At 39.5% G+C, this 72,089-nt stretch overlaps 1 non-coding gene across 1 annotated transcript; it reads right to left on the reverse strand.

Moving 5' to 3' along the window:
• Positions 1–22,113: 22,113 nt before the first annotated feature.
• LOC123847174 (U6 spliceosomal RNA) lies at positions 22,114–22,220 on the reverse strand. The gene has a single exon (XR_006791429.1). It is a non-coding gene; the product is annotated as a U6 spliceosomal RNA (small nuclear RNA).
• Positions 22,221–72,089: the final 49,869 nt, after the last annotated feature.

Consider the following 72,089-nt stretch of genomic DNA (forward strand, 5'->3'; position numbering starts at 1 on the left):
GCTCTTCAACATAGTATTAGAAGTCCTAGCCACAGCAATCAGACAACAAAAAGAAATAAAAGGCTTCCAAATTGGCAAAGAAGAAGTGAAACTCTCACACTTTGCAGATGATATGATACTTTATGTGGAAACCCCAAAAGACTCCACCGCAAAACTGCTAGAACTCATACAGGAATTCAGTCAAGTGGCAGGATATAAAATCAATGCACAGAAGTCTGTGGCATTCCTATACACTAACAGCAAAACAGAAGAAAGAGAAATTAAGGAGTTGATCCCATTTACAATTGCACCCAAAACCATCAGATACCTAGGAATAAATCTAACCAAAGAGGCAAAGGATCTGTACTCAGAAAACCATAAAATACTCATGAAAGAAATTGAGGAAGACACAAAGAAATGGAAAAACGTTCCATGCTCATGGATTGGACTAACAAATATTGTGAAGATGTCAATGCTACCTAGAGCAATCTGCACATTCAATGCAATCCGTATCAAATTACCATCCACTTTTTTCAAAGAAATCGAAGAAATAATCCTAAAATTTGTATGGGCCTAGAAAAGACCTAGAATAGCCAGAGGAATGTTGAAAAAGAACAGCAAAGCTGGCGGCATCACAAATTCGGATTTCCAGCTCTATTACAAATGTGTCATCATCAAGACAGTATGGTACTGGCACAAAAACAGACACATAGATCAGTGGAACAGAATAGAGAGCCCAGAAATGGACCCACAACTCTATCGTCAACTAATCTTTGACATAGCAGGAAAGAATGTCCAATGGGAAAAAGCAGTGTCTTCAACAAATGGTGTTGGGAAAATTGGATAGCCACATGCAGAAGAATGAAACTGGACCATTTCCTTACACCACACACAAAAATAGACTCCAAATGGTTGAAAGACCTCAATGTGAGACAGGAGTCCATCAAAATCCTAAAGGAGAACACAGGCAGCAACCTCTTTGACCTCAGTCGCAGCAACTTCTTCCTAGAAATATCGCCAAAGGCAAGGGATGCAATGGCAAAAATGAACTATTGGGACTTCATCAAGATAAAAAGCTTTTGCAAAGCAAAGGAAACAATCAACAAAACCAAAAGACAACCGACAGAATGGGAGAAGATATTTGCAAATGACATATCAGATCAAGGGCTATTAACCAAAATCTATAAAGAACTTATCAAACTCAACACCCAAAGAACAAAGAATCCAATCAAGAAATGGGCAGAAGACATGAACAGACATTTTTCCAAAGAAGACATCCAAAGGGCCAATAGACACATGAAAAAGGCCTCAACATTGCTCGGCATCAGGGATATCCAAATCAAAACCCCAATGAGATACCACCTCACACCAGTCAGAATGGCTAAAATTAACATGTCAGGAAACAACTTGTTGGCAGGGATGCTGAGAAAAGGGCACCCTCCTACACTGTTGGTGGTAATGCAAGCTGGTGCAGCCACTCTGGAAAACAGTATGTAGGTTCCTCAAAAAGTTGAAAATAGAGCTAACCTACGACCCAGTAATTGCACTACTGGGTATTTACCCCAAAGATACAAATGTAGGGATCTGAAGCGGTACGTGCACCCCGATGTTTATAGCAGCAATGTCCACAATAACCAAACTGTGGAAAGAGTCAAGATGTCCATCGACAGATGAATGGATCAAGAAGAAGTTGTATATATATACAATGGAATATTATGCAGCCATCAAAAGGAATGAGATCTTGCCATTTGCAACGACATGGATGGAACTGGAGGGTGTTTTGCTGAGTGAAGTAAGTCAATCAGAGAAAGACATGTGTCATATGACCTCACCGATATGAGGAATTCTTAATCTCAGGAAACAAACTGAGGGTTGCTGGAGTGGGAGGTGGGGTTGGAGGGATGGGGTGGCTGAGTGATAGACATTGGGGAGGGTATGTGCTATGGTGAGTGCTCTGAATTGTGTAAGACTGTTGAATCACAGATCTGTACCTCTGAAACAATTAATGCAATATATGTTAAGAAGAAGAAAAAAAAGAAGGTGATAGCAGGAGGGGAAGAATGAAAGGGGGGAAATCAGAGGGGGAGATGAACCATGAGAGAGGATGGACTCTGAAAAATAAACTGAGGGTTCTAGAGGGGAGAGGGGTAGGGGAATGGGTTAGCCTGGTGATGGGTATTAAAGAGGGTATGTTCTGCATGGAGCACTGGGTTTTATGCACAAACAATGAATCCTGGAACAGTACATCAAAAACTAATGATGTAATGTATGGTGATTAAGATAACAATAAAAAATAAAAAATAAACTGGACACAACCTTTCCCTTTGTATCAAAGAAAAAGGGTAATTGCCCTAGTAATACATGGTTAGGGAATTTATTGTATTGGGTTAAGGAGGGAAGAAAGGAAAGACAGTTGCTTCTAGCACAGGGTTCCTTCAGCAGGCACAGAAGAGAAGCCTTGGAATAAGGCTTACACCAAGAAAGGTGGAAAATGGTGGGAGGAGACGAAGAGACATTCTAACATCAGGAATCGAAGGGAAAAGAACTCTTAAATATTAGATGACCTAAAACAAATTCAAATTGTACTTACAGTGAATTCTAAAAAAGTGTCCACTGTTAAAGTAGATCTAAATTCAAAGTCTTTTTCATTGACTCTTGTCAAAATCCCCCCACAGTGGTTTACACGTCATGGATCTCTGTAGACACAGTAGTAGGTGTTCTACTTTATTATGTCTTAGAGAAACTGGAAAGCATCAGACTGGGATCAAGAGATTATAACTCCTCTGGAGGCAAACATCATCTCCCATTGCCAGATGAGGGGCGAGGGTAAGGGTTGTGAGCATTCCATGCAACTTGACCACTTCTGAGCAGAGAAGTCTCTTCCTATACATGGCACATGTTAGAGCTGTTTCATATAGGATGGTCTGTGCTCCATGTCTAATCGATACTATGCCCGATCACGTGTTGTGTAAAGGCAGAAGATGATAGTCCTACATAGTTAAAGTATGTAATGATTTACTTTAATTAGTGTTGTGTAAGTAGGCAGCATATGGCATATTGTCTATGTTTTTTGTAGAATCTGGTTGACTTTGTTAAATTTACAAAAGAGCATATCATTTGATACCTTTGTAAACCTCAACTAACACATATCAACTTTTCCATATTAGTAGTGCTAATTGTATAGATTGTTTGAATTAGGTGGCGTTATTTGTAAAGTACTTAGCTTAGAAACTGTCCCAAAAGGATGATTCGTAAATGTGTACTACTTATAAGTCACAAATGGATATAACATATTTAGTAGTTTAAACAGGCATTGAAACTATTAGAAAGCCATACTTTAAAATGTTTAAAATTAAGGCCCTCATATAATTAGATTTTAGGATTGCAAGAAAATTTAAGATATTTAATGTAGTGGCCACAATTTATTTGCAAACAGAAGAAACTGAGACAAGTTGAGTATTTAATTAAGGCAGTGGTTTTTCGAGTAGGTATTATTTTTGGTCATGAAAAAGGTTAGCTTTCATAGTTTTCCAAACTGCATGTCATACGAAGCTGTACATTTTTTACGTTAAGTGTAAGAGGATATTCAGAGAATTCAGGAGCATACTGATGCCGGGGAAAACAGGCTCCTTCGGTTTCTGATCTCTGATGAATGAGACAATTGAAAGGAGAGAGAACATGGTGTGGGGAACAATGGAAATAATAATTTTATTGTACATTCACAGTCTTATTTTATGTAAGGCCATGAAAGAAGTTCATAATCATCTGATCTACCGATAAAACAGTGCTCTACAATTGAAATACCTACTTGAGTATAAAACCAGCAGCCTCCGATGTGAATATATTGTCAGTATGGCTATGTCAGTAAAAATCCCCAAGGCTGTCTTTTAAATATCTCATTAAAATAGATGACCAAGGGTCTCTGTATGGTTAATGTGATAGGGATTCACAAATCATCTGGCAGTACCTAAAGTTCTGTCCTTTCTGAAATAGTTGCAATGGAAATACTCACGCAAAGAAAACCCATATAATGAAAAGAAAAAGAAGCTGCCCTGAGCAGGTATTTCAGAGTCTGTGTTAGTATTGGTAGTGAGGTGGGAGAATTCACACATTGATAATCTTTTATGTTTGGTTACTTTTTCTGTTTCTCTTATTAACAGTTCTTTACTGTGTTAACTTTGATTACGTAAGTTTGCTTGGTTTTAATGAAAAATATCTTGAATTATAAAAGCAACCTTAAAATTCTACAGTACACACTAAAACATAAATTGATTCTGTCTTAAAATTCCTACAACACATGCTAAGAAGTAAATGTGATTCTGAGAACCTTAACTTTACTCTGATATATGTAACATTTTTTTCCAGATTCTACATTCACATATAAGACATGTTAATAGGAAAACTTTCTCTGTAGCAAATTTCCATAGAAAAGATGAATGTAACTGACAGCAGAAAATCTGACAAGGCTAAAGGGTATTAGTGTTTTTCTTCATGTAAATGTAACTCAGAATAGATAGGAATGTGACAGTAACTGGGGTCAGTTTACTCTAGATACTGACTACTCTCTTATGAGCTAAAATCCCTCTTTCTGCACAAATTGTTGTATATGTGTTATATATATGTTGGTATTGTAGCCTTTGCAAAATTACTTGGTATTTGTATAGTATGTGCTACGTGTAAATGGTTTGCAGAGGTAAAAGCTCATTTAATTCAGTTCCCATAATAAACCTGTGAGGTAGAAATCTACCCCATACCTCATTCTGCAGTTCAGTCAAGTGATACTTTTCCTTGTTCCTTTGCTGCTACTGCAGCCGCCCTGAGTGGAAATGCTCTTGATCACCCACCACTCCAGACTCTGCTGTGAGCCCCTCTCCTAAATGACACCTCTGCCCTTGCAATCTCTGCTAAGAATCCAGGCTGAGTCACAGCTTCTGATGGGGGTGCCCACATTAAATACACCAAGTCTCTCACACCTTGCCTATTAAAGATGCTTACGTTCCTGAAAGTTTTCCTTTCTGTTTTCTTCTTCTCTGCACATTCTTTGAGGAGCATCCACATCATTTGCTTTTTGTGTTCTGTGCCTTTTGCGGTTTCCAGCTACGGCTGATGACTTTTCTGTATGAAAGAACAGCCAATTCTGGTTTCTCAGACCATTCTAACTTCTCTGCTGCCTCTTTGTCTTTGTGAGTGGTTTGCTGAATCTCCATATATACATATACTTACGTATATTTCAGTCTGTTCTGGCAGATGGATGTCTCCACTGTGGGGACGAATTGTTTAACTCTTGGAGTGAATGTAATGATACATGGAAACAGTGTCATCTCAGTGGATAAACTTTGGAACTTATGAAAGCCCTGTTCAATGACGTATGGATTCTCTGCATTTTTCTCTCAAGTTTTTGTTTCCAGCTATTGAAAAAGAAGCCCTGGGGCACCTGGGTGGCTCAGTCAGTTAAGTGCCTGCCTTTGGCTCAGGTCATGATCTCGGGGTCCTGGGATCAAGTATTGCATCGGGCTCCCTGCTCAGCAGCAAGTCTGCTTCTCCCTCTCTCCTTGCTCATGCTCTCTGTCTTTCTCTCTTGGCTTACTCACTCTCTCAGATAAATAAATAAAATCTTAAAAAAAAAAAAAGAAGTCCTTAAAACATATCCTTCACATTTAAATCTGTTTTGATACATTTGAGGAGAGGGAAGGGACCTGTACTCTTAGAAGTACACACGTTAAGCCTGCATTCCTTTCCGCTTCTTGTTCTGAGCACCTGCTCTTTCTTGCCCTGATTGAAAAGATACTGGATAATACCACATCAAGTAGTCTCTGCAGGAAGATGCACATCACATTCTCTTGTTAAATAATATGACTATGGATGGGGGTGGCAGATAGGATTAGAAGGTCATTTACCAACTGGCTTGCAATGATGAGTTTGGGTTCAGATAGCACTGGCAGAAACTTCATGCTTATGGTAGAAACAAGGCTAATGTGTGGAGGGAGAGAAACCTGGAGATGCTATGAAAATTACAAGGTCTCAAAAATAGATGCAGTTTGTTTTTTGTCATCTTTGCTTTTAATAAGTGTGAGCCTTGCTAATGACCCGACCCACCAAAGAATGCAAAATAGGATACAGTAGGTCTGTGACTCATTTAAACTCTGAAAACCTGAAGAGGTTTGGAATTTGCATAGTCCATGCTTCTCCTGTATTACCACATAAATAAATATTACATATGTAATTATTTTAATATTTTCTGTCCCCCTGGATCTTCTGTAAGGGCTGTGATTGCATAAAACAGGTCTGCCTTCCTTACATTTCTAGCTCTAGTGTCAAGCACTGAAATCAGCACTTAATAGCCGCCGCTTAGTAACTTAAACTGTTTGTTGCATTACTAAAAAGTGTGCAAATTGCTAGTGGTCCCAGATGTGGTTAGATTTTACTTTTACTCCAGGAATCCACAGAACAAATGTGGAAATGTTAAAGTTTGGGAAAGGGTAAAGCAAAGTCTATTCCTCTGCAGAGAAGGGAAGTTTTTCTATTGTGTTTCAAATGACAAAACATTAAAATGCTGGTGAGATGTGAGGCCTTTTGACAAAAAAGTGAAATACTCTGCCTAGGATCCTGATTTTCCATTCTGTGACACGACAGTTAACAAGATCCTCTGAGAAATATATGTATAGTTTGTGTGTGTCTTAATGAGGTTGCCTTAAATTTTCTTGCATGCCAATAATAACTATTTACATAGTCCTTATTTAAAATCTGAAGAGAAGAGTGGAAATCAGACTTTCTTCTTCATTGTTTGATAAATATTTGGCAACTTCAGTTATTGCTGAATGTTTTTGTTTTTCATTTGATAATACACACTTTGCACAGACAGTTGTTCCTAGAGAAATGTGAAATTTGATAAATAATTTTGAATTTAGGACATGCGTTTAAAAACTGAGCAGAGGGATTCACTACAGTGAACTTTATTTTCCTTCATTCCCATCCTACCCCAACTTAAAGCAAACTAGGAATATATGTCTGTTAAGCAACAGAAATGTTTTTATAGTTCACGTGTGGAAGTATATCTAAGTGTTCTGTGACCATACTTTGAGCTATGAAGTTTTCTACCCTGCTGCGTTGCTCTTGTCCTTAAGCTGGATTAAGGGCAGCTGTGAGAACAGGGGTTTAGAAGGATGCTGATCAGCAGAGATGGTGACTGTTCCAGGAAGTCTCAGAGACATCTCTACTGGTTTTAACTTTTTAGCTCACGTTTTCAGAGACCACAAATAAGTCACTGTTCATTCCTTTCCATCGTCCTGACCTGGGTAGAGATGTGAGCACTATCATGCCAGGTGGTAGGGATGGCTGAATATAACGGCCCAAATGTGATCAGGACTGTGGGGACGGCACTGTCCCTGCAGATGGCAGAAGTCACACGTGTGTAATGAGCTTTGTGATGGAAACTGTTGACATGAATTGGTTCTCTGTCCTATGCTGGCTACATTGGGTCTTCAATATTTACTATAGGAAATCATCTTAAAATCTAAGATTTTCAGTGTGCCCAAGAGAATAGCAAAGTGGATTATCATAAATGTGTTTTCTCCACTTTTATCTGTTTGGGATAATCTGAGAAAAACAATCTATATAAAAATGAAATAGTTTAATATTAAAATAAAAGCATATTCACAGATTCACATTTCTTCTTGCAGCTTTAATGTTATTTTACTCTATCATGTTCACATGGTGAATTGACTGGAACATAATTTTTTGCTTTGACCAGTATGTTTTTAAACCACATTGTTCCCGTAATGTGTCCATAGTGACCTGGCTGTTAACTTGGAACAGCAGAGTTGGCATTAGGAATATAAGGATGATAATTTCTAATTTGTAAGTTCTAAAACATTTCCCCGTGGTCTGTCCTTTTTCTCATCTTTTCATTTATTAATCAACATACATCATCTATTCACATGTAATGTTAATATATTTTAACATGGTTACAAACATATAGATAAGTCAGTGATGTGAATTGTTTTGATTAATATTAATTTCATAGAGTCTTGCCCTTAAACAAGTGTAAGCAAGGATCACATCTCTGGAGATATGCTTCCTCTTTGAAGCCCCTTATCCAAGATTTCTTTGCCCACTTCCAGTAGTGGGACCAGCCAGGGTCAGCAGCGCCTTAGCAGGGACTTGTATGAGTCTGATCCTGGTTTTTCCCTTTGCAGTGCTCTGGGATTCTTTACCTGGTGCGTGCAGTTCGTAAGTGTTTGGGTGAGTTGCGGAGATTACACCCGTGGGGCCCTTCGACAGACAGCAGCCTAATGAGTTCCCCTTGGTGGTGGGTGTTTTTCTCACAGAAACTTGAGAAATTGGCTTATAGAATGTGGCAGACCTGTTGATTTGTGATGACTGTCATACTCGTTAGACAGAAGATGAGGCATCTTTGTGGGCAAAGTGGGAAAAAATGAAATATTTTGCATATTTTATTAGCTTGTATGGTTTTGATGAGAAGGCGACTGTTACTCTTTGTCCTGTATGAAATGTCTTTTTTCTCTGTCTGCTTTTAAGATTTTCTGCTCATTTCTGGTTTTAAACAATTTGAGTATGATGTGCTTTAGAAAAAATGATAATGAGGAAATTATGAGATAAAAAACAGAAAGGATAAAGTACTTAATGCTGTTGCAGAAGCTTTGGGCAAACTCGTGGAGAAAGTGATAATTGAGTCAAGTGTTAAAAATATTGGTCCGATGGACAAATGAAAGCACATTTCAAGCAGAGGATATTATATTCACAGGTTATTTTGGGGGAACACAGGAGACTAGGGGGTGGGGGTTTGATGTGAGGACAGGACCAGTCATAGGGACTGAGTGCTCATTTGCATATATACAGTAGGAAATGCTTACAGAAGATTTAAGGAGACAAGCAGTTTGGTACTCAGGTAAGCAGCTCTGAGGAGAGGTTGGGACCCATATAAGCATTGATTCAGCACAGGTGTTCTTAAGTCACAGGGAAGTCTCGGACTGCCTGGCACAGGAGGACAGAAAATACAAGACTGACTTAGATGCTTAATAACAGTTCACAATGAGCAAGTGTCATTAATTCTCACAGGGACTGCACAGTCTCCCGACTCACCCCGGAGGCCACCGCTCCACTTATAAGTACATGTTCATACACATGTGATCTCATTTGGGTTTTTTCAGAAGATTTTACTAGCTCCCCACTACCTGTGGAGTCAAATTAAAAGTCTTCAGCCTTATATTCCAAACAGTATCCTTTTCTACATTCATGTATGTTTGAGGCATTGATTTTCTTTACCCAGTATTCTAGTGCCTTTCGGTGCATGGGAAGGAGAGCATAAGCTCTCTTTGGGAATTTCTCACTCCCTCCAAATTCAGAGTCCCTCTCCCATGCATGTGTGTTCAGAAGCATAATCTGGTATCTGTAGGATGACTCTCCGGGATGGTGCCCAGCCATGTGTTTATAATTTTATAATAACTAACATTTTTTTCTGTGTGAAGACCTTGTCTTCCATTTAACAAGTAAATAGGCTCTCTCCCCTAGCTTTCACATCGACTGATAGAGCCTTGGAGAGATGTAAGTAAATTAATAAATATACACTTAAAAGGGAATAAAATATTATAATAGTATAAATTGAGTTAAATAAATTATGCAGAATGGATATTTTTGGCTCGACTGTATGAAGTATTTCAGGAGGGCCTCAAGGGCTGCTGGTCCCTGTGGAGTGTGGCCAGTGGAGACCCCTACAAGTGGGAGACAGACGGTGGGAGAGTAAGATCTGGGAGGCCTGCAGGATGGACTCCCTCCACCATGTTATGGGCTCTACTGGACGCTCCTGCCCCTCGCCGGGATTCTGACTGCCACCCCTCCTTTCGTCCTCTGCAGCCTGGGCTGTCCTGCATAACTGTAGTAGCGCAGGGTTGACCCATTATGGTTCCCTCTAGCACAGCTTTGAACCCGTCCTTTACAGATGGCGCTCTTCTCAGTGTATCCCATTGAGTGAGTGACCCATTAGTGTTTGGACCACAACTTCTCTTATCACCATGAATTTCTTGGCAACATTATGAAAATGTAAAATTACTGTATTTATTGGTTTAGTTTTTACTGGGTCTCTGCCCACTGAACTGCAAACTGTCTAAGGACAGGGACCTTTTCTGTTCTCTGTTGAAGGAGAACTGCAGTAACAGAATTAAATAGGCAGCAAAGCTTCATGGACGACTTTTTGAGAAGAGTGATTGAACTCGGCTCTGCTGAAACAGGAAGCAAGATGTTTTTAGGGAGGAGATTTGTTTCAGGACAGTGTGGCTGGTGGCAAGGAGGACATAGTGGGGAGTTGGTCCATGTGATGGCCTCACTGAGCTGATGGGCACTTTCTGAACTCAGGCTTCTACCCTCCCACAGAAACGGGGCGATGGGGCACTGTATTTTTTAATAATCACATTTCATAGGGGTGGCTCCCAGGTCCTGGCAGGACATAGTCACATGTTGTAAAACTGGCAAGAGGCTGTCAAAAAGGGGCAGAGAAAGAATTTATCTCCACAAGTTTTCTAAAGCAAGTGTTGTAAGGAAAGAGAAGGCAGGGTCCACCTGTCGTGTGTCCACTGCTCTTCTGCCAAAATGGTAGCAACCACCCACGATGCATTTGTATAGTGCATAATGATTCAAACAAACAGGAAAAGGTAGCTCAGCAAATGAGCACATTGCTATGCAAAAGGAGGTTTACTTTCAACTAAAAGCTCATCTCCACATTCTTGGAGGAATGTACATATAAGGGACCAGACAGCGGTGTGAGCTTTAGGAAATTACATGGTTGGGAGACTTTGAATAGTGTAGAAAACAAATTCATAGCTTACTCCTTTTAATGATGCCAAGGAGTCAAAAACCTTTGGAAATACTTTGAGTTTGGCTCTTCATTTTGTGCAGATATTTGCATTTTTTAGGCAGGGAAGGAGTATGTGTGAGGACCAGCTGCTCCCTGTTTTCTCTGGGGGTAGCATGAAGCTCAGAGGCCTGCGTGCTAGTGACTCCAGTCCCCTGGGATCCAACTGTCAAGTACAGTTTGCTCAGAGCACTGCTTTGTTTGACTGTAAAGAAGAGCTGTTGGAGGAAGTGTGGGAAAGGACACAGATAAGGTCAGAGCACCTACTGAGTCCTCAGTACGTCATCGTAAATCCTGTGTGTGTGTGTGTGTGTGTGTGTGTGTGTGTGTGTGGCTAAAATAAGCAGGTATCTGCCAGTAGTAATGTTCTTTCTTCTGGAACTCTGAGTGACTACTTAAGCTTTATGCATAGGCTGAGCTTTAGTAGAATACAAATTTGCCTTTTCACATGGAGGAGCTGCTGAGCCCAGGACAAACGCTGACACAGGGGAGGTCACAAAGTGCTTCCTGAATATGTCCCAAGCTGAGCAGGTACAAGGCGGAGACTGCAGGGCCCTTGTTTGGGGCTAGTTCCACTAGGGAATTTTTTTATTCCTCAGAGTAATTAAAAATACATTTCCAAATAAAAATTTTAACACTCTGAATCACGAATGCTAAATATTAAATTACATCTACCTGGAATCCATTAAAATAGTATCTTCATTTCAATAGAAAGGATTATATGGTAATTCACATTATTCAGGTGTTTTAACAATTGCATTTTTTGTTCCCAAACAGTCCTTTTAAAGTTTTGTTTTAAATAAAGATAAATTGACATTAAATTATTTTCCTCCTGTGTTGTTCTGTAAGAAGAACAGGTTTCAAAAATGAGTATTTGGTATGATTCAGTTTTATTTCATATACATTCAGTAAACAAGGTCAGGAAGTAGGAGTCAACATTTAATTTCTTTTTATGCTTAACTATAATGCCTAATTCTTCTAACCATAAATATTACTACTTAATGAGAGAAGGTTAAAATTTTAAAACAGCAATTTTCAATTTTAAAAAAATCCTCTGAGAAATTGAGATTTTTATAGAATACTGAGTGACTTCCATACATATATGTGTTTTTTTTTTTTTTCCATAAACTCAATTCAAAACAGTTGGAGCAGTAAAGACTGGCCTATGACCTGTAAGTATTTAAGAAAATAAATTGTTAATTCCGTACATGAAAACAGGTAAATCATTCTAAAAGTGTATTAGGTCTTTCATGAAAAAAAAATCCCATAAACAAAATAAATTTGATTAATGGTAAACATATGAAAAGCAAGCTTCAGTATCCGTAAAGCATTCTTATTTTCTATTTATCTGGGGATCAGTCGGTTAACTTCTGTGATGAGCAGCCTGAGAGAGTGAGGCTGTACCTAGAACCTCCTGCTCTAAACTCCCAGGATAATACACTTGTTTTCTGTGTCAGACATTTTTGGCATCATAGATGATACCCATGCAGACATGGGGGTTAACGGGACTAAAACTGTGTCACCTCAGCAGAGAGAAAGCAGGTTAGACTTGGTAGGTGGAGGCTTCCAACCTGGGTGGAGATAGTGGCTGCCCCGGGATGAGCCCTCTAACGGTACATGCTGGCTCGCCAGCCCGAGGCCATCGGAACTCACCAGCGTCAGCAGTAACGCATCCAGAGAGGCGCTAAGCACATGTCTGCAGAAAACTTCCACATATGGTCTGTTGAAGCGGTTCAGAAAATGCATTATTTGACCACATATATCAGTTTCCATTCATGAGTGGTGTCTGATGGGCACTTTTTCGGTTTCCCTGTCTACTTTTAGGACATAAACTAAATTGAATAATACCTCACAGCTGCTTGCTTCCATGGCGAACATACGAATCTAACAGGTACCTTAACTTCCTTAGAAATGGACGGTATGTACCGTAAGATTCCAAATATAAATAGAAGTGAGGATAATATTATGTGTTGAATTTCTAGCAGCTCATTTTCCTGTGAAATGGTGCAGTACAATTTCAAAGAGCAAAACCTTGTAAGCTGAATTTTGTTTACTCTAGGTCTATTTACTTCTTCTACGTGACAGTTTAACATGTACAAGCTCTTGTTTTTTTTTCTTTTCCCTTTAATATGCCTTTTCTGAAGTATCAACCCCACTTCTGCCATTACTTTATTTGTTGTGAAAATAAATTGTTTTTCAAAAATACCTCCTAACAATTTTAATTATACATGATTTTCGCTTTTCCTGATACATTTTGACATTTCAAAGAAAGCAAGAAAGGTAACCGAATGTAAAGGTTAAATCTCCAGCTGAAAACCGTGCTGAGGGGCAGAGGTGGACAGGGCGGCTGAGGGGCGGTCCGTCCTGCCTGCAGGGGCTGCTCTAGATCCTGTCCAGTCCACCAGCTGAGCCCTCCTCTGCCATGGACTAGACTCGGTGCTGAGATAGTACGTGAGACACGTCCCTGTGCTGGAAAAGATAGGAAGCACGGAGAAGTAACACTTGTAAGGTGACACGGGAAGATCTTCAAGAGGATCACGTTTGCATGCGATTTGAAGGATGTGACAAGCTGCAGTGTGAGTGCTGTGTAATCAGTTAAAGGTGACACATTCTAGAATGGAAGGTCTGAAGGCAGTCACCACACACACACACACACACACACACACACACACACACACACACACCCCACAGAGGTCAGCAGGAGCAATGGGCGCACGTGTTGAGCAGTAGGATTGGTAAGAGACACCATGTTGGGATGTTACATGGATGAAGGGCAGGCCATTCTAAGTGGATAAAGTCACATAAAACCAGTTTGGGAGGGCAGAAGTAGAAGCAAGCTTGCTTTGAGGGATGATGGAAGGGAAGTCAGATTTGAGGGGCGTTGCACGGAAGGTGACTCTGTCCATCAGAGAACGATCTTTAGGAGGGAACGAGCTGAAAGCGCAGCTTTGTAGTTTTTTTTTTTTTTTTTTTTAAGATTTTGTTTATTTGACAGAGAGAGACACAGCGAGAGAGGGAACACAAGCAGGAAGGGTGGGACGGGGAGAAGCAGGCTTCCTGCGGACCGGGGAGCCCGATATGGGGCTCGATCCCAGGACCCTGGGATCATGACCTGAGCTGAAGGCAGACGCTTAATGACTGAGCCACCCAGGCGCCCCGCAGCTTTGTAGTTCTTAAACAATGGATCAGACTTGGAAATAAACACTTAGGAGCCATAGTAATATGAGAAATGAATGTCGTGGACAGGATTATCCAGAAAAGAATATAGAATTAAGGGAAAAAATTGAATGTAGGGGCACCTGGGTGGCTCAGTCGTTAAGCCTTTGCCTTCGGCTCAGGTCATGGTCCCAGGGTCCTGGGATCGAGCCCCGCATCGGGCTCCCCGCTCCGCGGGAAGCCTGCTTCTCCCTCTCCCACTCCCTCTGCTTGTGTTCCCTCTCTCATTGTGTCTCTCTCTGTCAAATAAATAAAATCTTTAAAAAAAAAAATTGAAAGTAAATAGGAAAGAACACCAAAATACAGAGAGCAGGCAGAGGAAAAATGTTAGCAGAGGAGACTCAGAAGAACCCTGTAAGTGAGGCAGAAGGTAACTCGTGAAGATAAGAAAATGAACCTTATTGAACTGGCACCTTGCAGATTAGCAATTATCTTAACGGGAACCTATTTATTACACTAGTAGGTCAGTATTTGTAGTATACTGGATTTGTAGGCAAAATAATATGAGGAACTTAAGTAAACTCTACTTCCCAGAATTTTGGTGTTTAAAAGAAAAAAAAAAAGATCAAGGGAAGCAGGCTAGGATAGGACAACTTGTTTTCTCTGTAAGCATAATGTAGGGAGTCAGTGAATATGTAGAGATTGAAGATACAAGTGATAAAGTCTGTATTTGAAGAACTAATATACCAAGGGTATGAGAAGTTATGTTAGTATTCTTTCAGTTGCAGAGTAAGAAATTTCAAAACAAAGCCAAAGAAAACTGACTTCTAATAATGGAAGTATTAGGAATTTATCCACTTATGAAATACCAGGCCTAGCCTGCCAGTACTCTAAATGGCAGTCACCAGAATGGCAATGAGAGTTGGGTGTGTGTGTGTGACAAAGGAGACTTAGGGGTGAAGCACAGGTTGGTCTCACTCATGACTGATACTCACATCTGCCCTGAAACAGCTGTGCTAAGTTATTAAAATATGCCCATGCTTCTGGTAAATGATCATATTCAAAATCTTTCAATTGCTCATTTGCTTGCTACCCAAAACACTCTGTTTACCTCCAGGATCCTCAAAATGTCCAGCATTCAGATACAAAATGGATAATTTCTGGCAAAGCCAGAGGACTCTACGTCCTGACATCAGCTGTATGGTCTGTATAATTTTGATAGTAAATGCTCTTCCATTCTTTTAGATATTGACATTCATGGTTTCATCAGTGCAGTTAATAATACAGAAGTAATCAAGAGGTGATGATGATGCAGGAGGGGATGATGATGCAGGAGGGGATGATGCAGGAGGAGATGCAGGAGGGGGTGATGATGCAGGAGGGGATGATGGTGTAGGAGATGATGCAGGAGGGGATGAAGGTGTAGGAAGTGATGATGCAGGAGGGGATGATGATGCAGGAGGGGATGATGGTGTAGGAGGTGATGTTGCAGGAGGGGATGATGATATAGGAGGGGATGATGCAGGAGGGGATGATGCAGGAGGGGATGATGGTGTAAGAGGGGATGATGCAGGAGTGGATGATGATGTAGGAGGGGATGATGTAGGAGATGATGATGCAGGAGGGGATGATGATGCAGGAGGGGATGATGCAGGAGGGGATGATGGTGTAGGAGGTGATGATGCAGGAGGAGATAATGCAGGAGGGGATGATGATTTCAGGACGGGATGATGCAGGAGGGAATGATGGTGTAGGGGGGGATGGTGCAGGAGGGGATGATGGTGTAGGAGGGGATGATGCAGGAGTGGATGATGTAGGAGGGGATGATGTAGGAGATGATGATTCAGGAGGGGATGATGATGCAGGAGGGGATGATGCAGGAGGGGATGATGCAGGAGGGGATGATGGTGTAGGAGGTGATGATGCAGGAGGAGATAATGCAGGAGGGGATGATGATTCAGGACGGGATGATGCAGGAGGGAATGATGGTGTAGGGGGGGATGGTGCAGGAGGGGATGATGATGTAGGAGGGGGTGATATAGGAGGTCATGATGCAGGAGCTGATGATGGTGCAGGGGCTGATGATGCAGGAGGAAATACAGATCTGTGACTTGGGACCATCAGCCAGCTCAACAGGGAGCCCATAAATGCATAGAATGTAAGTCAGGTGTTGATTGAAGCTAAATTCAGGACAGTGAGCCAGGGCACCAAGGAGTCCAGGGTGCAGGTGTCTGAGGGAGGTCACGGCCTGGATCTGACGGGTCTTTTTGCAGTGGGTGGAGGACCCTGAGTCCTGAGGTGTTACTCATCCAGATACCACCTGGCACCTGCACGGGTCCTATTGTATCTTCTGAAATAGATCGAGATCAGCTTTACTTACCACCTGTCAAATGACTAATATAACTGCTGCTGACCATGTTTCCCCTTTCTCACAGACTCTCGAAGCGCACATGATCCCTTTGTACAAGTTATAAAAAGCTGCTTTGAGCGGGTAGTTTGTAAAAGTCACTCCTCATGGGAGTCATTAGGAAGGAGCCCACCATGCTCCGTCCCGTTAGGGCCTGGTGAGCCGAGTAGGGAACAGCTGGCAGGCCCGCCGGAGTCTCTCTGGCCAGGTGCTCTGGGCGGAGCATAGTCTGTGCATGGGCAGAGTCTGACTGTTCCTTCCCGCGTGCTCATGTGGCTCGGGTGGCTCCTGGCCGCGCTGATGACACGGGCTGGCTGTCTAGCTTTGCTGAAGAGATGTCCTGAGGGCAGTGCCGTGGCCAGAGCAGATTTCTCAGCCTTTATTTTCCCTCCGTGGTGGAGCCTGCGCGGTGGCTCTCAGCCCTCGTCTGCACCGCTGTGCTTGTAAGCACGTAGATGGGTGGGCTTGACACGGACTTCAAGCTTCAGGGAGAAGTCTGTGAGCACTTCTCTAAAAGTACAGAGCTGTCCGGGTGTAGTTTCTCGTGCGTGGTAGTTCTGCATCCTCGTGTCAACTGCTTCTGCACACCCCAAGGCTCGTAATCTCGCCCACTCTTGTAGAAAGTTGTTCGCTGTGTCTGCCCTTTCCCTGAAGTGTTTTTTCTCAGGAGGTGAGCTAGCCTTTCACACATACACAATATGGGGAAAATGCATTATTTATGAGTGTGAATTGCCATATGCATTGCATTTTTCTGATATATTAAGATTAAAAAGTAAATTTTAAAAACCTCTGATTTTATTTCTCAGAGAGGCCCGTGGGCTGGATTTGGGAAGGGATGCTTAGATGTCTAAGGCTGTGTGACAGAGGTATTTCACGTGGGGGGAGGACTCTGGCGGCACTCTGCTCGAATGCGTCACGAGTTCAGCGATGCTTGGTGATTTACTGCCTGGTCTCAGCTGTCCATGGAGCACTGGTGAGAGGAGGGAAGTCGGTGTATTTATTACCCCAGTGCTGTCCTCACAGTGTCCCCAGCGGGTGCTCGCACCAGGATCCTGAAGAGGAGCTGCTGTGCTCAGAGGCCCGAGCAGTGCCCTTGACTCCAGAGAGCACAGAGCTGTGGTCACCACAGGGCCATCGAGGACAGAGGGTCATGACTGCCGTGCAGAAGCGAACATTGCCCAAGATGGCAATGGTACACTGTAATCTAAATTTTCTCTATAAAGCTGCTACCTAAAAACTGCAATCACAAATTTTAATTAAGTTGATGTCCTTCATAACACATTTGATTTAAACCACGATTCTTCTATTAAGAAAAATTATTTCGGAGTCCACACTTACTTTTGATCAGGAATGCCCTACTTATTGATGATGGATTATATCTCTAACCCAGTCCATATAAAAGGTGAACATTCAGTAAGCGAATGACTATTCCTTATAGATGTTTATTTTAAAAATAAACTAGTCACATTTTTGGTTACATAAGCTATTCATTCACCAAATATTCACTGTGTCCCCATTACATGTCTGTTGCTGTGGCACGTTCTTTAGGTATAATAATGCATGATCCTTTAACACCAGAGGTCTGTTACTTTAGTGGGAAAGAGACTTCAGCTAATCTGAGGTGAGAGAGACAAGCAGGCGTTCGTGTTCCTGGGAGCCAGCCTGGCACACAGTCAGGGTTGTGTTCTTCTGTTATGCACAGACACCAACATCAGCAGACATGGTTACCCTGACTGAGGTGGGTTCAGACTAAAGCAAAACCCTGTGTGGTCATGGCTGAGCGCAGATAAACAGGAACCTTGTCCAACACACAAACGCCAACAACCCGCTCTTCGGGCTGAAGTCAGTAGCAGCGGCTGCATTGCCCTTTGCAAACCGAGCTTTGCTCTAGGCCTCCCTGTAGAGAGGGTTTATTAAGATTCCCAACCCAGTTGCTGTGCTCTGAATGTCTGTGTCTTCCCAAAATTCCTATGTTGAAATTTTAAACCCCAAAGTAAAGGTATTAGGAGGTGGGGCCTTTACAAGGTGATCAGGTCACGAGGGTGGAGCTCTCATAAAAGGGACCCCACAGAACCTCCGCGCCCCTTTCTGTCATGAGAGGCTACCAGGAGAAGTCTGCAAACCAGAACGGCTTCCCCCCCCGCAGCCACGCTGGCCCGCCGATCTTGGACTGGCAGCCCCCAGAACTGGAAGCAATGAATTGCAGCTTCTCACTAGCCCCCTGTGTGTGGTGTTTTGTTAGAGCAGCCCAGATGGACTGAGGTACCTTGATGCAGGTCAGGTGCTGCACCTCCCAGCAAGACCTAGGCCAGAGCGAGACCCCATTTCCTTAAACCTCCCCCAAGTCACCTGACAGAAAATGAAACCCTGTGACAGTAAGTCCTCCCTGAAGCCCCATTACTAGACTTCTACCCCACAATTCCCAAGTCTGTGTTCTCTCTCATGACCACAAACCAGAAACCCAACCTGCTCAGTGACACCTGTGTTCCTGGTGGTCTCTGGCCACATGACATCCGGAAATGTAATCAGAGATAAACTCGGGGAAAAATGCTCTGGGAGCAGAAAAAGTTACAAACACACCTTGTGTATATTATAGAGAGAGGGACAGAGGGAGAGAAAGGGGGAGAGAAGGAGACAGAGGGAGAGAGAGAGGGAGGGAGGGTGGGGGCAGAGTGCTTCAGCAATATGCCAGCTCCCCGCTGGCTCTGTGTGTGTAAGTAATGAAGTCTGGCGGGAGCACTACATAGTTTTAGGAGGAGTCTGAGGGCAGAGGAGGCTCTAAACCCTCCAGAGTCACAGCACCAGTGGTGTCAGGACATGGAATCCCACAGCTGATTGACCATCCATGCTTTAGGCAGATCTGTACACAAAGCAACAGATTTGTGTTACTGCGTGATTAAAAGCGAACATGTTCCGCGTTGCATGGGTCTCACTGTTGTCCTGCAGTGAGCGTGAGGGAGCAGTGCCCCATGGGTGTGGGCTCTCAGGCTCACCCCACAGCTGCATTTCTCCAGGGGTGTGAACTAATAAGCAAGTGGACACAGTCCCCGCGGAGAGGGGGGACACCGGCACGAGTCACAGAGGGACTGCCACATCGGTTCACACCAGCACCGGGTACCTGAGACTTCCTCTGAAATCGCTCCTTCCATGTCTGCAAACCCAGAAAAGCCAGAAGCTTCAGAAAGAGTCGGGATAGACAAAGGGGAGAAAGGAAATAACAGATGGGAACACTGCACCCCAGGTGTGGAATTATGGGGTGACTCTGAGCTGGGGAAGGATGATGATGAGAAGCTGGAGCGAGCTTGAATCAAGGTTCATTGTAGGCAGAATACAGTCTGGCAAGGATGCCATAGCCTGATTCCAAAGCCTGTGACTATATTATGTCGATCCAATTAAGAAGATTTTCCCAGAATACCTGAGAAGGCCCAGTCTAATCACATAAACCTTGAAAAGCAGAGGACTTTCTTCCCTGGGAGGCGGGAAACAGATGTGGCAGGAGAGTGTTCAAGGGATTCCCTGACATCCTGATCCGCACTGCCAGTTGGAGGGGCTCATGGGCAAGGACTGAGGAGAGGACTGGGAGAGCTGAGAGTGAGCCCCAACTGCTCATCAGCAAAAAGATGGGAGCTCATTCCTCCAGCTACAGGGAGCCGGCTCTGCAGTGACCATGGAGAAGCTGGGAGCAGGTAGCTGGGGGCATCATGGAGCCTGGGGCGCAGAAGCCAGTAGCACCAGCCTGGACGGCTGACCATGCACCTGGGAGGCCGCGGGTTGTGGAGTGTGAGTGCTCACCTTGCGGTGATTTGTTACTGCACAAGAGAAAAGTAATTGTTTGGACTTTTTAATATCACGGCATCAGACTTTCAACATCTGCAAGTACCAAAAAAAGTTAGAGGATTTTCTCATTATCCGTAGGCAAGTAAGGAGAGAAACCTTACAAAATGTGTTTGAAGACAATAAGGAGAGAAACCTTACAAAATGTGTTTGAAGACCATTACAAGAAGAAACGAGTTTTGTTTCCCACGCCATGTAAATTCAGCCTGTTCAGGACCCTTCATATGAACTTTCACAGAGGTCTTAAAGATTACTCAGAGGCATGATTTCAGGTGCAAGTCTCCCAGTGGTCTGCACATTCCTGAGACACGCTCTAGAAGGTGCCACGTGACAGTGCGGCTAGCAGTCGGGCACCCGGGCCAAGTCCGCTGGGGACAGGGTGTTGCCTACATGTACTGAGGCCTGAGACTTTCAAACACATAAAAGCCATAATCACTGAGCATAGCACTTACAAGTAGGCTGTGTCATCAAATTGTAATAACATTCCTGTTATTGTCACCTTTCATATATTTTATTTTTTTATTTATTTTTTTTAAGATTTTATTTATTTATTTGTCAGAGAGAGAGAGCACAAGCAGGGGGAGCTGCAGGCCAAGGGAGAAGCAGGCTCCCTGCTGAGCAAAAAACCCGATGTGGGACTCGATCCCAGGACCCTGGGATCATGACCTGAGCCGAAGGCAGACGCTTAACCGACTGAGCCACCCAGGCATCCCCACCTTTCATATATTTTAAATCTGTGCCAAGATCTCTGATAAATATTTTATATATGCTATATCCTTTAATTATACAGCACTCTGAGATAGATCTGTCTCCTATTTTAAGATTAAGAAATTGGGAAGTAGCATGTACTAGGAATAGAGTTATGGTCAAGAACAGCATACTCACCAAGAAATTATAATTTTAGAAATGATGATAACGATGATGACGACAAACAGTAATGTTGCCTTTTTTTCCCCTCCAAATTATTTAATGGATTCTTCTGGGAGGCAGAATGGCAGAATTTGTCAAACTGAGGGACGTAGGCATGTTTGGAAATGCTCTTGGGAGTCTTGACTCTCAGATTGTTACATGTTGGGTTTCTTATACTGTAATTATCTTTAAAAAATACTAAAATCGAGTTTGACATCATATTACCCATTGTGCAACTGAAGATTGCTAAGATTTCATGACTAGTATTTCTGTATTTATGATCCTATTTTTGACAAGTAAAAGCCAAATCTAGTGCCTTTTGCAAACCAGGTTTTCCCGGGGACGTGGGTTGTCACACACACTGCAGGGTGGGCTGCACAACTCACAACTAGAGTGAGCTGTGTATTCACATTGTGAGCAGGTCCCTTATAATATTTGAAGATATTTGCAGGGACCAAATAGTGCTCCCATGAAGTAGCAGTAAATATGCCAGAAGTATCTCTCTGTTCTCACAATGATTGGATTACATGCTCATTCAATTCAAAGCTCATTAAATTGCATGGTTAATGGTTAATCTTATATTGAAGGTAATGAGGTAGCATGATAATAATCAAATGGCATGCCTTTAAAGTGGCAAATGCTCATTAGTGGAAAGTTGGATGAATATAAAGTCCGATTATCTGTAATCAGAAAACAAAGCTTTAATATTTTCAAGTCCATATTTACAATATAGTTTGTAAACAATATACGTAAGTATATTGAAGGAAAAGAAGGAAAATAGATTATATATATTGCAAGACCTGGCACATCATATTTCTAGTGTAAAAGGAAAATCAGTGATTTATTTCTAACCCAGTATCATCCATTATACTTATAGTTATTAATTAGAAGTTTATTATTTTAGTCATTTTGGTTGTTATTTTTATTTTATTTTATTTTTATTTATTTATTTATTTATTTTTTAAATATGGAACGCTTCACGAATTTGCGTGTCATCCTTGCGCAGGGGCCATGCTAATCTTCTCTGTATCATTCCAATTTTAGTATATGTGCTGCCAAAGCGAGCACTTGGTTGTTATTTTTAGATTTGTCTCTGACTTATAGTTCTGTAAGCACCTATACAAAAGGAGTTTAAATATACTCTGTATTTGTACAAATAACAGTAAAATAAAATGGAGATACAAAATTAAATTTTATTTAAAAATATGTAATTCAAGTTTGAAAATACTTCTAATATAACAAATACTGTAATAAGAATATTCAGATTTGTAACACGTCTTACACTTGACAAAATGCTATTATATCACCTTATTAGTTTCTAAAATTCAACTTGCAGAGATTTTTCCGATGTGTGCATGTTGTCAGTACAATTAGTATGACCTTGCTCAGGTTCACTCACTGGTCACATGGAAATAATAGCCGTTTCCATACATTTACAGGTTTATTTTGCCACTCAAATGATTTACAATGGTAGAAACAGGTGAAAACACTGTGTTCAGGCAGCGCACTTGTGGGAACATGCGGGTCCCTCTTACAGTGCCTCAGCTTACCAAATGGGAGACACTGTAAATGAGGAAGAATACAGAAGGAGAAAATCTTTTAGCTTCCTGAGTAGACTGGTTATTTTGATTTGTAATTTTGCCCTGTGACCTTGTTAGAGGTCATATTGATTCTTTTCAGCTAACTCATAGAAAAGATGTATGAAGAAGAGAAACATTTCAAGGGATGTACTCAATTTGCATACCATTAAGCTGATCCTGGCTCCTGGGGGAATAAAAGCCCATTTTGAAAACATTCTTTTCCTCGTATTTTCATTGATGGTAGTGATCTCTCCATCTGTAAAAGGAGCTGTTTGAAATTCCGAAATTCTAAATTATAGTGTTAGCTTAACGTATGGAAGAAAATGAGTTTGCTTCTCAACTAAAGGAGTTTATATTTCAAAGAAAACATTTATTTTTTTATTTTGTGATTGAGATTCCACGTATTCCAAAGGGCTTGTTTTTACTAAAGCTCATTTCACTTTGTGGATTTGTGGGTGAGGATGTACTTTTTTCCATATTACCAAGGTTAGCATTGAGAATTTCTCCTTTTTTTTTTTAAGCAGATCTTTTTCATGATACAAACAGATCCATGTCAGTAATTTCTTCATTTTAATTGCTGACATCTCAGCTATGAAATAACAAAAATATGCCATGTCTCTCAACAATCAGATGCCATTATTTACTTTACTCTTGCAAGTTGTTGTAAAAATGAAACAGAGAAAGAGAGATACATTTGTGGTTGCTGACCCAGTGATGTTTTCTGGAATACTTTAATAACAAGTATTTCCTTCTCTAAAATCTCCCTGTCAAAATACTTCTCTCTCTTTGAATTTTGTGACTTAACTAATGTGAGATTGGGTAAATATTTAACATATTTATGTCAATTTTTTAACAATTTAGATGGAATGGAAGAATTTCTTGAAAATAAAAACCACTTACTAAAAATAGAGTGGAAATTTAAACATTACATTTAAAATTTTTAAAACTTAAAAATTATTTTTGTATCAATTAGAATAACTTCCTTTCTTACTAAAAGTCTTTCCACAGAGAACTTTCTGTGATCTTAATCTTTCCTGATAAATTCTTCTGGCATTTAAGTTGAAATTAGCACCGATTTTACTCTAAATCTTCCACATTACAGAAAATATCAAGCACTTCAAGTTTTGCAATACTGATTTTTTTCCTTAAAAATCAATCCTTGTAATTCAATACATTAATAGAAAAGAAGGGGGAAAAATGGTTTTGACAAATGCTGGAAAACAATTCATAAATCCAACATCTTGGGGGATGAGAAGTGGCTGAAATTAGTACTTCCTATTGAGGAAGCTCTTAAATAGATTATCCATCTTGGATGATCCCATAGTTAGTTATCTCTTGTCTTTACCTTCCACTTTAGAGATGAGTTTTCCTGCATTTTTTATGTCCATGGTGTATTTTTTCTGAATAGACTTTATTTTTTCACAGTGTCAATAAAGAAATAACATAGTATCTTTCCAAATTCCTGTTCTAAAAGCATAAATGCTTTGAGATGAAGGGGTATATTGCTTATAATAATTGACATATAATAATTGAACATATAGTTGACCCTTGAGCAACACAGGGGTTAAGGCACTGACCTCCTCACACAGTTGAAAATCCACATATGACTTTTGACTCCCCCAAAAACCTAACTGCTTTTTGTTGACAAAAAGCCTTACCAATAACATAAAGTCAATTAATATGTATTTTGTATGTTATATGCATTATATACTGTATTGTTATAAAAGAAAATGTTTTTAAGATAATCATAAGGAAGAGGGGCACCTGGGTGGCTCAGTTGGTTAATCTTCCTACTCTTGATTTTGACTCAAGTTGTGATCTCAGGGTCGTGGGATCGAGCCCTGTGTCGGGCTCTGAGCTCAGCTGGGAGTCTACTTGAGATTCTTTCTCTCTCTCTCTCCCTCAGTCTCTCCCACTGCTCACGCTCTCTCTCTCTCTCTCTCTCAAAAAAAAAGAATGTAATAAGGAAGAGAAAATACCTTTACAGTACTGGATTGTACAAAATGCATATATAAATGGACCTGTGCAGTTCAAAACTCTGTTGTTCAAAAGGCAGCTATAGTGTGCAAGGCAGTGGAGATATGTATATATTTGTATATGTATATATAAAAATATATATATTATATAATATATAATTACATGTACTATATTTAATAAATATTATATTTATTTATAATATATATTCTTTTTATAATATATTAGAAGAAAAAAGCCATACAGATAAGTGCATAAGTAAGAGATATTTTTAAAAAGTAATCACAATATGCTTCTGAACTAAAGTTCAATTGAAATTCAGAGAAATATTCCAACAAAACCTTTCCTAAGTATTTCAGGTATTCATCCCTGGATTAAGATTAAAGGATCTAGTATAAGCAGGCTGAGATCTAAAATGGTCTAAAGAGATTGAATGTTAGGATGCAGTCTCTGTGTAAACTTGAAGTCTGTTGAAGAGCTGGAGAAAGGGTGCAAGTAGACCCAGGAATGAGTTCCATGTCTGATGCATTGGTTTGACCACCTGCCATGTTGGACATCATAGTAATCTCAGACGAAATGGGAAGCAGGGAGAGATTCAAGCTGAGGGAATCATGAGTAAGAGTGATTGTGGCAGGGAAAAGCTAAGGGAGATAGCATTTTATAGTTTCTGAGCATCTCAGTTTGAGACAGGACTTGAGTGCAGGTTTTCTATTTGGAAGTTGATCCCTAAGAGAGATGGGAGGGAGGTTGGGGAGTGAGACAACACGAGAGAAAGCCAGTACCGTAAAAGGCACTGTTTTAGAACTCAGCACAGTTGCTCCAGGGCCTCAGAGAATCCTATAGAATACCTGCTAGCATTGTCTGGGAAAGGTGAGAGGCTGGGCATTTATTGAAGACTCTCTCTGCTATTAATTGAGAATTGTTTCTAGGGACTTAATTCTTCTTCATCTTCAGGCTGTGCTTTTATATGAGCTGATTGCTTTCGAGGCTTTAGACAAAGCTTCGAGTCACAAAAGTGGAAATGGGAATGTGCATCATAATGGAGTGGGTCATTTTCAGCAGGAGTAGGAACTGTGGACCACCGCTGGTCTGATCACAGACAGACTTGGTCAATTTGATCAGATTGCCAGCAGCGTCGAGCAGACTGGAATTATGTTAGAGGAGACATTCCATCTAGCTTGAAAGCCAGTGGATGTGTTGGGAGGAGAATCTAGGTCCCAATAATTAGTTCATTCATTCATTCGTTCAGTTTATAGAGCTGCTGTATCTATTTAGGGTATATCAGAGCAAGATAGATGGTGAGCATCCCCAGCCCTGAGAGTCCGTACTCTGCAGGTAGTGAAAACATACGTGTATAGAGATACAGGGGGCAGGGAACATAGAGATGGGGCAATCGCCACCTGTTGAGCACTGACATGGGGCCTGACAGTTGATGTGGGGCAGTGACTTCTAGGCTAAAATGTGAAGAATGAGTTGAAATTACACAGGTGAATTTGGTGAAGGGATAGGTTCCATACAGAGACACAACTTTCATATTCTTACACAACCTTCTCTTTCCTGCTTCTGTATGTTTTAACTGTTCTGAATTATATTGGGACCCACATAGGACGGACCCTAGCGTGAGATAACTGTTCAGTAAGTGTTAACTTTTGTTTTTGTCACCATCCGTGTCTTTATCGTTAAAATCATGTGTATCTTTATGCAGAAAGAATGCTAACAGTTCAGAATTTATTTGACACAGGGTTATCACAGTAAAGATAGAGGTGTAGTACTTAACATTATTTCCATAGACGTGCATATAGTAAGACCTGTGTGAATATTGCAGTGGATAGCAGTGACATTAGGTCTCTGTATGGAGATAATCCAGTGTTAGAAAATGTACCATCAAGGAGTGCCTAAGAATCTGAAATTCAGCATCAGAAAGGTCCTGGTTCCTGGGTGGTTTTGCCACTCACCTGCATTGTGATTTGTAGCAATAATTATATTTCTATATGTTTCAATTTCTTTAACTGCAAAATGGGTATAATTATAGATCACATTCAGTAAATAGTTTTGAGGGTAAGAGGGATCACTCAAGCAGAGCATTAAACTCTGTCTGGCACATAGTCTTGAGTTGGAATATTTATTGTTACTACCTTTGTTTTTCAATACTCATATAATACATTAATTAAATCAAATGACTAAAAAAGATTACCTTTGACCTAAGCACCTCCCAAGCATCACCTCCAAATAGCATCTGGGAATAGGATCAATATAGGAATTTGGGGGGGGATACGAACACTCATCCTATAGCAGCTACTAATATAGTAACAGTTCACGTAATGGCAGAAGCAGGTGTATTCAGTGGATTTTATTCAGGCATATCCCACAGTGCTAATTATTTTGTGACATTCCCAGTGGTCCAGAGCTTAGGATCCCATTGAGGGTGACCTGCTTGGGGTTAAGCTGCCGCACTTGTGCTCCTTGGTGCCGAGAGACCTGATGGGAGTTCAGTGAGAGAACTCAGATGACCAAGGCTGATGATGCTTTCAGGACACATGCTTGATGAGGAAGGGTAAATAATGTGGTTTTCTACTGACAGCGTATGAAGGGACAGAGGAGAAGCCATTTACGGAGACATTTCGCTATTTTAAAGGGAAAAGAGGGTTTGGTTTTATTTCATTATAGACTATAGATACTTTTGTGACTTCATTTCCAAAGAAAATGTCTCTTCCACTTTGCAGGCACTTCCCTAGTGCAGAGACATCCTGGACGTCCTCCCCTAACCATCCCCACTGACCTTGGGGTCTCACCAGGGCCGTGAGAACGTATGTGGCCATCATAGTCAGCTTCCTACAGTTCAGTTAGGATTGCGTCATCCTCTTGTTCAAAAACTTCAGAAGCTCCTTGAATAAAATTTCTGTCTCTTAGCCCAAGATTCAGTCTCTCTAAATTTCGTGATAGCCTTGGCGTTCTTGTGATTTTCGTGTCCCATCTCCTATGGCACAGCCTCATGGTTCTGCTTACCCAGTGTGCAGTTTATTTTCTCACATCCGTGTGCTGTTTTCACTGCAGGAAACCTGCACTCTACTTCTATCTGTGAGTAAACACCTTCTTTATGTTTTGAAGCCCAGGCCAGAATCCTCTTAGTGTATGTGGACTCTCGTGGTAAAAACATAAGCAGCTTCCTCAACAGTTGCTTTAAACTCCTAGGATAACATGTCTGTTCATGTAACCTCTGATGCTTTGAGTCTGAATCATGCTCTTGATTGTAAATTGCTTCACTTTACAGAACTAGACTCTTCTTAGTAGGACCAGCTCTGCAGTCCAAATTGCAACTTTGTACATAGTAAATACTCAACAAATACACGTTTGCTGAAAAAAGATGGCCATTTGTAATGAGCTGCTGATTCATATCTAAAGTAGATGTAGCTAAAATGATGTAAAATATTTACCGAGGGACCCTTTCAACTCTGACTGTACTGGTAATTCCTGCCTACTCTGCAGGAAGAATACTAATTGTGTCCAATACAGTGTGCTGCAGGACGCTGAGTAGGGTTACAGAGACTCTGAGGACTTGAGCGTATGAGGACTTTTAATGATCACATCATAAATATTACAGAATATACCTTTAAGCTTCAGATGATAAAAGTAAATGGATTTTTTTTCTTTTTTTTATTCTTATGTTAATCCCCATACATTACTTCATTAGTTTTAGATGAAGTGTTCCATGATTCATTGTTTGTGCACAACACCCAGTGCTCCATGCAGAATGTGCCCTCCTCAATACCCACCACCAGGCTAACCCATCCTCCCACCCCCCTCCCCTCTAGAACCCTCAGTTTGTTTCTCAGAGTCCATCCTCTCTCATGGTTCATCTACCCCTCCCATTCCCCCACCTTCATTCTTCCCCTCCAGCGACCTTCTTCTTCTTTTTTTTTTTCTTACCATATATTGCATTATTTGTTTCAGAGGTACAGATCTGAGATTCAACAGTCTTGCACAATTCACAGCGCTTACCAGAGCACATACCCTCCCCAGTGTCTATCACCCAGTCACCCCATCCCTCCCACCCCACCCCCCACTCCAACAACACTCAGTTTGTTTCCTGCGATTAAGAATTCCTCATATCAGTGAGGTCATATGATACATGTGTTTCTCTGTTTGACTTATTTCACTCAACATAATACCCTCCAGTTCCATCCACGTCGTTGCAAATGGCAAGATCTCATTCATTTTGATGGCTGCATAATATTCCATTGTATATATATACCACTTCTTCTTGATCCATTCATCTGCCGATGGATATCTTGGCTCTTTCCACAGTTTGGCTATTGTGGACATTGCTGCTATAAACATCGGGGTGCACGTACCCCTTCGGATCCCTACTTTTGTATCTTTGGGGTAAATACCCAGTAGTGCAATTGCTGGATCATATGGTAGCTCTATTTTCAACTTTTTGAGGAACCTCCATATAGTTTTCCAGAGTGGTGCACCAGCTTGCATTCCCACCAACAGTGTAGGAGGGTTCCCCTTTCTCCGCATCCCCGCCAACATCTGTCGTTTCCTGACTTGTTAATTTTAGCCATTCTGACTGGTGTGAGGTGGTATCTCACTGAGGTTTTGATTTGGATTTCCCTGATGCCGAGCAATATTGAGCACTTTTTCATGTGTCTGTTGGCCATTTGGATGTCTTCTTTGGAAAAATGTCTGTTCATGTCTTCTGCCCATTTCTTGATTGGATTCTTTGTTCTTTGGGTGTTGAGTTTGATGAGTTCTTTATAGATTTTGGATACTAGCCCTTTATCTGATATGTCATTTGCAAATATCTTCTCCCATTCTGTCGGTTGTCTTTTGGTTTCGTTGACTGTTTCCTTTGCTTTGCAAAAGCTTTTTATCTTGATGAAGTCCCAATAGTTCATTTTTGCCCTTGCTTCCCTTGCCTTTGGCGATGTTTCTAGGAAGAAGTTGCTTTGGCTGAGGTCAAAGAGGTTGCTGCCTGTGTTCTCCTTTAGGATTTTGATGGACTCCTGTCTCACATTGAGGTCTTTCAGCCATTTGGAGTCTATTTTTGTGTGTGGTGTAAGGAAATGGTCCAGTTTCATTCTTCTGCATGTGGCTATCCAATTTTCCCAACACCATTTGTTGAAGAGACTGTCTTTGTTCCATTGGACATTCTTTCCTGCTTTGTCGGAGATTAGTTGACCATAGAGTTGAGGGTCCATTTCTGGACTCTGTATTCTGTTCCATTGATCTTTGTGTCTGTTTTTGTGCCAGTACCATGCTGTCTTGAAGATGACAGCTTTGTAATAGAGCTGGAAGTCTGGAATTGTGATGCCACCGGCTTTGCTTTTCTTTTTCAACATTCCTCTGGATATGCGGGGTCTTTTCTGGTTCCATACAAATTTTAGGATGATTTGTTCCATTTCTTTGAAAAAAGTGGATGGTATTTTGATGGGGATTGCATTGAATGTGTAGATTGCTCTAGGTAGCATTGACATGTTCACAATATTTGTTTTTCCAATCCATGAGCATGGAACGTTTTTCCATTTCTTTGTGTCGTCCTCAATTTCTTTCATGAGTATTTTATAGTTTTATAGTTTTCTGAGTACAGATCCTTTGTCTCTTTGGTTAGATTTATTCCTAGGTATCTTATGGTTTTGGGATCGACTCCTTAATTTCTTAATTTCTCTTTCTTCTGTCTTGTTGTTGGTGTATAGGAATGCCACTGACTTCTGTGCATTGATTTTATATCCTGCCACTTGACTGAATTCCTGTATGAGTTCTAGCAGTTTTGGGGTGGAGTCTTTTGGGTTTTCCACATAAGGTATCATCTCATCTGCAAAGAGTGAGAGTTTGACTTCTTCTTTGCTGATTTGGATGCCTTTGATTTCTTTTTGTTGTCTGATTGCTGTGGCTAGGACTTCCAATACTATGTTGAATAGCAGTGGTGATAGTGGACATCCCTTCTGCATTCCTGACCTTAGGGGGAAAGCTCTCAGTTTTTCCCCATTGAGAATAATATTCGCTGTAGGTTTTTCATAGATGGCTTTTATGATATTGAGGTATGTACCCTCTATCCCTATACTCTGAAGAGTTTTGATCAAGAAAGGATGCTGTACTTTGTCAAATGCTTTTTCTGCATCTATTGAGGGGATCATATGAATCTTGTTCTTTTTTTTGTTAATGTAGTGTATTACATTGATTGATTTGCGGATGTTGAACCAACCTTGCAGCCCAGGGATAAATCCCACTTGGTCGTGGTGAATAATCCTTTTAATGTACTGTTGGATCCTATTAGCTAGTATTTTGGTGAGAATTTTTGCATCCATGTTCATCAGGGATATTGGTCTGTAATTCTCCTTTTTGATGGGGTCTTTGTCTGGTTTTGGGATCAAGGTAATGCTGGCCTCATAAAATGAGTTTGGAAGTTTTCCTTCCATTTCTATTTTTTGGAACAGTTTCAGAAGAATAGGTATTCATTCTTCTTGAAATGTTTGGTAGAATTCCCCTGGGAAGCCATCTGGCCCTGGGCTTTTGTTTGTTGGGAGATTTTTGATGACTGCTTCAATTTCCTTAGTGGTTATAGGTCTGTTCAGGTTTTCTATTTCTTCCTGGTTCAGTTTTGGTAGTTGATACATCTCTAGGAATGCATCCATTTCTTCCAGGTTATCTAATTTGCTGGCATAGAGTTGCTCATAATATGTTCTTTTAATTGTTTGTATTTCTTTGGTGTTGGTTGTGATCTCTCCTCTTTTGTTCGTGATTTTGTTGATTTGGGTCATTTCTCTTTTCTTTTTGATAAGTCTGGCCAGGGGTTTATCAATCTTGTTAATTCTTTCAAAGAACCAGCTCCTAGTTTTGTTGATTTGTTCTACTGTTCTTTTAGTTTCTATTTCATTGATTTCTGCTCGGATCTTTATGATTTCTCTTCTCCTGCTGGGTTTAGGCTTTATTTGCTGTTCTTTCTCCAGCTCCTTTAGGTGTAGGGTTAGGTTGTGTACTTGAGACCTTTCTTGTTTCTTGAGAAAGGCTTGTATTGCTATATACTTTCCTCTTAGGACCGCCTTTGCTGCATCCCAAAGATTTTGAATAGTTGTGTTTTCATTTTCATTGGTTTCCATGAATTTTTTTTTTTAATTCTTCTTTAATTTCCTGGTTGACCCATTCATTCTTCAGTAGGATGCTCTTTAGCCTCCATGTATTTGAGTTCTTTCCGACTTTCCTCTTGTGATTGAGTTCTAGTTTCAAAGCATTGTGGTCTGAAAATAGGCAGGGAATGATCCCAATCTTTTGGTACCAGTTGAGACCTGATTTATGACCTAGGATGTGATCTATTCTGGAGAATGTTCCATGGGCACTGGAGAAGAATGTGTATTCCATTGCTTTGGGGTGGAATGTTCTGAATATGTCTGTGAAGTCCATTTGGTCCAGTGTGTCATTTAAAGTCTTTATTTCCTTGTTGATCTTTTGCTTAGACGATCTGTCCATTTCAGTGAGGGGGATGTTCAAGTCCCCCACTATTACTGTATTGTTGTCAATGTGTTTCTTTGCTTTTGTTATTAATTGCCTTATATAATTGGCTGTTCCCATGTTAGGGGCATAGATATTTACAATTGTTAGATCTTCTTGTTGGATAGATCCTTAAGTATGATATAGTGTCCTTCCTCATCTCTTATTACAGTCTTTGGTTTAAAATCTAATTTGTCTGATATAAGGATTGCCTCCCCAGCTTTCTTTTGGTGTCCATTAGCATGGTAAATGGTTTTCTACCCCCTCACTTTCAATCTGGGGGTGTCTTTGGGTCTAAAATGAGTCTCTTGCAGACAGCATATCAATGGGTCTTGTTTTTTAATCCAATCTGATAGCCTGTGTCCTTTGATTGGGGCATTTAGCCCATTTACATTCAGGGTAACTATTGAAAGATAGGAATTTAGTGCCATTGTATTGCCTGTAAGGTGACTGTTACTGTATATTGTCTGTGTTCCTTTCTGGTCTATGTTGCTTTTAGGCTCTCTCTTTGCTTAGAGGACCCCTTTCAAGATTTCCTGTAGGGCTGGTTTTGTGTTTGCAAATTCCTTTAGTTTTTGTTTGTCCTGGAAGCTTTTTCTCTCTCCTTCAATTTTCAATGACAGCCTAGCTGGATATAGTATTCTTGGCTGCATATTTTTCTCATTTAGTGCTCTGAATATATCCTGCCAGTCCTTTCTGGCCTGCCATGTCTCTGTGGATAGGTCTGTTGCCAATCTAATGTTTCTACCCTTGTAGGTTACATATCTCTTCTCCCGAGCTGCTTTCAGGATTTTCTCTTTGTCTCTGAGACTCGTAAGTTTTACTATTAGATGTCGGGGTGTTGACCTATTTTTATTGATTTTGAGATGGGTTCTCTGTGCTTCCTGGATTTTCATGCCTGTTTCTTTCCCCAAATTAGGGTAGTTTTCTGCTATAATTTGCTCCATTATACCTTCTGCCCCTCTCTCTCCTTCTGGGATCCCAATTATTCTAATGTTGTTTCGTCTTATGGTATCGCTTATCTCTCAAATTCTGCCCTCGTGATCCAGTAGTTGTTTATCTCTCTTTTTCTCAGCTTCTTATTTTCCATCATTTCATCTTCTATATTACTGATTCTCTCTTCTGCCTCATTTATTCTAGCACTTAGCACCCCCATTTTTGATTGCACCTCATTAATAGCCTTTTTGATTTCTACTTGGTTGGATTTTAGCTCTTTTACTTCTCCAGAAAGGGTTTCTCTAATAATTTCCATATTTTTTTTCAAGCCCAGCTAGTATCTTTAAAGTGATGATTCTGAACTCTAGATCTGACATTGTACTAATGTCCGTATTGAGTAGGTCCCTGGCAGTCGGTACTACCTCTTGTTCTTTTTGTTGAGGTGATTTTTTCCGTCTTGTCATTTTGTGCAGAGGAGAATAGATTAATGAGAGAACAAAATGCTAGCAGAGTAACCACGTCCCCAGAAAATATACTCTAAACAAATCAGAAAAGACATGAGGCAGTGGGATAAGAAAGGGAAAGAGAGAAAAAAGAAAAAGAAAAAAAAGGAAAATAAAAAGATAAAGATAAAAACAAAAACAAACAAAACAAAACAACAACAACAAAAAAACAGAATGTGATCAAATATGATCAGGCTGGTATATAGATCAGTGCCACACACTAGATTTGGGGTGTATTTTGGTCTTTTAGAAGAAAGTGCCTCCCAAAATTTTAAAGAAAGAAAAACTTATATATGTACAAAAATAAGGGTTGATATGATGAATGGATGGAATATGACTGTGAAAATGGAAATTATAAAAAATTTTATAAAAGGAGTTGATAAGAAGTTGTTTGAAAAAAGAAAGAAGAGGATTTAAAAAAAGAAAAAAGAAAAAGAAAAAAAAAGGGGAGAGGATGTGATCAGGCAGGGGAATAGAAAACACCATATACTAGAGATTTAGGGTATATTTTAATCTGTTGGAAGAAACTATCTCAAAATTTTAAAGAGAGAACAACTTATATATATAAAGCAAAAATATCCCTGTCTCATTGTCTCTCTCGCAAATAAATAAAAAAAAAAAATCTTAAGAAAAAAAAAAGGGGGGGGCGCCTGGGTGGCTCAGTTGGTTAAGCGACTGCCTTCGGCTCAGGTCATGATCCTGGAGTCCCGGGATCGAGTCCCACATCAGGCTCCCTGCTCAGCGGGGAGTCTGCTTCTCCCTCTGATCCTCCTCCCTCTCATGCTCCCTGTCTCTCATTGTCTCTCGCAAAAAAAAAAAAAAAAAAAAAAATCTTAAGAATAAAGCAAAAATATGGGTAACTACTATGAAGGGATAGAATATGACTCTAAAAATGAAAAATAAAAATGTTTTTTTTAAAAAAAGGGATTGATAAGATGTTGGTTGAAAAAGGGAAAAAGAAAAATTCAAAAAGAAATAAAAAGACAAAAAGACAGTTAAAAAAAAAATTAACTTTGAACGACTAAAGAATCATGGTAAAAAAGCCATGAATTCTATGTGCAGTATTCCCCTAGCGCTGGAGTTCTGCCGTTCTCATTGATCGGTAAACTTGGTCTTGGCTGGCTGTTCTCGCTGATCTTCTGGGGAGGGGCCTGTTGCCGTGGTTTCCAAATGTCTCTGCCGGAGGCGGAATTGCCCCGCCCTTGCCCCCTCCCGGCTAAGTAATCTGCTCGGGTTTGCTCTCCGGGGCTTTTGTTCCCTGCGAGCTTTCCGTACAGCTTTGGAGGCGGAGAGTGAAAATGGCGGCCTCCCAATCTCCGCCCGGGAGGAGCCGAGACCTCAGGGCCCCGCTCCTCAGTGAGCCCCCAGAGAAAAGCCGTCAGTCACTCCCGTCTCCCCGGTCTCCGGCTGCACTCCGTGCTCGCCCGGCCTGTGACCGCGCATTTCTATCTCCAGCATTCGACACCGTGTGGAGTCTCCAAACCCAGCAAATCCCTGCGGTGCACTCCCGCGGGAGGAAGGTGAATCTCCCTGGATCTGCCGCTTGTTCGGTCCCTGCTGGAGGAGCAGTGGCCCGACTGTGCTGTGGATCACGGTTTATTGCAACCCCGAGCTAAGAGCCCGCGCCTGGGCTTCGCCTCTGCAGCCGGCTTCCCTGCTCGTTACCTGGGAGCCCTGCCACACTCAGGCACCCCTGGTCTTTCTGTGACCCCGAGGTTCCTGAGACCACACTGTCCCGGAGGGTTCCACCCCCCGCTTAGCCACCAGAGTGACGTCTCTCGGCGGAGCAGAGTTTTAAAAGTTCTGATTTTGTGCTCCGCGGTTCTATCACTTGCCAGAAGCGGCCGACGGAGGCCCCTCCCCCGCCGTCTATCCTCCCGAATATCGCCTCGGATTCCCTTCTCCGCACGTCCTACCTTCCAGAAAGTGGTTGCTTTTCTGATGAGAGAGTTGTTGCTCTTCTTTTCTTCAATCTCCTGTTGAGTTTGTAGGTGTTCAGAATGGTTTGATCCCTATCCAGCTGAATTCTTGAGAGGAGAGGAAATCCAGGTCTCCTAACTCCTCCTCCATCTTGCTCCACCCCCAGTAAATCAATTTTTAAAATGTTTTCCAGACGATGGATCTGTTTGACCTTTTGCTAATTAAATAGGTTGGAAAAACACATTTTATTCCCTTGGTTTAATTTTGCTTCTCTCATATTCACCTTATAGTTAATAAGAGCTTCTCTCAGAGAAAAGAGCGCTGTTAATAAGATCTCAGTTAAATCAATACAGTGGTGCTTTGAATAAAAATGATAGATGCTCACATTTATAAGTAAAATATATTATTAAGATATAAGCTTCATATAAAAATGAAGGAAGAAAGAAAATTATAAGACTGTACTATATGGTTCACAGATTCTGAATTTCAATATTTTAAGACATGAGAATGTCCAGATTATTTTTGAAATATGTCACAAAAAGTCTTTTTTCAAAGTTTGCAAACATTTTGCCTTTTAATAAATAAGAACAGCTACCCTCATTCAAATGCAGACCTTTATTGAATTTCAAAACAAGGGGTTGTATTTTTGGAAAGGAAGAATTATTGGCAGCTCTCAATGCATCATATCCGAAAGAATATTGAGAAACATCGAGATAATATTTTTCTTGCCCCTCAATTCCTTCAGGAGGCTGTGCCTGCCAAATAGATTGCAGAGTGGCTATCGGACAAATGCTATATACAGAAAATTACTTTTCACAAGTAGAAAATGTATTCTTCTATTTGGGATTATTTATAATTTGTTATAAGTACTGGAAAAACAACAGGAAAAATATTAAAGTTTCATAAAGGAGTAAATAATTTGCTATGTACAATGTATAGGATGTAATTATCTAGATCTGAAGACAGAAAAATGCTATACCTAAGTCATGTGGACTAACTCTGTGCCTTCTTATGGTCAGAAATGAAAAACAGTAAGAGGAAAAGTAAGGAAAGATAAAATGGAACTTTTGTACCCAGAATTGAGTGTGCTAGCCTCCATAGACTTTGATTAATGTGTTCCACTAAAATATAAGCTTCCTTAATTCAAGGATTCAAAGTATGTAATTCACCTCTGTGTAGCCTGGACCTTAGGGTGTCTGGCACAAAATAAGGAATCAGTAGCAGCTCACTGCATGAATGAATGAATGAACGTGTCATGAGTATGCTATGAAGGCGCACACATGAATTGCCTCTTTCCCCAGTGTCAGCCTTATTCAGCCTTAAAGCAAGGCTAACATAACCAGAAAGCAGTTCAGGATTCCACACTCAGTGTCATTTCAGCACGTGATTACACCTGGCTTCTCATTCAGCACACAGAGCAGGGCAGAAGACAAGCCATACAACAAACAAGATAACAGAAGGATGCAGGAAGTGAATGAACCAAACTCAAAGTCAGTCTGTGGGCACGTGGTTGAGATGAGGCCCCTGTCTGGTCCGGCTCAGCTCTTGGCACTAACTGCTTCTGACATGCAAGCAGGGAAGGCTCTCAGTTCTGTTCGGAGGTCAAGGGGCAGAGCCTTCGGCAGCAGCTGCCCTTTTTGAAGTGGTCAGACAAATGGGTCAGGTCGAGGAGTCCTGTCAGTTTGCTGCCAAAGTCCTCCCCTTTTTAAAGGGATGTAATCGGTTTTGGGGTTCCCGCAGACCTCCTCTGCTTCTGCTGGTTATCAGTTCCAGGGTGTCAGCTGATGTTGGTCCCAGTGATATCTCGATATCTCGTAGCTGCAGTACCTTAACTGCTCGCGTCCTTGCTTGACACAGGCCCCTACATGATGTGAATGACTCCATCTTGCTCTCCACCGAGTGGATGATTTACTTAATGGACTAAACTCATGAATTTACTTTTTTTTTTTTTTTTTTTTTAAGAGAGAAAGAGCACATGCACATGAGCAGGGGGGTGGGGAGAAGGGCAGAGTGGGAGAGAGAGAGAATCTCCAGCAGACTCTGCTGAGCATGGAGCTCGAAGCGGGGCTCATTCCTACGACCCTGAGATCATGACCTGAGCTCAAATCAAGAGTTTGACACTTAACCAGCTGAGCCACCCAGGCGCCCCTCTCATGAATTTACTTTCAACTGTTCCTTATTTTGCTTTACTCTCCCTACCCTGGGCAATACAATTTCTGCCTTTCTGTTGTTAAAGTAATTAAACAAGTTGGCCAGTGGATGGAGGTAGCTCTGATGTGCTGGCAGCCTATGTAAGCCAACCAAAACCTCAGCCACAGTCAATGCACTAAATCCCAGAAAACAAAACCTAAGAAAAACCAATCACAAACAGCCAGCTAATTAGGCTTTCCCAAAGAAGGCAACTGCTTAAACTATGGCCAAATGATTGCCTTGCTTTGCTTCCCCATCTCTCTGTGAGCCCCCTCCCCTATCAGCTCCTGTTAGTAGAGTGCTCCTGACCACCTTTAGTTCAGGACTGCTCAATTGAAATCCATGTAAGCTCAAATAAACTCTTGAAAATTTGATGTTCTCAGTTTACCTTTTAACAGTGTCTTCTCCAATATAATCTTTTTATTTCACCTAAAAATATAACCCTAAGCATGTCCCCACTTTATAATCCCAGTCCCAGTGTTGCCCTCCTATGTTCTTCAAACCACTGAACTCACAAGAGAATATTAAAGAATAGAGTGGAAAAATAACATGATCTAGGTAGGCTAGTAAGATTTTTTTTTTTTTTATCACTTGTGTCTTCTTCCCATACATTTGATTGGAATTCATTAGTTTGGATGTGTCAGACATTTTGATGTGTTCATGTTAAAATATGGCATGAACTGCCTTTGCCTTAGCATTTCTGACCATTCTAGGAGAGGGGGTTTAGAGACTATTGAGCTAAGTAGAAGCTTTGTACAAATTCATGGGCACAGGAGTTTTGCAATCTCAAGGAAGTAAGACCTAACTAAACTTCAGAAGCTTTGGAAGGAACTCTGAACACCATATCCAGAGACTAAGGATGTATTGAAAGTAGTTCAGCTCTCATAATAAAGCAAACTGTAAACATTGGAATCTCCAACTATTAAAGGTCACATAGGACTGACTCCTTGTGTTCCTAGGCATACAAGGGAAGTAGATAAACATCATGAAAGAGAAAACATCATCTTAGACCAAAAATTATCTCTACACTCATATCTATAGTATATAAAACACAATAATGTATAGTCAATCATAAATTTAAAAAGACCAACTGGTAGAAAATCAAGACAAAATATAGAAAAGAGAAACAAACAAAAATGATTGAGATAAAAGACTTTATTGGTATACAACCTTGACGTGGCTCCTTATATCCATACCCTTTTATAATAGATACTTCCTGAGTCGGGCTGGATTCGGTGACTTTTTCTAGTGACTATATTGTGGAAAAGGGGATGTGATTCCCTACTGGGATTAGGATGCAGGAAGAACATGGCTTCTTTCTTGGCGCCCTCTGTCATTCTCTGCTATGCTCACTCTGAGGGAAACCAGCTGTCATCTTTTGATCCGCTCTATGGGGAGTACCATGTGGCAAGGAAGGGATGTCTTCACTCAGAAGTGGTTAACTGTGTCCTGCCACTAGCTACTTATGTGAGCCACTTCCTTCCTCTCTTGAACCTTGAAATGGCTACAGTCCCAGCCAGCCCTTCAATTCAGCCCTGGGAGAGATGCTAAGCCAAAGGCATTCAGTCAATCTGTGCTCAGATTCCTGACCCATAGAGCCTTTTTGAGAGTTAATGTTTGTTATTGTAAGCTGCTAAAAGTTGAGGTAATTTGCTAAGCAGCAATAGATAATAGAAACTTTTAAACAATATCTAAGAATCAAACTCAATGTAGTGAATGAAGTGAAAGATATGATGCTGAAATCCAACAAGTGAGAGAGTACTTGATTAGATGAGAATTATAAACTCTGATTAATGTGATGTATCATATTGATTGATTTACAAATATTGAATAACACTTGCATCCCTGGGATATATCCCAGTTGATCAGGGTGAATGATTTTTTTAATGTATTGTTGGATTCAGTTTGCTAATATTTTGTTGAGGATTTTTGCATCTCTGTTTATCAAAGATACTGACTTGTTTTCTTTTGTTGTAGAGTCTTTATCTAGTTTTGGGTTCAGGGTAATGCTGGCCTCATAGAATGAATTTGGAAGCTTTCCTTTCTCTTCTATTTTTTGGAATAGTTTGAGAAGAATAACTATTAACTCTTGTTTGCATGATTGGTAGAATTCGTCTCTGAAGCCGTCTGGACCAGGACCTTTGTTTGTTGCAAGTATTTTGATTACCCATTCAATCTCATTGCTAGTAATTAGTCTGTTCAAATTTTCTATTTCTTCCTGATTCAGTTTTAGAAGACTACAAATATTTGAAAGCATTAGAGTGTGGTCACAAGTATGCTGAACTTAGGGGAAAGCTGACTCTTGAAAAGGGGAAGAGATTTGGGTGAAATTTGTTTTAGGTGGGTTTTTTTGCCTGAGGGTAAATCCCAGTCCATGCTCTACAAGGCCATTCAACTTCACACAGAAAGTCATGGTACTGCTGGACTGAGGAGTGAAATGATGGGCTTCAGGGGTGTCAGAGCTGCTGAACAATGAATGGGGAGTTCGGGAAATGAGGAAGGCCCCCTGAACCTGCTTATAAGTTGAAAACATAGGATTAGCCAATCTTTGACGCACTTACAAAGGAGATGACTCCAAGTAGAAAGCGCACGTGAAAGCTCAGAGAACTTGAGCGCAATTCCAGCTGCTGCCCAGTGAAAAGGAAGCGTTTTGCAGTTAGAGTCCAGCCAACCCGACTTCCTACTGAAGAATGTCAACAGTCTGCAGAGTCTTCATAGCAGGTCCTCCTCAGTATTTGATATGCAATAATAATTACTAGAGCTGAGAAGAGAATAAAAATCAGAAACACAGATAAAAAGGGTGATCCATAGCAGCTTTGCCCAAGAAACTCCAGATGTGTGAATTAAGAGGCTTGATCTTAACACAAGTATACGTTCAGAGAGTTAAAGCGATACATGATGATGACCGACAAGCAGGTCAAGAGTCTCAGAATGGAAAAAATCAAAAATAGAAAGAACAAATGGAAATTCAAGAACTGAAAAATACAGCATCAGAAAAAAAATACGTGGAATTTCCTCAAAAGAGACTTTTGACAGCAGCAAAAAAGAAGGAATTTTATGGTAAATCAATAGAAATTATTTAGTCTAGTGAATGGGAAGAAAAAAACAAAGGTTTCATATATTTTTTGTTTGTTTTATAAAAAAGAAGAAAAGTGTCCTTTGTGTTGGTGATCCTGCATCTTGTGAGAAGCAGCTTACAGATTTCATTTCTGACAACTTAGTGTTGAGGTGCATTGGGTTTCAGATGGAGTTCTCAGGCATCCGTGTATAGACCTGACATTGAGAAGAAACATATGTACTAGTAATACACAGCTAAGGGTCATCTGTGTTTAGGTCAATTTTTGAGTAATGGATATGGATGAAGTCACTTGGGAGGAGTGAGCATTGGGTGAAAAAGAAGAGGACTTAAGACTGAAGGTTGAGATGTCCCATATTTAAAAAAGGGTAGAAGATAACAAGCCTGCCAGAAGTTCTGCTCAGAACTTACCCCAGAGTAGTGGCCAGGAGGATGCACAGAATCTGGGGTGTTGTGCTTTCACCCTAGAACACCCATATTATCGAAGTGTCATCCCCATTTAACAGTTAAATAAACCAGATTTCAGTGATTCATTCATTTTCTGAGTTCCAGTCAATGATTTTGAGTTATAGTTATCATTTTAACCCAGGGTTTTTCTGAGATCTTTATTACCACGGTGGTTTATCACTTGTAATTATTACCATGAAATGGACTTCCAGGAATTGATGGAGAACAGGTTTGGACTCGAAGTATCAGAGGGGATTTAGCTAAGGACACAGGTTTGAGGTTAGCATTTCTAGAAACTATCTTATTCAGTATATCATCTCCAAGAGCTCCACAAAATGGCCAGCAGACGGTGGCCATGTAACAGATATTTGTCAAGTGAACAGATGAATGGATAATATAAGCAAGATAATGAGGGTAGAGTAGGTTAAGAGAAAATATTCAGTATGTTTGTAAATTCTAAGTTAACAGTAACAGGTTATTAGTCATAAACTACATTTATGTACAGTGACACATAACAGTTATTTTACTCATAAAACATGTAGAACTTTAAGGAGAGGATGTAGAACAAATTGCAGCATGGCATTATTTCTCAGAGTGCCAGTAATTTCAATGCTGCTCTTGGAATTGAGCCTGAGACCATTATTACCATGCAGCCCCCAACCATGCTGTAGCATAACTAGGCATATTATCTCATCTGTCTTAGTGATCAACTGCAGTCTTCAGAATCTTTGCTGAGAGCAAATCAACTGCACAACAATTTATATCAATTATTTAGAGCAGTGGAATGGCTAGAATATCAGTCTTTGAAAAATAGGATTGAAGAGCCAGAACCCTTAGAGCAGGACTTTGTTCTATGAGAAATACTATTAATAATTTTCAAAATCCTAAGCAAATGATATTTGAGAATATGCATGAATGGTAGAAAGTATAAATATTAATTGAGGCTGAGGAGTATTAATCCTTGATAATTAGTATTCTTCCATTGTATTAATCAGGGATGAGTCTAAAACTCTGTAATCCAAAAGACATCAAAATGCAGAAGCTCTGACAGGATAGTTTCTTTTTTTGTCATGTAATAGCATGCAGATGAGGAGGGCAGGTTCCTAAAACAGCTCTGTATCATGAGGTCATGCAGAGACTGACTCACTTTCCTTGAGAGACTTGTCCTCATCTATGTATGAAGCTAGGTCACCTCTGCACCCACATTCCAGACTGGATAAAGAAGGACGAGTGCATGGAAAATAAGTGACTTCTTTTCAAGAAAGTAATTTGGAAAATCTGCACAATTCTGCTCATATTCTATTTATTGAGAAATTGGTCTAGCTATTAGTAATGTTTAACTGGTTGGCTATATACCCAGCCCTTACTCTATTTTAAAAGAAATATATCCACAGTGTGACTTCCCAAATAGTGGTTCTTACCTTCTCCCCATATAAAACACACACACAAAATTATGACAGAATGTTTGTGTCTCCTACCAAATTCATGTGTTAAGAGTCCTAACACTCAAAGTAGCTGTATTTGGAGGTGGGGTCTCTAAGGAAGTAATTAAGGTTAGAAGAGGTCATGAGGCTGGAGCCCTGATCCAATAGGAGCATTATTCTCATATGAGGAGGCATTAGAGTCTCCCTCTTTCTCTCTTCCACACATACACACCAGGAAAGACCGTGTGAGGACATGGCAAGAAAGTGAGCATCTGCAGGCCAGGAAGAGAATCTTCACCAGAAACAGAATCCACTAGAATCTTGATTTTGGATTTCTAGCCTCCAGAATTGTGAGAAAATTAATTTATGCTATTCAAGCCCCCAAGTCCGTGGTATTTTGTTACGCAGCCCAAGCTAATACACACACGCACACACACACTACTATTCAGGAAGAAAGAGTGGAAAACACTCAGCAGTAATCCAGAAAAGCTATAAAATGTACTTGGGCAGGAATTATGCCCTGGCTTAGAAAACATTCCTTGGGCATCCCCTCTGGGTTTGGAAATTGTCCTTTCACCAAGGCACTGAGAAAGATACTGATGACAAGAATGCTTGTATCCTTCAAAAGTGCAGTAATGGATGTCCTTGAAAACTAGGAACAGAGACAGGAGATACTGCTGTTGCAATGGGCTTCTCAGTTCATTAGAGATGGTTGGATACTGGAGTGGCCATGACATTTAGCCAAGAGACAAGGAGAGTGTGGTCCCCGTTGCAGGTAATGGTACCAAAGAGATAATCTTTTGGTTTGACCCATAAGGATCTGCAGGGGTAGCTAGTTGATCATGATGTGCCGTAGGACTGAAGTGGATGGGAAGCATCTTTATATCTTAGTTAATAGTAAAGTTTAACAGAAAAGTACTTTTGGTCTGGAGTTTTCCCCAGTCCTTTAATGCATACTTTAGATAGAATCTTCACATGGGTGATAGAATCTGTGCATTATGGACTAAAATTGAAGGGAGAATCATGGGTATTCCTAGAACTTTCCCCAAATATTAGAATTGTAATCCAAAAAATATATCACATCTCTGGGGAATCACCAGCATTAGTTTTGCTCTCAAAGACTTGAGAAGTGTAGATTGAATGAGTCTGCATGCATCTCATTTTGGCTTACTGTTTGATCTCTGCTGAAGTTGGACGAGCCTTGGAGAAGGACTGAGTGGTGGCATAAAGTGCAGGTGCTTTTCAAGGTGGGTTCACGTGTGGGGTGACCCACACGTATTTGCTGCTATCATTTTGGCAAATGCTTTTTCTCTGTCCCAGTGAACAGAGAACACTGTTTTCTATGCACTAGAGACAGAGGTTCTCGTTTGAGGACCGCATCATCTTCTCTGTGTTGTGTGCAGCAGGCTTTGAAGTCTCTGTGGGCCCCCCGAGAGGCCCTGAGACCTTTCTGTGGTGTATGTCCTTAACATCAAAGCTATTTTTATAAAAATATGGACATGCTGGTCCCCTGTTCGCCTTGTTGCCATTTTCACTGAGGGTGCGAAACGATATTGGGTAAAGCTGCTGCAATCTTAGACAAAGCCACAGCAGTTGCATCAAACTGTGTTAGTAGTGATTGTTCACCGGATGTACTTGTAGGAAAAAAATTGTTCGTTATAGCAGCCTGAACTGACAAAGACGTGTTAATCACAATTTAATCAAATATTTATATTTTTAGAAGCTAAAGGTAAAAGAGACCTTGATCAGTCCAAGATGGTAGATTCAACTGAAAAGTGTATTATGGAGGTCGTTGTGGTAGTATAATGGCAGGAGGAATCTAACCGGGGACAAGGAAAGCTAATTTAGGTAAGTACCATTAATGTGAAATAAAATTGTAATGAGAAGAAACATTTGAATAATTCAGAACAAAATACATTTGATTTAATTTCATTATAACACAAATCCAATTTTTATGCAAATGTTTTTATTAACCATAACCTTTCACATTAATTTCAAAAGATATGTAATTACCACTTGCTCACATAAATCCAAGTCGATCCATTCTGAGCCAATAAAAACAGCTCAAAAAATAGTCATGCTTTGAATGCAACTGACCTTCAAATCTCAGCTCTTGGCAGAATTCAGAATTCATGTGTATATTATCTTGAGAATATGCAGAGAGTTTATTTGAGAATAGATACAAAGAAGACTTTGAGAATAAATAATATCAAGAACCTATTTGAGAATACATACTAACAAGATATCAACTGCTAGCCTGCACTTTAAACTTTAAACACATGGTTGTGTAAAAATTCTCTAAGATGGCACATGTGCTCGGTGACCAGATGGCACTTCTCATGTCAAACTGCCTGAAATGGCGGTGAAATGACCAGTCTCAAGTGACTGCTCCTTACATTCACCATTGTCGTGCTCTTTATCCTCTGATGCACAGGGAACTGGGAAGGGTTCACAATATGCTTTTATCTCCGTTGATACTCGCATCAAAATGACAAGGGTCGCAAGACAGACACTGAAACCTTCCTGTTTCCACATGAAAGGATCAGTACTCACAAAATCTGATTGCTCAGCATCCGAGAGCTGCTGAACGGGAATGCTCCCAAGTTCAACCCAGGCTTGCCGAAGTGTGTGCATTCCTCTGTACAAATGTTCCATGTCCAGGAGCAGTAAGCTTCATGAGTTCAAAGAGATGACATAAACTGACGAGTATCTGCTTTGTAATCCAAAGAGAGGTTTTGAAAAACATGGGAGCCCGAAAGTACATGTCACACAAATCAAGCCTCAGAAAAGCAATGATAAAAATGTATTTCTCAAGTTGTTTTTGTGATTTAAAAACGTGGATCAATTTTCCTTTCAGTAAAAATAGGAACTTTTGAACGCCTGTGTGACTTAGTCAGTTAAGCTTTGCCTTTGGCTCGGGTCATGATCCCAGTGTCCTGGGATCCAGCCCCACATGGGGCTCCCTGCGCTGCAGGGAGTCGGCTTCTCCTTCTGCCTCTGCTGCTCTCTCTCTCTGTCAAATAAATAAATAAAATAATAAAAATAGGAACTTTTGTGGGTTAAAAAGAGGAAAAGCAGACAATCTGAGAAATCATTGGGAAATTGTGATTACTTATGCCTGTGTTTTGGATGATTCCACAATAATTATTACTGGAGGGACTGTCAGCTTTGAGCTTCTGTCTGAAATCCAACGCACTTGACATGTGTGATTGGGCAGCTGAGAGAGAATTTGGAAAGTCAGATTGTTTTCCTTTCCAAAGCCAGATGTCTAAAGTATTTGCAGGCTTACAAATCTGATTCTAAAATATCCTGTCTGTCCAGAAGTATAGTGCTTATGTCTCTCATCAGTTTTCAAGAGTATCTTCACCGGTCTCCCTTCTGTGCTTTTTACCTCTCGGAGCTCTTCCAGTGTAACCATTTCCAGCTTTCGAGGACTCTGAGACGGTGAATGGTATAGACTGCATGTGAGTGGTGTAGACCCACAGTCAGGTCACATTCTCTAGGTCTTCTGAGGGTTTGTTCAAAGTCAGGGTCCACGATTCCCACAGTAAACTGCTGTGCATGTAGAGACTGTCAATCTTATTTCAAGCAAAAACTGAAAAAGAAAAGAATGAGGGAAAAGAAAAATACATCTTAGATTATAGAAAAAGTAAAAGGAAGAGAATGGACAAGTTTGCTAAAGTGTTTATATTATGGGCACAAATACTCCATAATCAAAAATACTCATTTTTGTTTGCTTATATACTTAATTTTATAAGGTACCTATAATATTTTTAAAAGAAAGTCTCACTACACATCTAGCAGGATGGCGAAAGTTTGAAACACTGACAACAGCGAAAGTAGGGGGGGACTGTGGAGCCACAGGGACCCTCAGTCACTCCTGCTGCGAAAGCAAAATGGCGCAGCTGCTTTGGAAGACTGTAGCTTCCTACATGACTAAACAGACTCCTGCCACACAATCCAGCAGCTGCGCTCTTCGGCGTTTCCTGAAGCAGTTGAAAACATGTCCATGCAGAAATCTGCATGTGGATTATGACAGCAACTTGTTCTCATCATTGCCAAACCATGGATGTTAGAGAATGAGTCGGTGGTGGAATGAGAAGGCCTGCAGGAACTCCGGTGGAACCATGAAGGAAGGAAGCCTGGGGAGCTCTGTAGGACGGCAACGATGTGACCTTCAGGAAAATGCAAAACTGTGGAGACAGTACAAAACAAGTGGACGCCACGGCTGGGGAGGGAGAGAGAAATGGGCAAAGACGGGATTCTTAGGCAGGTCAGTGATTGTGTACGACACTGTAGGGGGGGTATGCGTCGTTACACATTGTCAAACCCCACAGATGCTATGACACCAAGAGTGAGCACTAGTGTAAATTACAGACCGTTGGTGACAACGATGTGCCTGTCTTGGCTCATCAGTGGTAATGAAGCAGCAGTCTGAGATAGGTGCTGCTAACGCGGAAGGCTGTGTGTGCATGGGGTGGGGTGTACGGCAGCTCTCTGGTCATTGGGCGCCATGGCGCTGGGGAACCCTGACCTGCTCGGAACAAGAGTGCATTAATTTAAAAACACTTACAGCATTTCAGAGAATAAATATTCTGAGGCAAAAAAAGAAATAAGAAAAGAGGAGTCATTTGGACCATGAGGATAATCAATCTCATGGGAGTACTTTTGTGATCTTAGTTATATCATTGTATAAAAAGCTTTTCAAAAATACATTCAAGTAAGATGTTCCATAAATTTGCTTATTCTTTACACTGATTTATTATTGAAAATATTAACTGCCAGTTTGTTCTGTTCTTACACTTAATCATTAGAAGTTAAATTGTAGTCTTTAAAATAGAAGAATGCCTTGGGGTGCATGGGTGGCTCAGTCAGTTAAGCGTCTACCTTTGGCTCAGGTCATGATCCCAGGGTCCTGGGTTCGAGCCCCACATCGGGCTCCCTGCTTCTCCCTCTGCCTCTGCTCTCCCTGCTTGTGCGTGCGCTCTCTCTCTCTCTGTCAAATAAATAAATAAAATCTTAAAATAAAATAAAATAATGCCTAAAACTTGTCTAGACTATTAAAGACTCTTCAGTAGCAAGTGTTTGTGGGCTGTAATTACTGTGCTTGTACTTTTACCATTTGAAGTTACAATTCCTTTTCTTTCCCTTTTTAAATTGACTATAATTATTCTTATCAACTCCTTATACCTTCCGTCCTTGAAAACACTAATTTGCCACTGGACCAAGCTGTATTTCCAGTGCTCATTTAAGATACAGTTATAGAACATTATCTGACTACATAAAATATTATTCTTCAAATTGTTCTCCTCATTCATATTTTTAAATCATTTCATTTGGTTTCTGATATTATTTCTGAGCAGAATGACCACTTTACTGTGTGCTCATGATTACTCTGGTGTTAAACTAACAAAAGAGGTTAAATGATATATTTCCCCAAATTGTTGTACAAATAATCAGTAGGCTGTAGCAATACCATATCTTTTTGACCATTTCTCTATCCATTCTACTGTTTAGATATGGATATTCAGATTCCTGGGTAGTAGGATTTCCATATAAATACTGGCAATATTTTTTTTCTGATGCAACAGCAAAAGGATAATTGTTCATCTTTCTTAAATTTTAATGGCAACATGCTATATGGATGTCACTCTTATATAGACAGAAAGAATAAAAATACAAATAAAGTTTGTATATATAGATATGTCAAATTTGAAGGTCATTAGAATTCAGGTCATTACTTAACACTTTTTTGAAAATCTGTAGTGTACTAGAAACTAATTTAGCTCTGGTATGATCTGTAAACTTGGTATAAGAAAAGAGAACCCAGTGTTCTTTGTGAAACAATCTTGAGACCAGCCTTCTTGTTCTTATGAATGTATAACTCAGTGCATACCTATTCCCAATGTCGATGCTCTTGTGCCACGAAATTAGAATATAGATTTAACATCTCTTGTATGAACACGAGTATTGCAAAAAACCTTGAAATTACTGAATTGTTGAAAACACTGATACATAATAAATTGTGTCTGCTTCTTAGAAAAAATGGCATATATAATATTAGTCATTTAAAAATAAATGTGTCAGCACTTAAATCTATGTAAATAATCATTGTGACATGAAATCTGTGTGTATCTAGTCAGTACTCATGTTTATTTGAATATGTGGTCAATATAGGCTTTTTAAAATGTACTCTTACCATGCTGCTTCTAAACATTTAAAAATAGTATCAAGGGCACCTGGGTGGCTCAGTCAGTTACGTGTCTGCCTTCGGCTCAGGTCATGATCCTGGGGTCCTGGGATCGAGTCCCATATCAGGCTCACTGCTCAGCCAGGAGCCTGCTTCTCCCTCTGCCTGCTGCTCCCCCTGCTTGTGCTCTCTCTCTTTCTCTCAAGTAAATAAATAAAATCTTTAAAAAAAATAAAAATAGTATCAACGTAAGTATATCTTACCAAGTTTGGTTTCATTCCTTCTTTATGTAAAAAGACAGTTACATACAAATCATGGTAGTTTTAAAATTTTGGTTTCAGTTTTACTTTTATTCTTACTCAAATTTTTGGTATGACCGATTGTGAATATATGAAAACGTGACAGAACAGTACTGTAAACACCCAGGCCTCCCACCCAGACTCGCTGGCTGTGGACAGCTTCCCACGTCTACTGACTGCTTCCCTTTTTATGTGTCTATCTATTCATGCATTTACCTACCTGCCTGCCCATCAATCCTCATATGTTTTGACAATAAATTGCCTTTCTAATATGGTGGCATTAGGTAGGACATATTTAGTAAAGTAAAGGACCTAGTAAATAGGTCACCTGACTTTTCATAGACGTGAAAAGCACTGAGTGATCACGTGGAGGAATGCTAACGTGTGCAACAAACCCCTGGATGTCCATATTGAAAAGATAAAAACAAAATTGGATCCAAACTACACACTGTATATGAAAATTAATGAATCCTAGAAACTAGGAACATTTGCACATTGTATATTTGATCATCTGGGAATGACTAAAATTAAAAAGACTGAGCATAACAGGTGTTGGCTAAGATGTAGAGAAACTTAAACTTTCATATGCTGCCCTGAGATTAACTGGTTAAATGGTTCAGTTCAATTATAAAACAGCTTGAGTTTCTTAAAAAAATAATAATCATACAGTATGTATTTTTTTACTATATGTATTTTTAAATCTAAATGTCTTTTTAAATTTTTAAAAAAAGATTATTTATTTTTAGAGAGAGAGAGAGAGCACAAGTGGGAGGGGCAGAGGGGAGAGAGAAACTCCAAGGACATGGGGCTTGATCCCACGACCTTGAGATCACGACCTGAGCTGAAACCAAGCGTTGGATGTTCAACTGAATGAGCCACCCAGGTGCCCCAAATCTAAATGATCTAAATGTTTTAGCTCATCGTTTTTGTGAGCTTTTTATGAAAGTACCTAATAATGCTTTTATTTTCTTTGCTATAAGCAACACTATTCAATAGAACTTTTTGCAATAATAGACATTTTCTTCTTGGGCACTGTCCAGTGTGGTCGCCACTAGCTACTTGTGGCTATTGAGCACTTGAAATGGGGTTAGTATACAGGATGACTTAGATTTTAATTTTTAAAAATTTAAATAGCTATACATGGCTAATTACTACCATATTCAACAAGACATCTCTTATGTTCTGTTTTTATGAATATGCCAAAACATTTAACTCTTTAATGTGGATATGCTTTTAGATTGCTTCCCATTTTTGGTTAATATTAATATTGCTGACGGAAATATTGTGCATATTTTACATGAATTTATGCCTTTATTTCTGTTATGCATATACCTGTGTTATGGAATGGGTTTTTCTTCAGCTTTAGTAGATGATGCTAAACAGTTTCCAAAGTGTTCAGAGTCAAAAATCACAGCCTGTGAAAGCCTCACATACTCCACCCCATTGTTAGTGTTTGTTTTGACCAGCATTGCCTATTTGTTTAATTTGGATCCTCCTACTGCGTAACACATAATGATGTGCAGTGTAGTCACAATATCTCCTACGTGACATTTGGCCACACTGATAGTGCAGTCATTAAGTTCCCAGATTATGTGTGCTACACCATTGTAGCTTTCACCTTAAGTTGACAATTATTAAATTTTCATCTCTTTTTAATAATTCTTTTAGTAATCCTTTATAATGTGTGAATAAATTCACCTAAGTTCCTCTACTCAGGGGTATTTTAAAATTCATTTTCTTGTTATACTTTTAATACTTTATCAACTGAATAATGTGTTATTTTTATCTGATTATTATTATTATTATTATTTTTAGATTTTATTTATTTATTTGAGAGAGAGAGAATGAGAGAGAACACATGAGAGGGGGGAGGGTCTGAGGGAGAAGCAGACTCCCCGCCAAGCAGGGAGCCTGATGCGGGACTCGATCCAGGGACTCCAGGATCATGATCCGAGCCGAAGGCAGTCGCCCAACCAACTGAGCCACCCAGGCGCCCTCATCTGATTATTTTTGAGGTCTTTGTACCTCACTGTCCTATCTGAAAATGAAAGAGTTACAAAGCGTCTTTACATAGTTTGTACATTTTGCTCTGCTTTGATTGGGGCCATGGTTTTCTCTGTTACTCTAATAATGGAATAAACCTTGAATAATTGGGGACACAACCTGCACAACTTGACAGCCTGATCAAGAGCAAGGACACTGGCCGTACGGTAATTTTCCCCATCACTCTGTATGCCTGTTGGTGACAGCGTTCATAGTGCTCTGATTCTCTTCCATCACAAGATTATCTGAGCCATCTCAAGACATTTGATTTGTATGTTCATCTTTCATCTTTTTTTTTTTTTTTAAAGATTTTATTTATTTATTTGAGAGAGAGAGTGAGAGAGAGAAAGAGCACAGAGGGGGGAGCGGGAGAGGGAGAAGCAGACTCCCTGCCGAGCAGGGAGCCTGATGTGGGACTCGATCCAGGGACTCCAGGATCATGACCTGAGCAGAAGGCAGTCGCTTAACCAACTGAGCCACCCAGGTGCCCCTGTTCATCTTTCATCTTGAACTTACTGGCAACTATTGAAAATAATTAAAAATCCTAAGTGAAACAAGCTTCTAGTAGGTTAAAGTTTGATGGGGTAGCAATAAGGGAAACAACATATGTAAATTATATTGAAATTCAGAGAAATTAGAATTTTCTGTACACTCCATTATTTAACCATATTGTAACTGTGTACGTTTGTTAAGTTACTGGTAAAAAGAACACTGATCATACAAATTGCCATGAGGACTAGATGAGAAATAGCTGTAGAGTGCCTCCGACAGTTCCTGGTATTCAGTGAACCCTTGTAAGCGGTGGTCCATCCGTGGCTTTACTAATCCTGGTACCAGCACCACCACCAACATGGATACCATGATGTTTATATTTGAGGAGATTGGGACAGACTTAGCAGGAGGGGCCATTGTATCGTTCTGCTGGGGCTGCCGTAACTGAATATACTGTAGCCTGAAGCCATGTTGGCTTAAAGAAGAGAAGTTAGTTCCCCCCAGTTCTGGAGGCTGAAAGTCTGAGGCCGGGATGCCAGCAAGGCTGGGTTCTCATGAAGGTCTTCTTCCTCTCTTGCCTACGGCTGCTTCTCACCTTCTTACTGTGCCCTTGCGTGGCAGGGAAGGATGGCAAGCAGACTCTCTGGTGACTCTTTTCATAAGGGCACTAATCCCATCACCAGGGCCCCACTTTCGTGATTTCATGTAGACCTCATCACTTCCCCAAAGCCCCACCTCCAAACACCATCACACTGGAGGTTAGGATTTCAGCACGTGAATAGAGGTCATAGACAATTCAATCCACAGAAGTGGTTACACTGAATTTCCTAGGATCCATAAAATATAGAATTTTGGTTGATGGAATGTAGGCATGGAGGAGACCTTCTGTAAGGAATGAAGTGGGAAGACAGAAACAAATCAGATGAAGTAGTCTGTGTTCTAGCAAATGCTACCTAATGGCCTGATGTCCTTATGAGTGATTGTGGTAACGATATCAGACATATTGATAACCACAGTAGTCATTGCTGTCTGCACTGATCCAGTGCCTACTGATTACCTATGACCAAAGGGGCCTTCCTGTTCCCCTTAGCTTGATTAGACTTGTCTCTGTCCCAACTTCTTTCTCACTCCAGCCACCAGAGGTGTCCAAACCAGTGAGGTACCTCCCCTCCCTTTTTCTGGGAGTATTTACTTAAAAAACTTGGAAACTCTTCCTCTTCCCCTTTGAGAAGTCAGTGTTTTTAAAAAAGCCTCTTGTCAGTTATACAGCCCAAGACTGTCTTCTCAAGGATCCTTGGGCTGTCCCTTTGAAATGTCATCACCAAGGAAGGTAGAGGGTATCCCACCCTCTGAGTTGAGTTCAGACTCCAATCTGGCCTCGTTCTCCTATCACAATAACCTTGAATATAAAACCTTCCCTACCTGTCGTGTATTTTTCAGTGAAACTTTTGCTTTGATACCTGTCACTGTAGTATTTTATTGACATAGAGTAGTAGTCAATTATATAGTCATCCTGGCAGTCCTGGGAATGAATAACTTCTGTTGTTCCCTTTTTCCAAACAGGGGTCATGGAGAGGGTCTCAGAGAACTGAAGGAAATAGCCCAAGGTCACCCATATAGAAAGATGAAGCCAGCTTTTAGACTGTAGCAAATTCATCCCACTGACTCCACTCACTCTGTGCCGCTTCCTTTCTGCTCCCTGGTTGTGCTGTGAGGTTGGGTGACTGCTCCAATGCTTTCTCCCCCTGTTGGTTCCCAGCAGCGCTCACCCAGGCTCCCATCCCCCAGTCAGCGATGGTCTCCCAGCAGCCGTCTGTGGCCGCTCCTGCACAGCTCACATACACACACTCAGTCCTGAGAGTACACTTCTTGCCTACTCCTTTGTTCGCAGCCCCTGGAAACCCTCCACAGAATTGAAGTTGTCCACGCAACACCAGCTGGTTGGCAGAGGTGAGGGTAAGACAGCTCTACCTTCTTTAATGTGAGAATGGACCTGTGCTGTAGTTTGGTGTGTGTGGTTAGCATACAGCTTTTCATTTAAAAAGTGAGACTAACACAGGATTGGATGAATTATTTTTTTATTTTGACTCACACACTGGGCCTCATGCACAGCTACTTCTAATCATGTAGTGATACATCTGAAATACATTTACAAGGAGTGTATTTCAGATACAGAAGAGGGGGTAGGATGTCACATTTATGGAAAATAATAGATTATGAAGTGTACATGGATGTCAAATAGATTATAGAGTCAGGGATTCCATTAAAATGGAAGCCAAGAGTCTATATATTGGTTAACTCTGACATGTAAACAGGGGGGTTGGTCCACTGTCATAAGCAGCGTGAGTACCTGATCTCAGTAAACACGGGAGATCATTTTGAGCTGAGAGCCTAACAAGTTAAGTAAAATAAACATAATAAATAGCACTCATAATAGAACTTATTTAGATGGTGTGAGATAGACTATATATTTTGGATTTGTGAGTCAAAATAATAATTTGACTTTCTCCTTATCACGTAGGCTATGCTTATTTAAAAATTCTGATAGGTGGTAAACATTTGAGTTTTCTTAAGGGCCATAATACTCTTAAAGATGTTATCATGTAGATTATTTAGAAATTTTTAAGAGTAATGTGATGTTTGTGCCTTAAAGTAAGACAAAAAGGCGTATGTAATAGTTTACAAGGTATTTTGTTTTCTATTCCAATGGGATTGCCAAATATCAGCACTATATATATGTGCATATTATTTCAGGGCATAAACACCAGGAGTCAGATTCGGATTACTACATCTTACGCTTGCCCAGATTTGAGTAATCTTTATCTCCATGGTATCATTTGTATTCAGTTCACCTGTTGGCATTTATCCTGGATGTTGACTAACCCTCCAAAGGAAATTATCAATTCAGGAGAAAAATGGGGGCTCAGGCTCAGGGACAAAGCATAAAGCTCCTCTACCAGGAAAAGAGCTTCAGCCAGAGCACTTAATTCCTGCTTGATCATTTGACAAAGAACAAATTTAAGGCTGGCAACTTAACGGAAAATAGATTTTTTGCATCAGTGGAACAATTCAAGACGTTGTTCATGATATTTAAACTACATGGGAGTTGGGGTGCCTGGGTGGCTCAGTCATTGGGCGTCTGCCTTCGGCTCAGGTCATGATCCCAGGGTTCTGGGATCGAGCCCCGCATCGGGCTCCCTGCTCGGCAGGAGGCCTGCTTCTCCCTCTCCCGCTCCCCCTACTTATGTTCCCTCTCTCACTGTGTCTCTCTCTGTCAAATAAATAAAATCTTAAAAAAAAATAATAAAAAAATAAACTACATGGGAGAGACCGTGGAAAGGCTTGCTGTGGTGCCGTCACTAAATATCTTGCTATGATAAAATATTTTGAAGATAAAATATTTAACACTATGAAAAGCCACACATCATGGTGTTTTGTAGTAAAAAGCAAAAAAAAAAATGTAAATAATGTATATAAAGTTGTAAGACTTTGTCCTATGCTGAGACCACTGTCTTGAAAAGAAACCTTCTTGGGCGCCTGGGTGGCTCATTTGGTTGAGCGACTGCCTTCGGCTCAGGTCATGATCCTGGAGTCCTGGGATTGAGTCCCACATCAGGCTCCCTGCTCAGCAGGGAGTCTGCTTCTCCGTCTGACCCTCCCCCCTCTCACGTGCTCTCTCCCCCTCTCTCATTCTCTCTCGAATAAATAAATAAAATCTCTAAAAAAAAAAGAAAAGAAACCTTCTTGCTTATGAATGCATGTGGCAAATTCCTCCTCACTCTTCTGTGGGAATCCCTTAATGGTGTGAAGAAAACACAAATGCATCTTTGCATTTCTTTCCAATAAAGAAGATTCTCTTTGAATCTTCTCTTCAGTAAATCATGTTATATATGTTATATATATATATGTTATATATATATCAGCACAACGATGACCTTGAAAAATTAGTTTTGTCCCCAGTTCCCTGTTTTCTTTCCATGGCTTTTGCTTGGAAATTGTCTTTTGTTCTGACAAGGGGTGTGCGTGTATTGTGAACTTGTCTATGTGATTGTGCTTTGTTTCTGTGAAAGCGTTTCTTTACAGGAATCCTGAAGCTAAGGCTGGCCTGGCGCAGGAGGGAGGCATGGGGCTGGTGTCTGTCTGCCCTAACCGAGAAAATACCATAAGGTGCTGGGTTGGCATTTCCAGTGCTGTCTGAACTAAGTTGACTACGTCTTGCATATGAGGCTATTGAAGACTAAGTATATGAATATTTGGAAAAATTAGTCTTACAGTTATCTCTTATGATACATAGAAAATAGTGCCCTTGGGAGTTGCCCTGAAGGGAATGCATATTTACACTGGTTAGTATTGGGGACCAGTAGGTACACAGAATCTTTCCAGGACATTACAGTCAGACCTGGACTGAGGCATTCTACTCCAAGAGAATCCCGCTTGGGAGGCTTGAGAAATCCACCCAGGATAGGTGACCTTTCTTAATTACAGAAACTCTGTTAGGCTTCAGGACCTCTAAATATGGATGTGTTTTAAATTACTTTGGATATTTTCTTTCTCTTTGTACTACGCTTTCAATGAATTTTGGAAACGGTCACACTTATTTTGAGTAGTGCCATCTAGAATTCCAGGGCTGGCGTAGGTCTTTACTAGAGAACCATGTCCAGACCCAGCCACTTGAGGGGTGCTGGGATTATCAATAGAAGAGCAAATACTCAGGCACCAGAAGAGACTTAACGTGGGCTTGTTCTGGAATGTACCTGGCCTAGTACAGTAGAGAATATTTATTACTGGATAGGGCTGTGGTAATGCAGAGGGATAATTTTCTGCCATTAGCTAGGTTATAATAAAGAAGAGATCATAATAAAGAAGAAATTTATAATCTGAGGCTGGTAGTCTGGGAATACCTGATTGGTGAAAGTATCTAAAGTATTCTGTATGTACCTGTTTGCCTCTAGAGATCTAAGTAAATAGCTGGGACGTCAGCGAGGGCAGGTGCAGCTTCTGAGGCCGCCCTCCCCTGTTCAGATTTCAGCAACTGTCAGAGGGCAGAGGCTCTCAGGGACCACCTCAGACTGTGGGGTGGCCTGCCCTCTGATGTTGTTCAAATTATGTTCATGGCATTTAGAATATAAGTCTCTCTTTAATTTGTCATAATACCAACCTCAGTGTTTGAACAAGGACTTCTCTTTCTTTTATCTCCCTCTATATCTTTCCCCAAATGGCACCCCAGATCCCCAATTCTTTCCTCCCATTGTGCAGCTGATCTTCTTCCTGTTCTCCTGCTTGCTACTGAAAGACACCAGAGGTCTGGGGACTTTACTTTCTACTCCTGTGCTTATGGAATTATTTTCAAAACTCACACCCACACACACATACATGCACACCTACCACGCCCACATGCATGCACACACCTACACAAATGCATGCACACCTACACATGCATGCACACACATCCACACACACATGTAGGCACACACATACACAAGTTGTTAATATATGAACTAATTTCTATTAGTGGATATATCTACATGTTAAGATTATAGACTGTTTTAATTAGCTTATTTTTCCTTATTTCTGCTATCCAGATTTTCCAAAATGAAACTATATTATATTCCCTTATAAAAATTAATAGAATGTGTTACAAATAAATTATTTCGCCACCCAGGCGCCCCTATATGAATGATTTCTATTTCATATGAAGTTATGCTCCAAATTACTGAATCAAGGAGTCATCAAGTACATTTTCATCACCATAAAAGGAAAATAGTAATATAAGTAATACTCCTTTTGATATCACTGCAGGCAAATTTGAACTTCTATGAGGCACAGAAGTTTCTGCTTGGAAGAGAACAGGCAATACAAACCTAAGGGATGCAACTCTTCAATCGTGAAAACATTCTCTCTTCGCTTCTTCTCTGCCACGAGCCTGGTATTATCCCAATAAATATGGTCCAGGACGTGTGGTGTCTAGAAACCACAGGCAGTTAAAAGCCCTGGGCCCTTTTATTACCTAAACCGTGTTTCTTACCTTTGGAATTAATGAAGACACCCTGATGTTTACTCTCCCAAGGAAATTTCTTTTTAGCCTGAAACAAACTAAAAACACAGAATGAGAGATAATATTGAATACATTTCTTATTTCCCACATCTGTTTCCCGGATGAAATATAGAAGGAATTTGATCACAATTTCTCTCTGATCACAGTATTTTTGTCTGTAATTAGCCTTGGGTCTTATTCTGGAATAACTGATACTTCCAGAGGACCAGCGTGGAGTGTGGTTAATGTTTGCATAATCCTCTCTTGATATGTTAAAAAATGAGGAGCAAAGAACCCATCTTCAAATTTTGCTTTACCATGTTTTTCTAAAAAAATCAGATATTGAAAGACTATATATATTTGATAGATAATAACATTATTACAAATAAAAAACAAGTTGTATTGTTATTCCTTAACTCAAAATGAAAAAAAAACCAAACCTTTTGGAAGTGACTAACCCTGTGTGTGTGGAGGGGAGGAGCCCCAGTAGAAGGCATCTGCAAGTGAGGAAGTGTGGGTGTGGACAGCTGGGAGCAAGGACTCAGGGGCTTTTGTATTTTAACTGTTTGCATGTCTCAATTTCAAACTCAAAAGAGCATTCTCATACTGGCTTTATATTTGGATTTAAGCTACCGTTCAGCACAGGACACATAGTGAAGGAAATATGAAATCTATTCTTCAGATACTGTTTATTTTTACTCTCAGGCTATGTCTATCATTTTGCTGGTGAATGAGAAGTCCTTTATTTGACAGCACCGTTGACTGTAACATTTCCTCATCAGAAGAATGTAATGGGCATTCCTTAATGCTACCTAAGCAACCAGTCTGTGCTTGGGTCCATTTTCCCCTGCTCTGGGGAACTGAGACTCTCCTCCAGCTCTGGTAAACCACCCACAGTGTTCTAAAAATACCTTTCCCTTTGCTGACAGGTTCCCATCAGCCTTTCACCTAAAGCTCCAACACCTTCCCTGTTCACCTCTGTCTAATAAAATTACACACATGTTTGAAAACTAACTTCCTTATCCACCTTTTCAGTGCCCTTTTATTCCTCTGAAATGGAAGAAGTTCCCCCAAAAACATTTTCCAAATTCCTAAAATACCTTTTGTCATCAGTCAGATCACATACAACTGCCATTGTCTTTTTGTGTACTAATTGAAGAACATGGCTTCATGTCATCGCCTAATATGAAAACTCAGAATTCTAGCAGCCCAACTGAATCATTATATCTCCTAAGTGGCCTAAGACAGTAATTATGTCATTAGTGGATGCTGAATAGATATTGACTGAAATAATAAATTATTGGCAGTATAAAATGCCTATATATAAATTTTCATATGCTTCAAAAACTATAATAACAATCTGTCAACTGTTTTGCATTCTCTTGATGGCAAAACAATTGGTGAGGGTTAGAAGAAAGAAAAAAATGGAATTTGCTGGCAATTTTTAAGATGCTGGGAAAAACTAATTATCATTAATGCTTGGCATAAAAGAAGATCTTCACATGTATTGCATGATAAGATATTGCAAAACCTTAAAATAAGTGATACAACTCCGTTTTCTTTCCAAGTAATGAGGTGCTAATAGAGTAAATATATCCTTGTCCTTACTAATAATAACCCTTGCCAAATGTAAGTTTTCTCTCAGATTGCACTGTTGAATTGTGGTATGAAATAAAGGCCTAGGAAATTAAACATCCATTCTGTAAGAATATAAGTATAGTAGAAATGTTATAGGATTAAAAATCTAAAACCTGGGCTCTAGTGATCCTAAGCCTGTTACTTAACCCTTTTTAGATATTGTATCATGTATAATGTGCTAGATTTGAGCTTTAAAAATCTCTCTAGGATATGTAACAACTGGAGTAAGTTAATTTACTATAAATTTGTGGACTGGTCCAATGAAATGCACAATATTTTGATACTCTATTTGATATAAATTTGATTCAGTCTATGCAAATAGACATGAATTCAAATTGGATCAAAACTACAGAGGAAATTTGAGGTGGTGTCCAAATATGAGGCAAGAAAGAAAACCAGCTCAACACACTGAGTTTGGGAGGATGGGCAGGGAAACTTCAGCCCCCCTGCATTTTCTCTGCTGACTTTCTTCAATCTCTCTATGAGCAGGAGGTAGAAATAGGACTGATCAGATTCTGTAATGTTGGCTAGACCATAGTTTGAGGATAATTATGATGTTCTCATTTCTCTCCCTGTTCCTCCTTCTGTATATATAGTTGATGTGAGAACGAACTTACAAGACTTAACCACATTGATTCAGTGCCTACTGTTTGGCAACAGGCCCCTGATTCCTTTTTCACATCCTTCCACTTCTGTGTTACAGTATGTCCTATATATGCACCTTGCATCATTGTCTTAGGTTTTAGAGCTGGTTGTATAATCCAGTTGGGAGCTCAGTGCAGAGGTAGTATTGAGTGCCTGTATGGGGACAGAACATAAACATGCATTTATCACATGATTCTCTGTATTTGACTGCTTTTAAAACTTGAGGAGAATTTGATTATTTTGGTAAAACTCTTTAAATACTATGATATATCATTGAAACATCATCTTTACCTCTTAAAGTACCTATTTATTAAAATGAGAGAACACATAAAATAAGAATCCCATAAATAAACCTCTGCTACCTTGCATTGTTTGTGTGTGTTGGATTGAGTTTAAGGTATGAGAGGGATTCATTTGATTTTGTATCAGTGGCTATATATCCATGTTGCAGAAGTAAGCCAGAGTGGCAAAAAAATGAGAATATCTAAACATGTCATAATTCTTCATTTTTAGCATATGTATAAATGTATGTCCTAGGATCACTAACCAGATCAATAATCAGTACATATGACTCTTGGCATTTGGCCTGATTACATAATGATATTCTTTGATTAGTTAATAATTATCACAGTTCAAATATCAAATTCAATAACAAATATAATAATAGACATTAAGATAGTGTACGGAGGATGTTTTCTTGGGTGTTTGAGAAAGACCACAAGGTCTTGTAGGACCTCAGAGCAATCACGAGGAAAATAATTTAACCTACTACTTGACAGTTGTGATATTTTGGTTAATAGAGTGTTCCTGTTGGTGGAAAGCTGGTTATCAAGGAACAGGTTTAATAATAGGCCTCTAATATTTTAACTCTATTGATGGTCTAACCTACTGAGAAGTAGATTATGTCCATGTGTTTAAATTGCAGTCAAGTATAATACATATTTTACAGTCAACCATTGATTACCAAAGCAATAATAATTTATTATTACTCAGTTTCATATTGATCAACACTAAGTCAAGTGGTTTAAAAAAACTTATACAAGTAGTGCTCTATAAATATTCAGAAGTGATGAGTCCAGAGACAATTCCTAGTAAATCTTTATTTAAAATAATTTTAGTAGAAAAACTTGACTGTTCAAGTAAATTAAAGCTTAAATAGCAATAATGATGCCTATATTTATGTAGAACTTTAATTGTAAAATTCTGTATGTGGATTAGTTGTTTAGCAAAGTTGACTTGTGTTATTTTACTTAACCCTTTAACACCCGTACAGACTTTGGGAATACGGGGTATAGGCTGTTGTTCAGTCATACTAGCCACGTTCAAGCATTCGGTGGCCACACATGGCTGTAGTTCCCATGATGGATAGTATAGATGTAGAACCTTCCGTAATTGCTAAAAGATCTACTAGGCAGCCCTGCTTTAGAACACTTCTAATTTCTCTTCTTTGGTGAAAATTTTCCAGACATTTGCACCAATCTGTCTCAGTTTTCCTGGGGTCTCCCATCTGGGCTCAGCACTTCTAGTCCTTTCCAGTGGTGCTCACTTGAGGTGGATTTGAGTACTAGTCATAATTCTGACCTCATTCTTCTGTAAGTACTACAATGTGTGAATATCCCTCTTAATTCCTTGGGAATCTGCCACAGATTTTAATACAGTAGGCCACACTCTCTGACCAAAAGCATTTAATTAGTTATAAGTCAGTGTAAATACCAGTATCATTAAGCATACATTGATCAAGCTTAGGATTTCCTGCATTACTCACATCAAAAAACACAACTGTTTTGGTTTTGTCTTTGTGTTTTTCTTTTTTTAGGTGTTCAATCTATTATGTTGCCTTAATGGAATTATTGACTAGTGCAGTTGATAAACTGTATTGCTGGTTTAATACCTGGGGTTATGGAACTTCGTTTAAGTAAAGTGACTTAAAAATGCAGAAGAGGCTTAGCAGCTGTGCATGGATTAAAGATCTCATCTGAAGGCTCACAGTTAGATCATTCCCCCATCTCTGAAGTTTGGGTTTATGAATTAGGCTACAAATCCTTTAAAAACATTTGTACATTTATTTGACAATATATTTGGAATCAAAATAATACTAATTGTTGGGTGAACATCAGTGCTTTGTAAAGTTTCTTTCTTTGCTGCCTGAGTGTGTGTGTATAACACATTTGTGTGTTGTGCACGTGTGTGAGATTGTATTGCCAAAAGAATGGAATGTTTCCCTAATTGGAAACAATGTAAAAAGAGGGATTTTCATCATTTGTGTAGGTTGGGGTGTCCATCATAACAGCCAAGATACTAACCATTTCCAATACCACAGGGATGCCTCATGCTGCCATATTTATTTTATCGTGTCTAACAGTATCTGTAGTGTCTAATTAATAGAAAATAGATCAGTGTAACATTTATGAAGCTCACTTTTGTGTATAGGAAATAATGGAGGGTAATGTTCTATTTAGCAACATGAGTATTTATGATTCATACTTGGATTTCAAGATATACATGTCTTCATTGTTGGAAGTAGGCCAGATGTGGTTTTCATGTAAATGTACCTCAGCATTGGAATGTTCTCAACCAATAATGGTCATTGAATCTCTGTAATTTATAATAAAATAAAGAATAGGAGATAAAGATCATAGCTAGCCTCAGAGAATTCTGAGGAGCACTGGTAAATAGCATTCTTCTAAAGAATAATGGAAATCTAATTATATGCTTGTGTACTTAAAACTAAAAAAATGTCCAAGTTTTCCAAGTGTTGAGTACAGTCAGACTTCTAAAAATATTATTGGAGACTTCTCAGTAAACTATAGGAATGCAGTAACTTTCATTTAGGAAATCTGTGAATATTAGAAACTGTTATCATAGAATGATAAATTCTTATAAATTGTTACTACAAAATGGGAAAATTTCAAGATGATTTTTCTTCCATTATCCTTTTACTCTCAAGAAATTTGCAGAATTCAGTGTTCCTTTCATGCCCTCAAAATTGAGGATATTATAAGGAAAACAATTTAAAAAGACAAAACAATGTTATTCCTTTACTTGTTGTCAAATCCTTGATATTATTAAGGAGATTTTGATAGATTACTGAGACCCCTGAGAGGGACACCTAGAGAAGGAAGATCTTCTAGTAATTGAAATGAAAACGACTGATTCTAGAGGAGGACAGGCAGGAAAGAAGATGGAGGCTGAGATGACTCACTGGGTTCTTTGAGCCTCAGGGACTGTGCTCTGCCTCCTCGCACTGCCTCCGAATCCATCCTATGCATTCCCTCCAGGGAAGTTGCCATCGCCTTCCATGTGGCTCTCACTTCCAAAGGTGCGTCCTTCAGAGGCACGTCCTCTTGAACAGCTGTCTCCCACACTACCAGTAGTGCTCTCATTCTCTTTAGCTACACCATGAAATGAAGTATTTTATACACAGGTCAAAATCCCACTTAGCATACATTTTAGGACTTCTGTTTATAAAATGAAAATTAAAGACGGATGTAACAAATCAGTGGAATGATTTAGAGACAAGTCGGAAAGTTTTTAGACTGTAATTCATGAGTTCTAGCTGATCTGCTATTTCTTTCATATAATCGCATAAACTCTATAAATCCTAAGGGAAGTCTGTGAAAGACTGTATAAATAGAAGAAGATATTACTATGCATTTTGAAGAAATAGCACAGCAATGTAGCTTACAAATTATCAAATACAGTATTTATTAGTTGATTATGCATTATCTATATATAGTATATTGCCTAAAGCATCATATATATATATATCTACATAGTCTAGATAAATATATCTGTATGTAAATATATAATGTATAAATACATAATAAACACATAAATAATACATATTAAACATAATTATATATAATAAAATATAATATGTTATATGGATAACATAAATATTTAAATATATAGATATATATTTAGATATGGCCTATCTAGGCCATATAGATACACACATATAGATATATATCTTTATTCTGTAGCTCACATACTTGTCTTTTTTGACTCTATCCTCTTATACAAACTTACTGTTAATGCCTTCATTTGAACACATTTTAGCATCATATATGTCTGCTTAGGATTCCCTAAATACCACTACTCTTATTCCTGATTTTCTCTGGAACCTATCTTGCCCACAATTAGGAGGAATTCCTCTTCTAATTTCCAAAAGAAATTTATTTTTTATTTTTCCTACAATACTTTTGACTCTCTGTAGGGTAGTCTGTTAACTACATGCATCCTAATAGCTCTAACAGACTCCAAGTTGATTAAAGAAAGAAATTATCCGGTCTATTTTTACACGATCTGTGTAGTCTAGCTTGTTTTCAGTGGTGCTCACTACTTATCTGGGGAATAAATAAAAGAAGGTTATTTCTTTAAGGTGAGTATAACATAGCGAAATGTCAGAATTCCAAATGGGAAGAAGCATATTTTAACTTCTATTTTTGATTTTACATCTAAGAAAGATGTTTGATGATGCTCAGATTCATTTAGGTAGTGTTCTCCAAAATGTTTTTGGAACTTTGTTTAGTTTTAAGAATTTTTTCTGCAGTGTTGACATATTATCCTTTTAGTCAGATTATCTAGATTTAATCCATTTAATGGATTAGAAAATGTAAGATTTATTTTGTGACTTTTTAGAATATTCATGATCAGTTTCTGTTGTGGCATCTAATATTTATAAATAAAATACCTTTTATTTTTCCAAAGAAGTTCCTACCAGAAGGTTTCTTCATAGATTAGAATAAAGAACTCAGCTTGGAATATCTAGGCCTATGATAGTATCTCACGTCCTTTGGTGGCATACTCTGAGTTAAATATGGAGGTGAATATTGATTGTTTTCTTTCTCACACTCCACGTTTTATGCTTAAGTCTTTGATCCATTTTGAGGTAATTTCTGTAAGTGCTATAAGAGAGGCTCCAATTTCATTTTTCTGCATGTGGTTATCCAGTTTTCCCAACAGTATTTGTTGAAGAGGCTATCCTTTTTCCACTGAGTATTCTTGGCTCCTTTGTCAGATATTAGTTGACTGTATATGTTCAGTTCATTTCTGGGTTCCTATTCTGTTTTTTTGGGCTATGTGTCTATTTTTTTTTGCCAGTACTGTGCTATTTTAATTACTGTAGCTTTGTAGTGTACTTTGAAGTCAGGAAGTGTGATGCCTCCAGCTTTGTTCTTTCTCAGGTTTCCTTTTGCTATCCAGGACGTTTTGTGGTTCCATACAAATTTTAGGATTGTTTATTCTATTTCTATGAAAAATGTCATTGGTATTTTGGTAGGGATTGCATTGATTCTATAGATAGCTTTGGGTGGTAAAGACGTTTTAATAATATTACTTCCTCCAATCCATGAACATGGAATATCTTTCCAGTTGTTTGTGCCTTCTTCAATTTCTTTTATCAAAGTTCTGTAGTTTTCATTGTACAGATCTTTCCCTTCCTTGGTTAAATTTATTCCTAAGTATTTTATTGTTTTTGATACAGCTGTGAATGGGATTTTTTTTAAAAATTTCACTTTCAGGCATATTATTGATAGTATATAGGAACACACCTGATTTCTGTATGTTAATTTTATATCCTTCAGCTTTACTGAATTTGTCAGTTGGTTCCAAGAATGTTTTCATTAAGTCTTTAGAATTGTCTATACATAAGATCATACATATCATTAGCAAATAATGACAGTTTTACTTCTTTCTTTTCAATTTGTTTTTTTTTTAAATCTTGGCTGATTACACTGGATAGGATTTCTAGTACTATGTTGAAGAAGAGTGATAAATAAGGTTACGCATACATCTCTCCTTCGATACAGCAATCTGTCCCTGAGTTATTTACTCAGGAGGAGGGAATATGGGTACATAAAATAACCTTGTTCTTAAAGATTTTATAGTAGTCTTATAATCCTCATAAACGGTGAACATCCCAAATCCCCACGAACAGGAAATGCTAGCAGCAATACAAGTGAAGGGAGTACTGATACATAGAACAGCATAGTTGAATCTGAGCAACATAATGTAGCAATAAAGCCAGACATCAAATATATTCTCTATGATCACATTCATAAGAAGTCCAAGATGCTGGAGAACGATTTAGCTCTGGTAGGCCGTCCAGTGGATGCCACTGTGTGTGAGAAGAACAAAGCTGGAGGCATCACACGTCCTGACTTCAAAGTACACTACAAAGCTACAGTAATTAAAAGGGGCAGAGGGGCAGGGCAAGACTTTGGGAAGTCCTGGCTCATGTTTTCCCGCGGACTGTGGTTTAGGTGTGTTTATCACAGTTGTCAAGACCTACCATGTTACTGTTGGTAAATAATTCTTTAATGAAATGATTAGGTAGCTAGCTAGATAGCTAGGTCAACTGATTAAATTAATTCAGGGACTCAGCAGGAATTCCAGGTAAAGGCATTCTCCTTTGGCATCATCATCAGATCTCAGTAATTTAGTGTAAAATAAAATAAGAAACAAAAAGATTTATTGCATAATACTATCTTTAAAAAGACATAATCAACTGCTATATATTTTCCATGATATTTTGGCATACGCACGTCTGGAACCCACAGCAAATGTATTGCAGCGGCTGTGAGGGATAGAGGAGGTAAATAAGTAAGTGAAAACAAATTTGATAGGCTGAAAGGAGACAAGCGCCTCCTCTGGGCTAATGATGTTAGTGTGCCGTGAAAAAGAATAGAATTGACTTCAGTATCCAAACAAATGAATATATGTGTTTGTTAAATTAGTGAAGAGAAGATAAAAAATTTAATAGAAAAAATTATCCAAGCAGACAGTTCGTAAGAGAAGAATATAAATGGCAGTGTAACCTTAAAAATGTTTTCTTTCTAAGTAATTATCAGGAATATATAATTTAAGATAACATTATAAAAGAAAAATGAAACACTTTTTCTTCTCATAAAAACAAAAAAATTCATAATACTTGATATTGGAATCTATGAAAAAACAAATTTTCTTAATGGTGTTGAGTTCTGTATTGATACAGGGTTTTTTGGGGTGATAATTTAGCAATATCTGTCAGTCTTGAAATACACTTGCCTTTTCCACATTTGAGAAATGCATAGAGCTACTTAAAGACTTCAGTAAGTGGCTTAAATTTTTTTTTGTATTTTTTATATTATGTTAATCCCCATACATTACATCATTAGTTTTTGATGTAGTGTTCCATGATTCATTGTTTGCGTATAACACGCAGTGCTCCATGCAGAACGTGCCCTCTTTAATACCCATCACCGGGCTAACCCATCTCCCCTCCCCCCTCCCCTCTAGAACCCTCAGTTTGTTTCTCAGAGTCCATAGTCTCCCCCTCCGATTTGCCCCCCTTCATTTTTCCCTTCCTACTTTTTTTTTTTTAAAACATATAGTGTATTATTTGTTTCAGAGGTACAGGTCTGTGATTCATCAGTCCTACACAATTCACAGCACTCACCATAGCACATACTCTCCCCAGTGTCTATCACCCAGCCACCCCATTCCTCCCACTCCCCACCACTTCAGCACAAGGAAACTGTCTGAAAGTAGGCCTTACCCCTGTCTTCTCCAGGAGGGTAGTTTTATTTCAGTTTTCTTGTTGACGTCATTGGACATCACTGCCTTGCATCTCTCCCCACCTTGCATCCACTCTAACAAGCCCTACTTGAAACCACATGGACCCCTGGTTGTCACTGGCTATTGTGTAGCCAAACCTATGGGGAGAGAGGCCGGAAAATGAAGGTTTTTGCAATTTTTAAGTGAAAAGACAATTGTTCAGCCTTACTGAAGATTTGAAAGAAGGCACAGAGTCCCACACACATGCTCCTCCTCCCGCACACGTATGTTGCATCAGTGTAGTGCATTTGTTACAATGCATGCACCAGCATCAGTGCATTTTCATTAGTGTACACTCATCGTGTTGTACACTTCTGTACAATTCACAACACTGTATTTCCACCATTTCCGCCTCATACACAATAGTCTCAACATTTAAAAAGTACCTGTGCTCCACCTGTCAACCCCTCTCCCACCCCTATCCCCTGGCAACCACAGATCTTTCTACTAACTTTGTAGTTTTGCATTATTCAAAATAGCTAGCTACCTCGACATAGATCATAACTCACTTGGGAAGAAAGAGATTTTCATTTTTTAAGACATTTCCATTTTTAAATACTTTTATGATGTTTAGACTTTTTTTAAAATAATGGGGTTAACTTAATTACCTCATTTTACAGCATGAAATAGTACTTTTTTCCATGATTGTAGAAATGCCTCTTGGCATATTGTTCAGAGTGCAATCTCTCATGAGAGTGTACTATTGCGTTGGTGTAAAGCCTGATTCTGTCACCTATCAACTTTATGAATTCCGAATATCACCCTGTATCTCTGAAGATAATAGTAGTATCTACTGCCCAGTCTCATTATGGGAAATTAAAGAGATGTGTGCATAGATCGCTTAGCTTAGCGCCTAGAACACTCACTATTGCTAAGCGGTTGTTAACTCTTATTTCAACACGAGGGACTGAAGTTAGACATAAAAAATATAGGTTCTTTTACTTGGCTTGATGGACAGTAAAATGGACGACCGAAGACTTGGAAGATTTTATTTTTTTGTAATGTCTCATAAAATCCCAAGGCAATGTTTGCTTAGGGCAGATTAGATATGTTCTTTTCCTTTAACTAAGCCTTCATATTATAAAATAAGTTGTTATAATTCAGAGAAAAATTGATCAGTCTCTAAACTGAAGACTCTTCTTTCCTTCTAAAGAATCACATTGTAATACTTCATGAAATACTAGAAACATCCAACATTATCAAACTGAAATAACTCACATGAGGTTGTAGAATAGGAATAAATAATGCAAGTCAAGAAAAATAATAAACTTTAGGACAAATGGAATGAATCTAATGAATGCTTCACCAGAAAAGCAAGCTTTGAACTGAATTCCTGAGCAGGTCAATGCTGAAAGTGTGTTAGGGATGCTAGAGATGTAACACAAGTGAAGTCTAGGCTTGGCTCGGGCGAGGCATCTCCGTCCAGACCCTTCGGCTCCCGTGCGTTCCAGCCATGACTTTGGAAGTAGCTGGGTTGAGTATGTTCTGCCCACGATGCCCCCACATCAGCACAGGGCAGCCTGAGCGCGCATCGTGTATGGAGACTTTGCTTGTGTCATGTATGTATGTATGTGTCATGTATGTATGTATGTATGTATGTTCATGCTTTCTTTGTAGATAGAGCACATCCCTATCAGGAATCAACCTGAACATGGGTTTGCAGTGTTGAACACAATATTGAATACATACAACATGTGGGAAATGGAGTAGGAGTTCATTTTCTAATTTTTGTTAAGGAAAGTTATTTCTCTTGTCTTGGAAAAATAAATTTGGTGACCTATTTTTTTAAGAATCTCTTGATATTTTACATTTTCCTCAAAGTGAGTCATTGAAAAATAAAACCAAACTTTCATGTAAGAAAACCTTATGATGTAAGATTTACTAACTATATGACTTGGGTGGAGTTTTGGCCACCTGCTAGTGGCTAAACCTACCTGTGCCATATAAACATTAACCATATCAGATACCAGAGAGTAACTCCATTAACTTTTAAAAATAATGACAGTGTTGAGTTTAAATAGTCATTTCATGAAGCAATTACTCTCAAAGCCTTTTTTATTCCTTGCTAATTAACAATATACTTTCTATGTTTAATTAGCTGCCATATCATATCTTAAGGCTTCCATAAACAGTAGGAACAGAAAGAAAAAGATACACAAGTCTAAAAATCACTCTCCAAAATATTTTTAAATCTATATTATAGGATGGAAGTGTGTAAGTCATGAAATGATTGATAGAGAACAAAATGAGAACACAACAGCTACATTTTGGCAACATGTAATTTATAAGAAATAGCTGATGGTACTATTTAAACAGAGAAAGACCACTGTGATGGAGTAAAGAACAACAGTGCCATACTGGTGCCAACGGTGGCACGAGAGAATGGATAAGCAGCGGAAAGCCAGTATTTAAACATTTATATTAGTGCTGCAAGAACCTAGAGTGGAGTGGAGGAGTTCCCAAATGTGACAAAATCATTACAGGAAAGGAAACTATAAAAATATATATATATTTCATGAAAAAGTGTTTTTAAAATATTAGCAAATTGTATGTAGTCAAGTATAAAAAGCGTAATACACTGAGACCACATTGGGTTTTTCCCAGGAATGGAGATCGTCTCAAAATTCAATTGAATTTATAATACCAACAGGATAATATATGGCAAATTTACAGCTAACACACTCAGTGGTAAAAACTAAAAGCTTTTCCTCTAAGGTCACGAACAAGAGAAGGATGCCCACTCATGCCACTTCTATTCAACCTAGTACAGCAGAGCAATAGGGAAAGGAAATAAATAAAACAAATTTAAATCAGAAAGGAAGAAGTAAGATTATCTTGGTAGATGACATGGTCCTATATGTAGAAAATCCTAAGGACTTCACAAACATCTTAGAACTAATAAATGAAATCATTTAAGTTGCGATATACAAAATCAACATACAAAAATTAGTTGTATTTCTATACACTGAACAACAAATCATCTGAAAGGGAAATTACAAAGATGATCCCATTTATAATAACATCAGAAAGAATAAAGTAGGAGTAAACTTAACCAAGATTTGTACAATGAAAACATTGATGGAAGAAATTAAGGAGATATAAATGAAAGAGAAACATTCTTTGTTCATAGACTAGAAGACTTAATACTGTTAAATTGACCATATATGACACCAAACAACCACAGATTCAGTGCCATCCCCATCAAGATCCCAGTGGCTTTTTTTATAAAAATAGAAAAAAAACTGTCCTAAAATTCATATGGAACCACAAAAGATCCAGAATTGCCAAAGCAATCTTGAGGAAAATGAACAAAGCTGGAAGTATCACACTTGATTTCAAAATATATTACAAAAGTACAGTCATTAAAAGAGTAAGGTATTGACAAAAATGTAGTCATATAGGCCTGTGGGAACTGAATAGAGAGCCCAGAAATAAAGCTTATATAGAGTCAGTTGATCTTTGATGGTGGTGCTGAGAATATGCAATGGGAGCAGGATAGTGTCTTCAACAAATATTATGGGGAAAAACTGATATCCACATGCAGAAGAGTGAAATTGGACCCATACCTTACACTGTATGCAAAAATCAGCTAATGGATTAAGACTTACTGTAAAACTCAGAGAAGAAAGCACAGGGGAAGAGTTTTCATCACCAGTCTTGGCCATGATTTCTCGGATGTGACACAAGACACACAAGCAACAAAAGCAAAAGGGACTTTTGCTTGGTTCCTGTGGACATGCTGTTGAAGCTGAACAGGTCATCCATCCCAGTGCTCACCCACCACTTAACTGCATCCACAAGAGGGACTCACTGAAATTTGTTTCTTTAGTACTTACCTGGAGACTGTTCCTGTGTCCTTATGTTCTCCAGCCTCCTCTGTCATCTGCATTCACGGGTAAGTCCATCCACATTACTCTTGTTTACTGACTCCTCAACCCAAGTGGAGGAGTGAGATATTTTTTTTTTAAGGATTTATTTTTGTTTATTTGAGAGAGAGAGTGGACGCAAGGGACAGAAGGAGAGAGAATCTCCAGCAGACTCCACACTGAGCGCAGGACCTGACCCAGGGCTCGATCCCACAACCCTGAGATCATGACCTGAGTTGAAATCAAGAGTTGGACGCTTAACCGACTGGGCCAGCCAGGCACCCCTGGAGGAGTGAGTTTTGAAGAGTAATCCAAAGCTATAATATGAAAAATAGCATCAACAACATCGAGTACAGATAAAGATGACTAAAAATGCTAAGCCATGCTTAGGGCCTTTGACCTATTTTGGTAAATGCTGTTCAGCTTTTTATTCAACCAGTATCTGCTAGGAAAATATGATGTAAAAATGAAAGTATTTTCTGGTAAGGCCCGTTCTTCTGGTGAAAAGGCTAATACATTTAAAGAAGATGCATTTAAGGATTTAGTCTCTAAGTGGTTTTCTCCCGAGGACACATTTTTGTCAGACTAAATTG

Source organism: Mirounga angustirostris, unplaced genomic scaffold (genome assembly GCF_029215605.1).
Source record: "Mirounga angustirostris isolate CCGP_5_RB_7025 unplaced genomic scaffold, mMirAng1.0.hap1 SCAF_6, whole genome shotgun sequence".
Lineage (NCBI taxonomy): Eukaryota > Metazoa > Chordata > Mammalia > Carnivora > Phocidae > Mirounga > Mirounga angustirostris.